Raw genomic sequence first — 66,157 nt, 5'->3', positions numbered from 1 at the left:
ATAGTAGTTCAACTGCATTCACATTAACACAGGTTAAATTACATTTTTTGTTGCCATTTTTGTGTAGTTAACGACTGAAACTAAAAACAATTTGGGCCATACTGTAATTGAAGCCATCTTTGATCAGCCTGGTCAGCTCAGCTCACCTGTGATACAAACTAAATGTGAATATATTAGGTGTCAAATAGTCATAATAATTGATCATTTATTAACAAATATTCAGAGAAGTTGTTGCATGCTTTTGTAGAAGTCCCCTGAGTAATGCTGCTCAGTGAAACACCCTCTAACCTGATGCACCACATGTGATCTTGCAATTCTCATGTAATCTTGTGATATTGTGAGATTCCAGGTGATGTCCAAGGTAACTACCACCACCTGGACTCTACTTTCTAGACCAGTAGTTCTCAACCTTTTTGAGTCGCGACCCCTAATTTAACATGCATGTTGTTCATGACCCCCCGATCACTGAACAGAATCTCACACGCACAGTTCAGATCATACAAACTCAGTTGACTCGAAGAATTTTGGGCAAATAATGAAGCAGACAACAACTAAAACACCTCTCTGACCAAAATGACCAAAAAATTACATAAAATTAAGCAAAAAAAGGACTCAAATTGACCACAAAATGACAACAAATGACCACAAAAAGACACAAATTGACCAAAATAGACACAAAATGACCAAAAAATGACCACAAAAAGACACAAATTGACCACAAAATCATCAAAAAAGACAAAATGACCCAAAAAAGACACACTATGACCAAAAAGACACACTATGACCAAAAAAACACAAATTGATCACAAAATTTTAAAAAAAAGACAAAATGACCAAAAAAGACAAAATGACCAAAAAATTAAGCAAAAAAGGACTCAAATTGACCACAAAATGACAACAAATGACCACAAAAAGACACAAATTGACCAAAATAGACACAAAATGATCAAAAAATGACCAAAAAAAGACACAAATTGACCACAAAATCATCAAAAAAGACACAAATTGACCACAAAATCATCAAAAAAGACAAAATGACCCAAAAAAGACACACTATGACCAAAAAAACACAAATTGATCACAAATTTTTTTTTTAAAAAGACAAAATGACCAAAAAAGACAAAATGACCAAAAAAAAGACACAAAATGACTAAAAAGACTAAAGCACATGAACACTTTAACACAGTGGAGACAGAGCTGACTTCCAAAATGATTTGGCGACCCCCAGAAATCATCTTGCGACCCCAATTGGGGTCCCGACCCCAAGGTTGAGAATAGCTGCTCTAGACTGACGGACATATTACACAACCAAAGCTGACATTCTTTGCAGTTGTCATGAATAGCTGGTTATTACATTTGTTGGTTAGGCACAAATTACTCAAGTGAGTGGCATTTTTGTCCAATATTTTGTTATAATTCTGTATCACATGTACACAGCCAATCTATCATGATGATCCATCAATGATCTTGTAGTTTGATCTATTTTTTGTGTGTTTTTAATCGACCAAACTAGAATTAGAGTAGCTTTGCTGTCGTTCATCTCCTTCAAATCTTTAAAAATAGCTTCCTCAACACTGTCTGTCGCTTTCTTTTAAATGCATTTTTTCAGGGCTACTTTTACAAAAAAATTACAACGTGTGGTACATATTTATCCTGGAGTTTTTCTGTATGACATATTTTTGTATTTATTGAACCCAGTTATGAAGGATTTACCCTGCTATTTCAAGCTACGCTTTCCCTGCCACCGCAGTTTAACAAACCAAAAGCTTGGCAGGCTTTAAGACGAACATTTATCCCGAGCACAACTAAAAAAACGACACTGTTCCGCTCTATCTGTCATCCATAGTTCAGTTAGAGAGACAAATGGCTGCATGTCAAGTGCCCGACCAAAATTACAAAGCAGATGTTTTGCTATGACAGAGGAGGGAGTGCACGAGCCATTTGAATAATGAAAATGTATGGTTGACGGCCCCGGTGTTGAAGCTGGACACCGGGCCAACAGGGTGAGGTTGTTTTTCAGAATGTGCAGAGTGAGTAATGCAAGAGGTAAAGTTCTAGTTTAGTCATTTATTTACATACACTACTGGTGAAAAGTTTTAGAACACACCAACTTTTCCAGAATTTAATTGAAAATGATGCAGTTTAATGACTCAGTGTACTCTGAAATTAATGCACATTTGCAACATTTAAAATTCTTTATTGAGTATGATAGTGTTTTGAAAGTAAAAAAAAGATTCAAAATCACATTTTATGTTGGACTAAAGGACTAAAAAAAGACACAAAATGACCAAAAAAAGACACAAAATGACAAAAAAAAGACACTAAAAGACACAAAATGACCAAAAAAGACACACAGTGACTTACAAAGACATGAAAAGAACTAAAAAATTGACAAAATAGCCCGAGACTCCATAGAGTTAAGTTATTAACCCATTTCTTGTTCCCTGAAAAAGGCCTATTTGTATAATTCTGAATTGTACATTATTTTCCAGTTTTGGTTAAGCTTACCTTTTTTTATTTACCTCTGGCAGTTCACCACTTACCTTTGTACCCTTTCAAGCTGTTCATTTGACTTGAACTGCTTGAATTTCAATAAAAAACTAGAAAAATTGGGGTGTTCTAAAACTTTTGACTGGTAGTGTATTTTATTTCATTTCACTGTGAAAGCTAAACATTCACAGTCCAGTTTGACCCCAGAAGTTACTGTTTATGTGCCCCTGAGCAAATCACAACAAGAGCAGACTCCTCCTGTCGGTTTTGGACTGTTGATGATCCTGATCTCTGGCCTTTGTTTCAAACAGCTGGACTGCAGGTTTAAAAGGTCAACAATCCTACCCTGAGCTAAAGTTTTTTGTGATTTTTAAGTGTTGTCTGCAGGGCACACGCCTCGACAACACTGCAAAAAAGCCAACTTGTATTTTTTGGCCTAAAACAGTGATTTAAGTTACTAAAACTTGGAAATATAAATTATTGACATTTAGGGCAATAATGTAAGTTAGCACAACAAAGGAAGCCAGTTGTCTGCTCAAAAACAAGTTTGTGAGTTGTTGTTACTTATATCTTTAAGTTGGGGTTCACAACAAGGGACAATAGTTCTGATAACTCTTATTTCTTTGTTGTGAAATGCGGGAAAGCGGGGAAATTCGGTCATTAGCGAAAGCTAGCAGCTAACTGATGCTAGCAGCTAACTGATGCTAGCGGCTCTGCTTGTTACAGCTACAAGAGTAGCCATTAGCGTATCAATGCTAACTCAAAATTGTGGTCGCAACATTAGCTGACATTTCATAGCGGCGTTACAATCGTGCCAATTCAGCAAATTGCAGAAGTTAGCAGAAGTAAGGATTAAAAGTTATTACAATGTAAAATTATAAGTTAGTACAATTTACAGTTGAGTTGACAAATCTGAATTCAGAGTTGAGCAAACTCAAAAACAAAACTTTAAATATTTAGTTTAATTGTCCAACTTAAAATTTTATCGAAGTTTGTTGCCTTGAAATTTTGAGTTCACCCAACTTTTCTTTTTTTGCAGTGAAGTAGATTTGAGGTAAGGTTGTGATTTTTTTAGTGGTTTCTTTCATGTTTTTTTCACACATCTAAACTATCTTTGGGAAAGCACTAGAGGGAGCTAATGGATCACCCGGACAGATTGAAATCATTACTCCCTCTTTTTCTCTCTCTGTCTGTCTGTCTCTCATCCACAGTGACTAAAAGCATCCAACAACTGAGAACATGGCAGAGTATTCTCATTACCTCAACGAAGAGGGAAAACATTACCCAGTGGCACAGATCCTGCCTTAAATAAACAGACTCGAGTCGAGACGGGAACAGAAGTAAGCTGGCTTTGCCCGTCTGTCTGTGTTGTGACTGCACTATAATTAAAAAAGGTTACTAGAGGGTTACTGTAATCATATAAGAACATGCAGTATAATACTATAATAACATTGAGAGCATGGATCCCAACTCTGGAGGTATACATTTGTGGGCAGCTTTCTATAGACTTTGCACTGCAGTGGAGCATATTTACAACAAACTTCTGATTTTCTGTGGAAAGTTTGGAAAGCTGCTCAAGTGTTTTTGAGCCAGTTTGGTTAAATGTTTGTGTCATGATGTGGAACATTTTCTTCTTCCATACACTGGATCATTTGTTTGGGTGCCATGATTGTGAAGTGTTTTACACCACTGACTTTTTTTATACTTACTGTTGATCTTATCAGTAAATTCATGCACATTTCTCTTTCATTATCCTTCTGCAAAGGGGAAGGTGAGTATTTTCCCCTTTTTTTTAACATGTATTGTCTTCTCACTTGTCCTGGTTAGTTATCATTTTAGTATTTTTCCATATTTTCCATTATATGATCTTCTTTTTTTGCAGTCAACTCAAACAACAAAGTATTGAAAGTTATAAAGTTAGTTTATCTGACTTATATAAAATATAAATTTAAAAAAACCCATCCCTCTAATAAAGGCATATCATATTATCACTATTCTTTGACCCAATGCCTGCCAGAACTCTTCACACCTTTGTTCTCAGCTTTGTCCTCACTTTTTGTCCCTTATTGAATCCACCATTCATTCAGCATTTATTAAGTATAAGCAGTTAAGACATGTTTTATACCGCACTATCATTTAATTGAAAGATAAAACCCTTTTAAGTATGAACTGTTATTGGATGTAACTGTGAATTTTTTTAACTCCTCCTGTGAAGCAGCTTAGTGAATGCTGATATATAAACAGCTTAATTACAATATGCTGTAATATATTTATATATATATATATATATATATATATATATATATATATATATATATATATATATATATATATATATATATATATATGTAGTACAGGCCAAAAGTTTGGACACACCCATCTCATTCAATGCGTTTTTTCTTTATTTGCATGACTATTTACATTGTAGATTCTCACTGAAGGCATCAAAACTATGAATAAACACATATGGAATTATGTACTTAACAAAAAAAGTGTGAAATAACTGAAAACATGTCTTGTATTTTAGATTCCTCAAAGTAGCCACCCTTTGCTTACTAGAATATAAGACATGTTTTCAGTTATTTCACACTTTTTTGTTAAGTATATAATTCATTAATTGTTCATTAATAGTTTTGATGAATTTACAATGTCAATAGTCATGAAAATAAAGGAAAAACATTGAATGAGAAGGTGTGTCCAAACTTTTGGCCTGTATATATATATATATATATATATATATATATATATATATATATATATATATATATATATATACATTAGCATATTGGTGGGTTTGAGGCAATGCATATATACTTTTTGTGATGTATCAAATTATTGTTTAGTTGGTACATGATCTTCTATTAAAAAAAACACATGGAAAGTTTAGCAGTCTGTCTGAGGGATGAAGTCAGAGCTGGTGACTTCATGATCTTCATCTCTGCAGCATCCTGTCAAGGGCCAAGACATGGAAAAGCAAAGACACGTGCAGGAAGTAGAAAAAGTTAGAATGGGGAAACAACTAACAGTCTGCAGACAGGCATCATGGGTAATCATTTGGAACATGGTGTCCTTCCCATTTTGTTGAACTGAATGAGAAAGTACAGACAGAAAAATCTAATTACAGAAATTGAATCATCAGTGGCTAATGTGTTCATGAGCCATTTTTGTTTTTATTGTGTTTGCACAATTTATTATTGGAGGGAGGAAGCAGAACAGGGTGTAACAGGGAGAAGGTGTAGGAGGGGTAAAAGAGGTAGGGAGCCCTCCACCCAGCCTACCCTCCTCTTTTACCTCTCCCCCTCCCACTGTGTCTCCCTCCCTCCTTCACTCACTCACTCACTCACTCCTCTCTCACTCAGTCTCAGGTCCAGGTCGAAGGACTCGCGGCGGAATCTGGAAGCGAAGATGCGGGCGCACGGGGCCGTGGGAGTCGGTGTGTTGTGGGCGCTGCTGGCCGCTGTGGTGCCCGGCGGCGTGTCGGAGCTGGTGACGCTGGTGCAGGAGCCGACCAGGACCGAGTCTTCCCTGCTGAAGCCAAAGGTTATGATCGCCATTGTGGCTCGTAACGCAGCGCACAGCCTGCCACATTATCTGGGCTGCATCGAGAGGCTGGAGTACCCGAAGGAGCGCATAGCGATCTGGTGAGAGAAACACAACAGGGATGCACTAGTGGAAGATAGTGGGATGCAGTAAATGTTGTGCATCGTGTATGAGCACTTTAAAAAAAGTTGTAGCCATCTTTGTGCATAGTTTAAAAGTGCATTTTCTGCAGCGTGTGTCCGCGTTAATTATAATAACACATTGTCAGTATCGACTCGCAGACCTGTTGCTGCGTTTTATGATGCACTTACCTCGCGTGTCTGCCGGCGTCAAATTGCACGCTGTGGTAGAAGATGAAAGAGCTGCTGTGCATGTTGGGTTAGTCTTAACCCTTAATGACGGTTCCCCTCCGTCTGATTCAGCAGAAACCTGCGGAAACGGGGCTTTAAAACCAGCAGGGCTGGCAGGTATGAAATAGGGGGCCTCACTCCAGGTAGGGTCCCGCTGCAGAGTGTTTGGTCTCATACTGAGATAATAAAGCTATCAAAGTGGGACCCTGCAGGTGAAGGGGATGAAAGGAGACATTGAGTTGGTCTGACAGCAGGATTGGATGGGTGGGGGTGTGTGTGAAGTCTGGGAAGTCATGCGTTAAGTGCGCGCGCGCGTGTGTGTGTGCTTTTGTATGGTCTACATGAAGGTTATGCAGGCTGGTTAGATACAAAACAAGAGTCTGAGAGATGTCTGGCTAGAGGCAGGTTTCTTATCAAAGTGCAGATGAGAAGAATGTCTGATGGAGGACATACAGTCACATGGTGGATGTTTGTGAAGCTTCTCCCAGAGACCCTGGTGCACCCCGGCTGGCATTCTTTTGCTTTGTTCCCCACCCGTCCCCTTGCTGAATGTCTTGCTTTTGTTTGCACAGCGACTGTCTGTTCCCAATTCAGAGACCCTCACCAACACATGCACACTGGAGAAACTCAATACACAGAGGAGGCCCTTCCCTCTGGAGCAGAAGGGACTGAGCTAACATGGCTTTGTGAGTGGTTTAAGGGCCCCATCAGTTATGAGTGGCATCTCTCCACCCTGCCATCAGTGCAGCTATGAAAAAAATCACAGTGTAGGCTATATCTGAAGCAGATCAGTCCAAGTATGTCTGCTGTAAGTGAAAAAAAGACCCTAGTTGTAGACATTTATCATGAGAGATAAGGACACAAACACAAACATAAGGTTGCAGTGTTGGAATGTATATAGGCTACATTTATGCAGGTACTTTACTTAAGTACAAATACAAGGTAGTTGTACTTTACTTGACTATTCCACTACATCTCAGAGGTGACTATTATCCTTTTTACTCTACTCCATTTGTCTTTGCAGCTTTTGTTTCTTTTCAGATTACAGTTTTTCATACCCTTCCTGTCTAATAAAAACCACGTATCTCCAGATGTGTTAATGAAGTTACGGCCTGAGAAAATTCTCCTACTTTTAAGCTAAATAAACTTGTTTTAAATCCCTTAAAACCCTCTTGGATAAGCTGGAAAATGCATTGTCACAAAGCTGAAAATTTGACTTTTGAGAGACATATTGTTCTCACAGGACAGCGGGGCTACAAACATATGATAATCTTTTATATGATGATGCCTTGCTGTAGATTAAAGTGCCCAACAGTACAAGAAGGAGTTAGCAAAACTATAAACATCTACATCAGTAAAATGTAGCAGTAATACTAACCAGAAAACACCAAATATTACATTGCAACATTGACAGGGAACATTTTATTGCACAATTACTATACTTTTATTTTTGATACTATACTTTTACTTAAGTAAGGGTCTAAATGCAAGATTTGTACTTGCAGTGGAGTATTTTTTGAGGATCTGACTTCTTATTCCAGCACTGTAAGGTTGTAGTCACCAGCCTCTAACACAGGACTGTTTCATTCAAGCAATTAATTTTATTTGAGCAGCCACAGCTCAGCTATAGTCATTCCACTACTGTGGCCCAACAGTCATAAAGTATTCTGATGTGTGTTTAAGAGTGTATAATGCACTATGCTTTATTAGTGGACACACATGAGCCTGTGTTGCACATTGAGAAAACTGTATTTGCAGTCAGAGGGTCGTCCTATAAGCCATTAAATGATCAGATGTAGAATGAGTAAGTAGTGATCAGTGGTGGAATGTAACTAAATACATTTACTCAAGTACTGTACTTAAGTAAAATTTTGAGGTACTTGTGCTTTACTTGAGTATTTCCATTTTATGTAACTTTATACTTCTACTCCACTACATTTAGAGGCAAATATTGTACTTTTTACTCCACTACATTTAGCCAGCAGCTTTAGTGACTTTTCAGATCGGGATTTAACATGAAAAACATGATTGGTTTAAAGTTTAAAGTGACATTTTCTAAATTAGACCTCATAAAAGTATATTAAATAGTTAAAATGAGCCCGACCTTGAGAAAATAAAATGCTGCTTATATAAATGCATCAATAATAATCATCAAATCATATATTGAGAATATATTTAACAATCTGAGTGGGGTCATTCTGCAAAACGAGTACTTTTACTTTTGATACTTTAAGTACATTTTGATGCTGATACTTTTGTACTTTTACTAAAGTAAGTTTTGAATGCAGGAGTTTTACTTGTAGTGGAGTAATTTCACAGTGTGGTATTAGTACTTTTACTTAAGTAAGGAATCTGAATACTTCTTCCACCACTGGTAGTGATGCTGTAGGATCTGCTGCTCATTTGTTTCTGTGGCAGTTATACATTTGAAGAAAAAGCGTGAAAATGGGAATAATCTAAACATGTTGAGTATTGTAAGACTGAGGCTTTTTCTCAGCATAAACAACTTTTTATTGGCATTTTGTGGCTAAATTGGTTAAGAAAAGGACACATTTTACGTATTATAGCTCACGCAGCTCTGTGCCTCTTTGTTTCTCTTTGTCATCATCGTCACTTCCCCGGCTTGGAAGCCAAACCACCCAATAAATGCTAAAATGTAACTAAACTCTCACTGAAACTTTAAATCCACATTATTGTATTTCACAGTGTGTAATCGAGCGATTCATTTCATGGCAGTTTTTAGTTTGTATTTAACACTGCAGAAGCTCGGTGGAAATAGGGAGCAGGGGATGACGTGAGACGAGGGTCTCCAGCTGGATAAAAGCCAAAAATTTTGCGGTTAGGTGATACACCGTCTTTACCCGTAAGGCAGCCAGGTTTCTCCACTTTGCTACTATCAACAGCTTGTCTAGATAGATGGTGGAAGGACTGATGTAAGGTTCTGGGGAAACTATCAAGAAGAAACAGATGATACCAACAGTGTCTGGCTGTGAAGCTCCAGTTTGGGGACATAATGTTCCTCAGTCTTCTCTGGAGCTTCAGGCCTGAGCAGAACAGAGGATGTTTTATCCCCTCCAGTCATTTCAAACATGTAATCCAAAGGAGAGTGAGCAAGGAGGATGTAGATGATTAAACATAATAATCAGGGTGGCGATAAAAGATGAGAGAGGCTTAATTGTGTAGCAGCAGCAGCAGCATTAAGACCCCAGTCCCCCTTTAACCTCCAGACTGCTCTACAGTGAAACTAAGAAAAAGTTTCTTTTCTGATTCTGCTGCGTCTGTGTGAATATGTATGCCATACAGTTGAACATAGAGAAACTTTTTGCAGTCAGAAAGTCAGAAGTATATGTAATTTTTCTGCAATCAAATGTCTAAAAATGACTACAACTAAGTTATATACAATATGTTGTTGAGGTTTTTTTAAGTCAAATTTTTACAATACACTTTCTGGATCTTGGTTGTTGGTTTTAAGGTTGGTTTTATATTTTAACTGGATCAAGAATTTTAGTAATCAGGTGTCTGGAATTTAGAGGAGAACAAGCTGAGCAAATGTTTTAGGTTGCTCTGGGACATTCTGTGGCTGATTTTTAACGTGAAATGGATTAATTCAGTGTTTTTTCCAGTTTTGGTCACATATTGTATTTGTTGTGAAGAGGAGGAGACCACTGGGGATAATTCAGGTCCAAGTAAAAAACTCCTGAGCTATATAAACTGAAGAATTTCTACAAAACTGAGTGCAGGTGCTACAGGCTGCAGCTGAACCATTGAAACTCTGTCTTTTGTTATTTAATTTAGAGACATCTATTGGCAGAAATGTATATATTGTGCGTTAAACTAAGTTTCCTCCCTGTTTTTTAATCATATCGGGACAAAACTTGAAGAGATCATGTGCCATCCGAATTGTCTTTAAAAACAACAATTCTATTGTTTCTTGCTTAAAAACATATCTTTGCATTGGCGTGCCAGCATAATACAGAGTTTTGTAGACCTATTTCTCTTAATTTGTGATTTCACAGCCATCTGAAATAATCTGCACAGTCTAATATTCCTTTTTGCAGATGTTAGTTTTCCAGATTTGCAATGAGAAATACAGAATTCTTCAATTAGAAGCTGAAAATCTGCATTGCAGCAGGTGTTGCTCAGACAACATGATGAAAAAATAGTTAAAGTCTTAAACTGCTTAACAGGCCGGTCAGATGACAAATTTATGCATGTTTCCAAAAGTCTTGACAGGCTTTGGCTTTCTGAGGATGTTAAGTGGACCAGAGTTTCCAGTTTGGGCCTGCTCAGAGTAATCTGCACTGATCACTCAGGTCAGGTCTAGGCCGCCCTGTGACTTCAGCCCCTGACTCATACTGACAGTTGGGATGGTCAGTAAAATTTGCCTTTAGAAGTTTTCTCTCTGCAAGTGGGTGCAGGTCTGACAGAGAGGTGGCAGAGCGGTGAGAAACACTCACACTGCTGTTAAAGAATGAAAGAATGCAGGGAATTAGAGAAAGAGGGGGATGGTCGGGCGCAGAGAAGGTGGTCAACAATGTTGGGAAATTACCCAGAGGGCATTTAGCAGGTTGGTTAATCCACATTCCCACAGAAGCTTGATCACGAGTACGCTCTCCTCCTCTGTTCTGTCGCTGATTCTACTGTCTTAACAGGACAGCGGTGAACTGTAACGCACTGCAAGACTATTATGTCATTCTCTAGAAAGGATAATCATTTGTTCAGTAAAAGCTCAAGAAAGCTTCATGCTGAGTGAGGGTCATACTTGGTGTGACTGAGCTTTGCAACAAGACCTGGTCAACATGGTCTCACAGAAATCCGTGAAATAGCCACGGATTTCGCTCAAATTTCAGTGAAACTGACACGGATTTTGCTACAATGCAAGTTAATGACAGTCATATCCTGTGGCTATTGGTTTGTTCCAAATCACGTGACTTTCAACGTCCCAGCGGTCAGAACAAAAACCATGGCGGACAGTTCTCTCATTTTTAGTGAAAAATCAATATTTTGACTTAGTTTCTGCATAAAAATGGGTTTTGATCACATTTCTAGCGAGAAATATATGTTTTATTTTCTAAAGGCTCCAGAGCCTCATGTAGCCCTTTAGGCCGCCTGCAGGGTCTCCCCGTGGCTGAGACAAAAAAAATTATATACATATTTTTACATTAAAATGTTAATTTATCAATGGTGTAGACCAAAAGCTATTTGTATTCGTCAATTGTAAAATTGTATAGCCTTTTTACAGATTATTAAAAAAGTTTTGACATTTAAGTTAACTAAATGTGCTTCATAGTTTACGAAAGTCTCCGGCCCAGTGCGTAAACCTTTAAGTTTTGCCAACTTTGAGTTTAGTTTTGAGTTCCCCAAGATAGACTAGTTTTCAAAATCATATTAATAAATGCTCAATATGACTATTAATAATGTTGGTAGGCTAATTTAGATTTATTAGGCTGTTTAATTTTCATTTTAGGCTCAATATAAGGTTTGTGGCTCCATTCCGTGATTTTCTCTTTTTTTTTTTGGGCCAACAGTGGCTCTTTAGTTAGTAAAGGTTGCCCCCCCTGGTCTAGCGCCACCCATTGGTTTGTGGACTACTGTTTTGAATCCTCAAGTTTAGCATTTCGGCCATCGCCATCTTGTTTTTTTAGAACCAAAAGTGACCGGGAATGAATAAGAGATTTAAGCTGGGGAGCTAAAGCTAGCAGTAGCTACCTAGCTTTATTAGCAAGGTGCATCTGTCATTTAAAACACACTGTGAAGGATGTGAAGTTCTCAGATTAAAAAACACACAGTGCATCGTGGTATCAACCTGTCGGTCACATGGTAGTCCCGTCCTAAAGCTGATTCTCCTTTATTGTCTGTTTTACTCTAAATTGGACCATGATTGACAAAATAAACATCATGCTGTATTGAAGAGGACTTCGGAAATGTTTGCAGAGGTAATCAAGTTAAAAGTAGGGTCATTTTCTCATTGACTTTCATACAGTTAGACTTCTTTTTATGATCGGTACAGTCGCCCCCTGCTGGCCCTTAGAAAGAATGCAGGTTTAAGGCACCACACATTAGCTTCACTTTTCAGACCTAGAGGTGGCCACGTGGGTTTTACAGGGAGTTAAGTTTGCCAGGCAACCAGTGAAGACTCCAGTTATTGTGCTAAGCCAAGCAAAGAACCATATTTCAAAACATTTTCCACATAAATTAAAAAAAGAAACATATGAAATACAGTGGAGAGTGAATGGAAATATGCAGAAAGGGAAAGTATGGATGATGTGCAACCAGGGCCTCATAGTTCCACATGGCTAACTGGAGCCCCAGAGTGGGAGGTTAAGTTGAGAATTCAGCAGCTTTTATCTTTTGCCAGCTAACAGCTGAGTTTTGCACCCAGCTTCCAGGAGTTACTGTTTTTAATAAGCAGCTTCAAAGCAAATCAAAAAAGATTTCATAAACAGTGAACTTTGTGTTTGTCTCAACGTGTCAGGCACAATGCTGACAATTCCCTCTCAAGTTCAGGCCGGCATATTATTGTTTTGCTGCTCACACTGCTTGCTGCTTACTGCCCGCCGGCTGTGTTCATGTGGGGAAGTGCTTTCCCAGGTGCTGTGCTGGGTGTCGGAATGAAGATTTGTGGATTTGTCTGAGAAGACTGAACCATAAAGAGGATGTCAGAGTGCTGACATCACCAGCCTCCACCACAGGACTGGATTTTATAATGTCATCTTGTTTATTTACTCATTAATCAATCATATAGCCACATTTATATGACTATCATCATTCTTTATAATGAAAGACAATGCAGAGACAGGGATGGATTTGTACTATAAATTTTCCGCTTGTTAACTTTTAACAACCAAGTATATTTATTATTATACAACCGCTGGTACGATCACCATAAATCCTGATGCACCCCAAGGTACGATGTGACTCTATAAGTTAAGAATTTTCCACAGTTCCCCAAATACATACACACTAAATGCCTCGGTGACAGATGTGCTGTGTACACAATAGTTCCTGTCAGACTGAGAGAAGTTTTATGTTATTGTATCCTGTTTCCACTATATAATGTCATGAGAGGATTGATGTGAAATTATTAGACACTCCGCACCATATCAAGCTTCCCTCAAGCATTTCATAGAAATTACCTGCCCCGTGTGATATGACATAACTTGACATGAATGACATTTAAGTCGTTCTGACAAGTGCACCGACTTACACAGCAATAAACGGAGCATGAAAAATTGGACTTGAATGCTGAATAAACGTCTTTTTGTCTGCATGATTTATGCTGACTGCAGTGTTGTGCTTTGCAGTTGCTGTTGTGCCAAATTATACTTTTTAACAAGAAGAAGATTATTTTATTAATCCCACAATGGGGAAATTCAACATCTGCATTTAACCCATCCTTTTTTAAACACAGGTGAACACACCATGCAAGGAGTGGGCAGCTGTGCAGGGGGGTTAGGTGCCTTGCTCAAGGGCACTTCAGTCCTAGACCTGTCAGTACTGGGATTCGAACCTGCGACTCTCCAGTTACATGCCCGATCCCTAACCTCTAGGCCACGGACTAAAAATATTAAAAATCCCATTTGAGCCACAATGAGTCTGTGCTCTTATTGGACACTTAATAATATTATAATAATATTATTAACATGCAAGTTTTATATTTAGCTACAGAATGTTTATACAGCTGTCTGTCATTTGTCTATTCTAAAAATTAAAAATGTGTGCGTGTGTGTGTGCAGGTAAGCTTGAGCATGCCAGAGGTGCCTTGAGGTGTCTTTGGCTGTTATTTACTGAACCTGAATATGTTTATCCCTCTGACTCACAGATATTAAATAGAAGAATAAAAGAGGTTTTAAAGGGCATTTTGTGATATGGGATCTTTGTCCTCGGAGTTCCTCCTCGCCAGGTGTGTTACCTCAGGCTCCATTCCTCTGTGGGAACGCACCACTGAAGACATACTGTTCCTGGTTTTGTCATGCAGGGAGTTTGGCCACTTTCGGAGAGCAGTTTATCCAAGTGTATGGAATAAATTATCAGAATGGGCTTTTCTGCTATCTGGTGCAGACAATGGGCATTTGTGAATGATTAGCAGCATATGCTTTTGGTGTGCGTCAATATGTATTAGATCACAATATTGGCATTCTGCAGTCAAATGAGTGGGTTTGATTGTCTTCACTGTTCTGGGTTTGAATTTGCGAGCTCATAGGTCTTTTTTTCACATATGTATGTGTGTTTGAATGCTAAAACACACATAATGGGTGTGTGTTTCTGCTCCTCTGCTCCACTGGCTCGGCCCCTGTTTTCCATTCACTCTCCCAGTTACCTCACAGCACCCGCAGTGAGCCAGAACCTCCATATGTGGAATAACAGGCCACAATCATCTCTGACCTCCCAATCAGTATCACCTGAGGAGTCATATTCTGCAGTCACATCCAATCCGTGGGAAACTAAAAAGGTCTTTTAACATCTGCTCAGGTATTTGACACAATATCTAGAATCGCAGGGTGATATCTCCCAGATAAGCTCACTGAAGCTGAAGGAGATGCTTGTATCCACATTCTGGAGCACAATTTGTTGAAAAAACTGTTTTCATACAGACCTGACACAAACCTAGATAGCTACCCGTATCCTCACCATTTTGGAACATTTTACAGAACATTTGACATCAAAGCCAACCGCTCATCTACAGACACAACTAGTTGAAGTTTAGTCTCAGATGGCTTCAGATAAAACAGCCAGAGAACATCTGGCAGCACCTCGTCACCACCCTGCCGTGAGAAAGTCGGCCATCTCTCTTCCCCAGAGTGATGCAACTACATCTGGAGTATGTTCCATCCAACACACTTGTGTTGCTGTCGACTGTGAAATTTCCACTGAAAATTAAGTAAATAGCTACAATGAAATAATGAGAACTGTTGTAAGGCTTAATGTGGGTGGTTTTCATCTGGTTTCATCGTCGTCTAAAATGGGTTGTAAAAATTCCCCCCATTCCACAAGTAGACTGACCTCTGGCGGCGTGCACCTGTATTTTTGATGGTATTCAAAATTATACAGACAGGATTTCTAAATACCCTTTTATACCTGAATACCATGATACTGCCCAAACTTACTACTTCATAAGTCTATCACAATGAAGGAACACGTCAGTGCAACAGTATGGCTCATTGAGGTGTTTTTTGTTGTTCTTTCATTTCATTATTCATATTCGTTTATTTACCAGGGACAGTGCATGGCTCTCAACCGTACCAGAATTAGCTAGGAGTTAAATTTCATCTGTAGTCCCTGGGCAGGAACAAATAACATAAATCTATCACAAACAAACAAGCCTTTCAAACAGCAACAACAAAGTTTCACACTCTTAAAGCACAATACAACACAGAACAACAGTAAAAGTAAAGTCACAGTATTAAGACACAACACGAAACAATGTTAAAATACAACACAAAAGAGATTCTGGTGTGATGTTAATGTCTGGGTAAAGTAAAATCAGAGATTTGTATGAAAACACATTTTCACAAGTTCCAAAATAATAACTAAAAACAGCATTTTTTTTTTTCTTTTAAGACTTTATTGAAAATACTTAAAAGTGTATAGCACTGAATTTTGGAGTGAGACCAATAAAGTGTTTTTCCCCATTTCAGTGTACAGGATTTTTTTGGGAGTGTTTAAAATCATGGCTAAATGACGCACTGGAGCCCTACTTATCATAACTCCGCCCATCACTATTTAAGTAACTTTACCACCAATGGCAAACGTAGATACATTAACTTATAATGTTTGCTGAAGCTAACGCTAACTTGTGTCAGCGGTCATAACGACAGAAGGAACCTGGTCTCACAGGAATCCGTGAAATAGCAACGGATTTGCTTAACTCAAAATCTGTGTAATAGCCACGGAATCACTCAAATTTCCGTGAAACTGACACGGATTTCGCTACAATGCAAGTTAATGACAGTCATATCCTGTGGCTATTCCATGGATATTTTTACCTATTGGTTTGTTCCAATTCACGTGACTTTCAAGGTCCCGGCGGTCAGAACAAAAAACATGGCGGACAGTTCTCTCATTTTTAATGAAAAATTCAATATTTTGACTTAGTTTCTGCATAAAAATGGATTTTGATCACATTTCTAGCGAGAAAAATATGTTTTATTTTCTAAATATTCACTCAGTGAATGTACATAATCACTTTGTATGTTGGAATAGCCACGGGATATGACTGTCATTAACTTGCATTGTAGCGAAATCCGTGTCAGTTTCACGGAAATTTGAGTGATTCCGTGGCTATTCCACGGATTTTGAGTTAAGCAAATCCGTGGCTATTTCACGGATTCCTGTGAGACCATGTTGGACAGAAGATATGTGCTTATTCTAGAGATTTTTATGAACCTAAAATGAAACCTTTATTGCATATGGGTGGTCGCGAGGCCCTCTGTGCTGAAGACAACAGGTCTCTGTTCACAGCACAGACCCTTTTACCCTGACTTTAAGCACATGGCCTATATAGTTGGTGACACATCACTTTGAAATGGGCATTCAGTCTCACTTGAGGTGTATTGAGTCACATATTCTACTATACTGCTCATATAGCTGCAGGGTATCAGTGGAAATAAAGACATTTCTCACAGAATGATGAGGTGTTATTAGTAGAATTACTAAGTGGCCCAATGTCGAGTTCCCAAACATGGTGACTTCAGAGCCTAATCTATTCCAGCCCTTCACTGAGTCTAAACCAGCAAACTCTCTGTAAAGCTGACGAGGAGCATCTGACGATGTTGTACCTGCCAACAGTCCAGATCCAATCCTCGCCCCATAGCAAGAAGGCCGGTATTCATGGGAAAGTTTTCTCTTCAGAGCAGACATATCTATTCAATCAAGTTCCTGAAAACAAAGAAAATTAACTTTCCAATCCCCAAGCCTGTTTTAGAGCCTTCTCTCTCTCTTCCCCCGGAGTGAAATTGGTTATTCCTGGCTCTGCACTGAGAATTCTTGCTTAGATGCCCCATGTGTTCCAGCTCACTTCCAGCAGTATTGTCAGAGCTTGGCAGAACAGAGTTGGCAAGCATTGAAACACAATGGCATCTTGGTATGAGCACGCTTATCTGGAGAGGGAGAGAGACCTGGATGTGGAACAAGATAAGGTGAAGTAAAGAGGCTGAGCGAGGGTATAAAACATGTCCTCTGTTCCACAGGCAGGTGAAGTGTTTAGAAACTGTTTTAATGAACAGTGGTGTATTCATTAGAGAGACTATGAGAGGAAGTGTAATTTTAGCACCATCCATCTGTCTGTGTGGTGTGTGCCATCAACTCTTCTTTCCTTCTTTTTTCGTTTTCAGAGCATGTTTCTGACAATGAGGTACTATGACTGCATGACTGGTTTTGTTATTGGATGTTTCCGTATTTTAAATAGTTGCTTGAGCCCGTGAGAGAACTAAATTAAGTATTTAAACAGTGCCATAACCATTATTGATATGAAGGTCGAAAGCCTTAACGTATTTGAGAACAAATATTTAGTGTTTTGGTGCCAAAAAATGGCATAGTATGCCGGTCTCCTATAGTAAAATCACTATTGGAGTGTAAGGAAATAAACTGGGAGATGTTTGCTCTTATGATGAATTGGCTTTGAGCCAGAGAGTTTACAAAATTGGTCCAGAATGAAGGGAAATAAGGCAATAGATTGAAGTCATACAAAGGTAGATCATCAGCAAAAAAAACAACACAGGCATTAGTGCTAAAGCTTTCCTACTGTTCAAAAAACACTAATCCAAAAGACCAACTCTCTGTAACAGTTATAACAGGATGCCTGAGACTGCAAACTAGGTCAATAAATCTACTTCTTAGTATGTGATATCATTACAATGAAAAATTTATGGGGAGGGATCGACAACGAAAAAGACAGAAAACCTTTTTAGTGTATGTTCTGGCTGAACAGCTTTTATTTTGGAATTAATGACTACCATCTCGGAGTCCTATTTCCATTTCTCATAATAGATCTATGGGGAACGGGGTGACTGATCCATTGGCAGCGTTTCTCTTTTCAACCCAGGATGCCGAAATTAAATTCCTGCATTGCAAAAGTAAAAATGTAGGGGTTGTGAATTGCAATACAGAATTGGGGGCCAGGTCTTTAATCTGGTCTCCTACCAACACTTAACTTCAGAATTCCTACTTGTATGTAACTATGATGAATATATCTCCCAGTCTTGAATATGAATACTGAATATTACACTTGAGTGCAAGCTGCTGGCCTCGGCTACTTCTGTTGACCCTGAGAGTCATGAGGAATTTCCCTTTCCCCTGCATCTCTCTACCCGTATACCCCCTCCCCTTTCTCCTTCGCCATGCTGGGCCATCAACAGGCCTGCAGCCACGTCAGCCTCCACAGGAGAGACTATACTGCAGAGTCAACACAGACACACACACGCTGGCATAGTTATTATGTTTTAAAAGCATCTATGCTCCGGTCTCAAAGAGGCATTCTTTGCTTCTTAATAACATGCAGCACCTGGTCATTATTGGCAGCGATATTAGATTGTTTATTTAATCAACAGTCAGTTGACACTGGCCTGCTGGATCCATTCAGACCTGTGTTTACCTAAAAGGGCCAGTTTCTGAGACAAGCCTCTGTGTTTAAGGCCAGATGTCAGCCTTCTCCTTCATGACACACTCCCTGTTATCTGGCACACGCTTGCAGTGGATAACCCTAAAAGAGTGGGAGGGAGAGAGCCAGAGAAAGTGTTGAAGTGGGTTGATAATCACCTTAGGTGATTGAGACTCAGATGCTGCAGAAAATGTGTGCTTATCATACTAACTTACATTACAGGCCAAAAGTTTGGACACACACCTTCTTATTCAATGCGTTTTCTTTATTTTCATGACTATTTACATTGTAGATTCTCACTGAAGGCATCAAAACTATGAATGAACACATATTTTTGTTAAGTACATAATTCCACATGTGTTCATTAATAGTTTTGATGAATCTACAATGTAAATAGTTATGAAAATAAAGGAAACACATTGAATGAGAAGGTGTGTCCAAACTTTTGGCCTGTACTGTATATCAGAATCGACTGGATAAGGAATAATTTGTGATTTTATCTACAAACTACATTACTCTTCAAATTGATAATGTTTGTGATAATACTCTACACCAGCTGCTACAGCACTGACAGGTGTAATATGTGGATGATTTGAGATGTACACAAGAGGGACTATTGATAGATGTAAGTAGGTGAAAGGACAGATGGTTTGGTGCACAGAGATTCGGTAATGAGAGTAGAATAAGTGGATGTCTCTGAAGCGAGAGAGAGAGAGAAGGAGAGGGAGTGGCGGGGTGTGTAGGTGAGGCCTGGGGTAGCATGTGGTGTCCAGATGCTGATCATAAAGATAGAAAAAGGGAGACGAAGCCCCACCTCAAAGCTGCAGGCAACAGAATAATGAGGCTGCAATTAACTATAAACTTTCAAACAGGAATAAGGATCTTTGTGCAGAGATGCAGACTATAGTTACCTTATATCTTTCAGTGCTGTCACAAACATCCAGGGACTTATGCCAGCTGTATATGGATGTGGCTGTATCCCCCGAGAAGGATAAAATAGATGCATAATCTTGTATTTCCTGAGACATCAGCTCTGCACAGCTGAAGTTGTTGGCAGGAACTGCTAATATTATTTGGCACAGAGGTCCCAGTACAGTACAGTTCAGCTGCAGCGGGTTATCTTGCCTGAAGGTAGAGGAAATTGAAGAGCACATAGTTGACTCCTGAAGGACAAATGTGTTTAAAATGAGGTGCAGAAGGGCCCAAATGAGGCACATCTAAAGTCCTGAGGGCTCACAGGGGCACTGAGAGGAATCTGCACACTAAAGAAGTTATGCATCAGCCTCATTAGATGCATTTTGCACTTTTATGTTTTAACCCTAAAATCTATGGCTACGGTCAGACTGCAGCCTGAAGTGACCCAAATCAGATTTTTTCGCCCCTATGCGACCTGCATCTGATCTTTTAATGATAGTCTGAACGACACAGATCCGATTTTCTCAAATGCGATCCAGGCCACTTGGATATGTGGTCCTAAAACCGATACATATCTGATCTTTTGACATGCGACTCCAGTCTGAACGGCCAGGTCACATTCATCATACATAGGCTTACTGCTGGCGGCCATGTTTTCTGCTACTTCCATAAACACTGAGCACGCTCGCTGCGTGTGACATCGTCGTGTCCTCCAATGCGCATGTGGGACACTTTTGGTACGTTTAAAGTTCACACTGGAGATCACATACAAGTCGCATTTAATTGGAAATGTGCACAACCTTGCAAAAAAATCAGATTCCACAAAAAAATCTGAATTGAGCATTAAGCCCTGCTGTCTGAACGTAGCCTATGTGGCACAATTTGGGTGGTGCTTACCTTGCATGGCAGCTAGATTTCTCAGGCTCAGATCTAGAAATCCATCATCTGTTCAAGGAATCTGTCTGTGTCTGAATCACAGTTACCAGTTTTTCAAACATTTTCCGATGATGAGTTCTCTGTGTCACAAAAAACATCCACCACATCCGATCAGTGTAATGCTTCGCTCTTATTGGACAAATGTGCTTTTATTAAAGCAAAAGTAAGTGTTCCCACTTTTCATTTATAGCCCTGTGATTACCAGGATGGAGGAAGTTGCCAAAAAGAGCCTGTAAAAATACACAAAGGACCTGAACCGAGAAAAAAAGCATCATTAGCATTTTGTGTAAAACAAAGTTAATCTGATCATTTATATGTTTGGAAGGGTTTTAATGAGCCCTTAAGGAAACTCAACAAAATGTTAATTCTTTATCGATGAGAACATTTTTATGTTTAGCAGTAAAATAAAGTAATGTAAACACAAATCCCCTTTTCCTCTCTTTGTCTCCCTCTTCTCTATCCTGCACTCCTCCCTCATGAACCCAGAAACACACACATTCTCTTATATGATATATGTTCCCACATATATACATACGGTACCATGCATTGTTCTTTACTTCCCAGAAGATCCCTCCTGTTAAATCCCTGCCTGGAGCCGAGTCTGTCATTGGAAGATGGCATGTAGCAACACATTTATTTCCCCCAGCAACGTGCAGTTTAGCGGTTGAAAAAGCATGTAAATGTGTGTGCACATGTACTCATTACCAGTGAGTCAGGTGTTTCTAGCCCATGATAAAAAAAACAACAGCCAGTCTTCCTCCTTTATTACTCTCATGGGCAGTTACGCACTAAAAACACCCATGCACATGCTTGCATACACACGCTTTTACACACATACCCACAACCTTTTTACACACAAACAGATACACTTAAAATGGTAAACTACCACTTGTGCGACAGATAAATCACCAGTCGCGCTGCTGTTAAAACAACATTCCCAGGACACAAAAATGAACGTCCTTATGTTTTGCCACACATCTGCAAGTGTAGGCAAGCACACACACACACATACACACACACACACACACACACACACACACACACTATTAAAATTATTGACCGCTGTGTCTGCTTCAGGCTCACAGTCTCTCTCCAGCAGGTGGTTATGTCTGATGAACTATTTATCTGTCTGACTGAAGATTATTGAAATTCCAAGCGTAAGAGGGCTTTGACTATTTCTGACTAATCCGTGTGTGCGATGCAAGACTGAACATGTTTATGTGTGTTTTTTGCATGTGTGTGGTTTGTGATATAAGTGTGATATAAGCATCTGTGTGTGTGTCTGTGTGTTTGTGTGTGTGTTTTAAAACAGGTGCTTCTGTATTGCTGTTTGTGCTAAATGAAGAGTGTCAACACTGTTATCTTGCAAATATGAGTAGATGGTGCAGAACTCTGTGTGTGTGTGTGTGTGTCTATCTCTGTCCAGCCAATCTAAAATTGGGTGTGATTTTGGAGAGAGTACAGCGAGGAATATTACAGCGAGCAGTGGAAAACTCCATCCCACTAAGTGTTTGTGTTTGTATGTGTGTGTGTGTGTGTGTGTGTGTGTATGCACACATTCAGGTAAAGGCCTCTGCCTCTTATTCTGTTGACCTTTCCTCTTTAAAGGGCAATTTAAACGCGAAGACAGGTGATATTTATTTTTCTCTCATAGAACTTATAGGGGAACTGCACAGTGATACAGTTACAATTTTAATTTCTCTAACTTGCACACATTTATCTCCACACACACACACACACACACACACACACACACACACACACACACACACACTCATCCACACACACAGTAGTCACAGTGTCTTCTCTGAGTCAGTTCTGGGAGCCGAAGTGGAAATCTCTGTGAAGAAACAGAGTGTAAACCACAGGAGGGACAAATAAGCAGCTGCAACTCTGCTAACTTTTACACTGACATCATTTGCTTACAGTTATGAGTGTTTGCTTATTTAATGGTGCACTGTCCATCTGTCTGTGCAATATTTCTGTACTGACTTGTTGACACACAATATTCACAGTCAGACTGAGGAGAATACACCTTCAGGTTGAGTTCATTCTGATGGACGTCCTCTCTGGAGTTTTGTTATTTTTTGCTTGGTATACCTGTCTGGCTTTTTTTTTAACTGTCTGTCTGCACTGTGGGTCCTCAGACTTTGTCCGTGCTCCAGCAGTGCAGCTAATTAGGCAGTAAGGAAGCTTTGCAAAGCTGATGCAGACTCTTGTAACATCCGACAGTAATTGGACAACTTTGGAACCCTGAACGTCTCCTTCCATAACATGCTCTCTAAATGTCACGGCTCAGAGTGTCACAACCTCTTTCCTGTCACCTCAAGCTAATAACATTTTGCAGTGTTCTGCATTATGTTTAACTAAGCTTCACATCTCTTGCCTGGAAACAGTCCTGACATGTAAAGAGGCTTGTTTCTGCACAGGGACAGCTGTTTACATCTCAAGTGTTTAGCAGATGCAGCGGCACAGTTTAGGAGATTCAAACTGCCTGTGGGTGTTATTATGTCACTGCGATCATTTAAATTAACGTGTGTGTTTTCTGCGTTTGTGTTCCAGGGCAGCAACAGACCATAATATGGACAACACCACGGCCATGTTGAGAGAATGGCTGAAGCAAGCCCAGCATGTCTATCACTACGTGGAGTGGAGACCCATGGAGGAGCCGAAGTGAGTCGCTGTTTACACATAAATCATTTATTTACATTTATTCATATTGGATTTTTTTCCTTGATTTGTTCTTTTTTTCATATTTTAGCTAATTAACGACCTTTTATCTCTGTTTCAGGTCCTACACAGACGAGTGGGGTCCAAAGCACTGGCCGCCTTCAAGGTTCAACCATGTGATGAAGCTGCGGCAGGCGGCGCTGAAGGCTGCCAGGGAACGATGGGCCGACTACATACTAGTAAGACTTAGATGGTATTTCTATCTATAGTATCTTTTTTTTAAATACTTTATTGCAAGGCTTCTTACTTTCACAAACATAATGAGTCATTTCGTTTTCTTTACAATATTGTACCTTGCATTTTTTTTCAAGGTATATATTGAGAAATATATACCTGCACCACCGCTTATTTTTTCATCTATCTATAGTATCCATTAGGTACTTTTCCCTGTAGTGTGTGGCTTGGGAGAGAGGATCCGCCCAACTTCACTGGTTAGCGACTCAGGAAGTACCGGCCTCAGGTAGCTACTTCCTGAGCTGCTACTGACTAGTCGATGCTGACTGGATACAGTTTAGGAGGCGATTTCGCACATGCATGATATATTTGCAGACTGGTGCAAACTGGACGCTGAGGGGTTAACAGCTCCTGGTCTATCTGCAGCTGTGGGAGGACTGGGCCGCTTGTGAGTGCTTTGGGACGGGGCCGGCTACTCGTTGAGAGTAGGAACGAGTCTCCAATAACGCCAGAAAAAGTCACTCGTTTTTTTGCTAGTCGCTTTTTTGAAAAAGAGTTGCTAAAATATAGCGTCAAAGTCGCTTAGTTGGCAACACTGCTTGCCGCGTCGGCCGGTTGTCACATTCGAACTCTGTTGGTTAGCCGCTACAGAAGTAGCTGTATGGGAACAGAGGCAGAGGGGAACTAACTAGTAGGCGTAGCCAAAACACTCAGCTGCTTTCCAAAAAGTACTCAGGAAGTACTCAGTCGAAACACGCCCATTGTTTTTGCCATTGTTACCTTATATATGCCCAGATCTCAGCTCAGATACTGACAGAGTAATATTTACACTTAAAAAGAAGAAAAGCATGTTTTAATAGCATCTAAACGGCATTACATTACTGCATTACAGGAAAATGTAAAGTGATTACAGTAACATGTTACCCCCAACACTGCTTATGATAAATGTGCAATAATTCAGTCAGAGTCACATTTCTGGCAAATGGTTTTACAGTTTGATTTGGTAGAAAAGGCCCTGCTCTGTGAGGGAGCAAATACTCTAACTAACTAACTAACTAACCAACTAACTAATTCAGAGACTTAATAAACAAATACATAACCAATACATTTTGTTACGTAGCACCTGAGGTGGAGACTGCGTTGGTGAAGGAAGCAAATGCAAAGTGACAAGTATCCAGTTTAGATGGCCAGGCTGCACACCTGCATCAGTACGACTGGATGTTACTAATTAGCTGATGGAGGAGCCTCTGATTGTGAAGCACAAGCAATTTAATTATATAATCAGGACATATTTCTTCAGGGGACACACTGCAGGTGATTAGGGTAAACATTTAATTAATTGATATCAACATGAAACTTCCCAAGTTGATTACTTACATTAAGAATAATTTAATAATTTAAATATGTAAATTAGCTATTATTTAAAGCTAACTTTGCTGGATTTAGGAGACAACTACAGACACAAATAGACAAAGTGTTTACCTTAATGTGTATTTTGGATGTTTTCTTTCCACTAGTCTGATTAAAGACATGGCATGGAAGCAAAATAGCACAAAATCTTAAAATTGACCGGTGCATGAACAAAATAAGGTTTTGCTCTGTACTGTAGTGACTCGCCTTAACCCATAAGAACCCATGGTGACACCCGTGTAACAAACACATTAAATCTTCTATTTTTTGTTACTAGGCTAAGTTTAAACCCATTTAACAATTCTAATCCGTTAATAGGGTGTCCAGTATTGCATTTAACTTGTTTTGACCATATTTCCTGAACAAATTAAAGTCACAATTTTGATAAGCAAAAAGACACATGGTTATTTGTATTTATTTATTATCGATTTATTATTATTATGCTACTTAAAAACAAATCTAAAAAAATAATTTGTTGTAAAACAGAACTAATAATGTCACAATTTTGATAGATGTTGTGGAGATGCAGAGAAAAAGGAAAATTTGTGTCTAGTTTTTTTACATTTTAAAATACGAAATATTATAAACATCTTTGACATTTAGGGATAGTGTTTTTTTTTAAAACACATCAGAAATGGTGTTATATCCCCCATAACTTTCCTTTAAGGATAACTGGGTCTGGGTTCTTATGGGTTAAAGAGAAACCACAAGGCTGTCTGATTTAGGATTTGTATGATATAATGAGTGACTTGTACACTCAGACCTTCTCCCCTCTTTAGTTCGTAGACAGCGACAACCTGCTGACCAACCCTCATGTGCTGAACCTGCTGATGGCTGAGAACTTGACCCTGGTGGCTCCCATGTTAGAGTCTCGCTCGCTCTACTCCAACTTCTGGTGTGGCATCACCCCACAGGTAATTTTCCCTTAAGTTCCAGCTCCAGCTCCGCTGTCAAAGGGACAGATATAAAAAATCTTTCCTTCCACATGCCATCACACTGTACAATAACAAATAATAATCTGGTTCATTACATACTGTCTATGCACTTTATGTGTTTTTTATGCACACTGCTCATTGCACCTTATTTGTTTCATAGCACCAACATTTTTATACTGTATATTCATATTTATTCTGCACTGGAATTCTACTCCTTAATACATACTCCTTCTTTAGACACTTTATTTTGTATTGTATTTTATTGTATTTTTATATTTTATTGCTTGAAGTATGTCTAGGTTGTTCTTTTTATTTAATTGTGTTGTCATTGTTTCTGTGTGTAATGCTGCTGCTACACTGTAATTTCCCAGCTTGGGATAAATAAAATCTATCTATCTATCTATCTATCTATCTATCTATCTATCTATCTATCTATCTATCTATCTATCTATCTATCTATCTATCTATCTATCTATCTATCTATCTATCCATCCATCCATCCATCCATCCATCCATCCATCCATCCATCCATCCATCCATCCATCCATCCATCCATCCATCTATCTATCTATCTAAGTTCATACATCTGTCAATCCACTCAGCTGGATTTATTTCCTGATCTCCTCCTCCTCCTCTCTGTCAGGGTTACTACAAGCGGACCCCAGACTACCAGCCGATCAGGGAGTGGAAGCGTCTCGGCTGCTTCCCTGTCCCCATGGTGCACAGCACCTTCTTATTAGACCTGCGCAGGGAACTGAGCAGGGACCTGGCTTTCTACCCTCCGCACCCGGACTACAGCTGGGCATTTGATGACATCATGGTGTTTGCTTTCTCGGCACGTCAAGCAGGTCAGTTTGAAAACTCACAACAAACTACCACTTTTGTAGCCGGGCTGCAAATGCCACATGAAAGCTTCATTTTGATGATCTGAGGACTGTCAGTGACTCAGCATGTGAGCGCTTCTGAGGGCTTTTTTATTGGTTTTATGCAAGTGTTGCGTAAAGGCAGAAATCAGAGAAAAATGATGTGTTTGTGTGTGTGTGTGTGTGTGTGTGTGTGTGTGTTTGAAAGTATGCATAAATACCATGCTAAATACCATTAGGGTTTCCATTTCGTAAACAAGGAGAATTTGTGGTATTTGCCTGTAAACTAAAACATAAACACATAAAACATTAACTCAAACAGAAACATATGCAACCACAGAACCACAACCACAAGATGCTCACAGAAACACAAAGGCATGGTTTGTTCTATCTCACAAATGACTTTCACTAAAACGACAAAAAAAAGAAATAAAAGAAATGAGTTACTGCATTTACACAATAAGAGACACAATGTGGTGAAATGAAAATATAAGTATTTATACATGGATCAGGCATTTGTCCACAGATATTATGCATTTATATCCAGATTATATTTATTTGCCAGAGATTCACTTCCAACTTCATAAGCATTATATATGATTTCTTACACCTTTTTTTTTTTTTTGCATTTGCAAGACAAAAACAACGACAAAACAATAACAAAGAGGACATGACAGGAACAGTAATACGAGTTATGTTAGATATGAGTTAGTGTGTCTGTGTGTTGGTGTTTAAAGCCAAGTCTTGGGTAGAAATAATATAGTGGGAAGAGAAGAAAATAAATTAAATCAATAATAATAATAATAATGCTGAATAATGCTGAATAAAGGACAAGCCTAGGAAATGGCAGCAAACAATAAACAATAATAATAATAATATAATATAATAAAATATAATAATGTTATTATTATTACTATAAAGTTAGTTTAAGTTGAGTAAGATATTTTTTAATTAATAATTGAAATAATAATAAAATAAAGATATTAAAAAAATGTCTTACACATTAATAAATACAGTATATTCACTAATTGGACCTTACTTTATGTCCACAGAGGAAAAATCCATGAAAACATCCAATGCATTGCTCACATGGTCCTAACAATATCCCTCGGTTATTAAAGCTTCATGCAGAACAATAACACTAAAGAAACATCAAGCATTTATTCGCTGTGGGGGGTTTGTTTGTTTTTGTGTAGCACGAAGGCTTTAGTGTGACACTTGTACATGAGGGACCAGATATGAGGCCCCTGGGTGGTCTGATTTGCATGTTTATTTGAAATGTTTGGGTCAAGAGGTTTTATTTACAGAACCATATGCATGTGTGTGTGTGTGTGTGTGTGTGTGTGTTCCAGGAGTGCAGATGTATGTGTGTAACAGAGAACACTACGGCCTGCTGCCTGTCCCTCTCAAAGCTCAGCAGAGTGTTGAAGATGAAAGCGAGAGTTTCATACACACCATCACGGAGGCTTTGAGTGAGTACACACCAAGGTTATAATAGTTTTTGATTTTTCATTAGTTTTAGTTTTAATTTCGTTGTCATTTTTTGTTTTTAAATTCAGTTAGTTTTAATTAGTTTTCAGAGTGATTTTGCTAGTTTTAATTAGTTTGTATTCTTTGGAAAATGCTTAGTTTTTGTTTAGTTTTTATTAGTTTTCGTGTTAGCTTTAGTTTTTTTGTAATGGGGTATTTGTTGGGTTTTAGATTCAGAAAGGTCACGATAAATTTTGCTTTTATTTCCTTTGACTGATCCATCTCAGCCCCAATAAGTTTATTAAATCATAAAACCAGATAGATGAAATAGATTTCATATCAACCAAAAAGGTTTACGTATGAAAAAAATTGACAAAGACGAAAACTAAGGACATTTTCACTATAATTTTAGTTAGTTTTAGTTAGTTTTGTAACCTCAAAATACAGTTTCAGTTAGTTATCGTTTTTTAAAAACTCAGATTTTTATTTTTATTTCAGTTAACGAAAATGTTTTTTCAATTCTAGTTTTCGTTATTTCGTTAGTTTTCGTTAACTATAATAACCTTGGTACACACACACACACACACACACACACACACACACACACACACTTTCCAGCTGTTGTGGCTCTCATATCTGTCACTCCTTGATTACTTCACCTCTCAGGTTTGTTTCTTCTCCTTCTTGACCTGTCGACCCCTCCTGATTACATCCTGTCAACCCTCTTCTCTCCTCCTTGATGTCTCTCTCTCCTCCTCTGTCTCTCTGTTTATTTAACCCCCACCTCCCTCTCACCCTCTCCCCCTTTTTGTTCGCTCTCACTGCTCGGATTTCAAATAAAGCAAATTAAATAAACCGCCACAATCCAGAGGAAATTCGGTTATTTTCTGACCGTGTTTTTGCTGTCGTAACCTTTGACCTCTCTCCTCTCTGTGTTATCAGTTGACCACGACATTGAGCCCTCTGTGCACCTGTATTATCCAGCATCAACCCAGGACACCATTGGCTTTGAGAAAGTGAGTCATGAGTGTGTTTGACCTTTAACGGCTGTCCATCTCTATTATTACTTTTAATCAGCAACTCCCTCTTCCTGTTTTTATAGCAGTTTCTTCCTCTCTCTCTTTTTCTCTCTCTCTCGAAGTTCTTCTTCTTCTTCTCCCTTTGCCCTGGGCTTTTATTATATATAAACGGTTTATATTTCTGGCTTTCCGGTGCAGCCAGCGGATATATGTATAATGGAAATCCGGAAGACTTCCTCTTTTATGTGCCGTTCATTGTTTACAGTCTGATTAGCTTCTTCAGATGCAAGAATAGAGACGACACCTACCACCGGATTGTTTCTCTGCATATAAATGCAGACACATTATAAAAAACGAATAAAAAACACAATTCCATCAGACGACTCCTGATGGGTTTGAGATTAAATTTCTGCCAATTTTATTCCACCTCTTTTATTGCACCTTTTTTTGCAAAAGTCCACTCAATACCAGTGGTGGAAGTACATTTACTCAATTATTGTGCTTAAGTACAATTTTTAGGTACTTGAGTATTTACACATAATGAACTTTATATTTTACTCCACTACATTTTAAAGGCAAATATTACTACACATATTACACTAAATTTAGCTGACAGCTTTAGTTACTTTTCAGGTCAAGATTAAACATTAAAACAATACAATGTATTTAAAATGATAATGCATTTTATAAATTAAACCTCATAAAAGTATATTAAGGAGTTGAAATTAGTCCTAACTGGACAACAGTAAAATGCTGCTTACATAAATGCACAGGTAATAATGATAATCCAATAATATATTTTTAGATCTGAGTGGTGTGATTCTGAAAAATGAATGAAAATGAAATTAATTTACTTTTGATACTTTATGTACATTTTCATGCTGATACTTTTGTACTTTTACTGAAATAATGGATCTGAATACTAACTAGATTACAAATAGAAACCAGAATGTTTCTGATACTAAAATATTGTCCAATTGCCTACAGCATTCATATGCAGATATCTGTTTGTAAAGATTACTTTGACCTTAACTTCTGTTTTTATGTCTGTTTTGTTGCAAAGTGACACAGAAACAGTGTCAAAAAATAACTGAATATACTTATAAAATGAGGTTTCAGAGCAAATTTAAATGTTTCTCCTTAAATAACCATTTTTCCATTTTTCTGTTTAAATTTTTAGGTCTTCTTGATCAACCTGAAGCGTCGGTTGGACAGAAGAACCAGGATGTTGAAAACAATGTCGTCACTGGGTCTACATGCCACGCTGCTGGAGGCCGTGGACGGCAAGTAGGTCACAAACACACAGCACTGCACACACATAACAAGGAGGCAGATTTAATCCTGACAGAAATAACCTCACGTTCTCTGTGGTGTATGACAGTAGTTCTCAACCTTTTTGAGTCGCGACCCCCAATTTAACATGCATGTTGTCCATGACCCCCGCTCACTGAATAGAAGAAATAGAAATAGAAGAAAAAAGAAACAAAATGACCAAAAAAAGAAACAAAATGACTAAAAAAAGACACAAAATGACCAAAAAAGGAAACAAAATGACCAAAAAAAGACACAAAATGACTTAAAAAAGACACAAAATGACCAAAAAAGACACAAAATGACTTAAAAAAGACACAAAATGACCAAAAAAGGAACCAAAATGACCAAAAAAAGACACAAAATGACTTAAAAAAGACACAAAATGATCGAAAAAGGAAACAAAATGACCAAAAAAAGACACAAAATGACTTAAAAAAGACAAAAAATTACTAAAAAAAGACACAAAATGACCAAAAAAGGAAACAAAATGACTTAAAAAAGACACAAAATTACCAAAAAAGACACAAAATGACCAAAAAAAGACACAAAATTACTTAGAATAGCTGGTGTATGAAGTCCTTTGAAGTTTAGTTTATTCTGCACTACAACAAAAGTAAGATTATTTCACGTAAAACAGTGTAACAGTGCTCCCTGAACATCAGCTGAGATAATGCCCAGTCTTCTGTCTCCTGCTGTCGCTACTTTTCTCTGACATCTATATCCAAACATCCTGTCTAAACAGAGCTTTGGTGTTTGTAGCAAGAGGCTTGACTTACTTTCCCTCCTTGGCGCTTACTTTAATCCACCGTTGAGAATGTCCTAATCCTTCTTCCAGCCTTTGTTTGTTTGACAAAACGTATTACTTGTTGCAACTTGTTGAGTTTGACTTTGTTTTGCAGTGAAGCTGTTTTCACAGACTACAGACTCTGTGCATAATGACAAGTGTACTTATGATAAATACTTCTCTCGTCGCACTACTACTGCTAACATTTCCCTTCTCCGTCTGTCTCAGGGCTCTCAATTCGTCCCAGCTGCAGGCGCTGGGAATAGAGATGATGCCGGACTACAAAGACCCTTACTCCGGCCGGGTCCTGACCCGAGGGGAGATCGGTTGCTTCCTCAGCCATCACTCTATTTGGAAACAGGTGAGATTAGAGGAGAGGAACACACTAAGGCTAGATTCACACTAATACGTTTTTAGAGAAGTTACTTTTACGGAGACCTATGAAGAGGCTGCTGACCACGTTTAAGTTTGAAAACTCTGGAATTGCGCTTTAGTCCTCACAAGGGGTTTAAATCACGGATTTCATCACAACATGATATTAGATATTTGCCGATATCACAAAGTCTGCTGCGGTACAACTTTGATTCGGTTAGATTCAGGGGCCAGTGATCGATATGACACGATATCATATTCAAATCAAATCAAATCAACTTTATTTATATAGCCCTTTAAGACAGCGTTAGCTGATACAAAGTGCTGTACATGGCAGGACAGACCAACAATAAAAACAATAAAAACAAAGAACAAGCAAAAACAACTAAAACAAAGCGAGTCTCATGCTGGGTAAAACAAAAAACAGTAAATAAAAGTGGGTTTTAAAATGAATCTCAATTTTAAAATTAATCTTAATTTTAAAAAAACACAAAGAACAAATAAAAACAAAACAGTGGAGGGAGACCAGGATCGGTGTGATGTGCTCCCTCTTTCGTACTCCAGTTAGTTATTGAACACAACCTGTTACATTTATATCAAATCACAAAAAAAACAACTAAAATATGATTTTACCATATTAGTTCTGAGCTCTTTTAGATATTTAAAGTTAAAACAATCCATTGTTTTTCAATAAAAACAATAGAAATAGATCTTCTGTTCACTATAAAGCGCCACATTGCATTTAACTGCAATTGTTTTTTATGGGTTAACTTCAAGAGCCTGTGGTGATCTTTTAATTATGAACACAGACCTGTAACGAAATAGATTCTATCTGTGTGGTCAATTTACTTCTCAGAACAAAACAGAGAAATTTTCAAAATAAAAGCATATATTAAAGACGCTGATATGCCTGCAGTTGGGTCGTTCACCAATTAATCGATATATATTGATCTATATCCATGCATCGTTACACCCCCTAGTCTGGACATGTGGATTTTAGTTCTGAGCTCTTCCAGATCTTTAAATGAAAAAAAATCCATTTGATTTTAATAAAACTAATAAAAAAGATAGATGTGGCACTATTAAGTGCCTGTGATGATCGTTTGATTATAAACACAGTCTATTCTCAATATAGGTTCTGTGTGTTCAGTTTACTAACAAAAAAGGGAAATTGTCAAAATAAAAGCATATATTAAAGACGCCGACATGCATTCAGTTGGGTCATTCACAAATGAATCAATGCATCGTTACGCCCCCAGTCTGGACCGGAAAAGATGACAAATACCCACGTTTACTTCCTGATTGATGAAAACATTAAAGCTAGGCTTACATTGAATGTACGGCTAGGCTGTACATGTGATTTCAACCCTTGTGGTTCCCAATACTCTAATATTTGCTTTGAAATAACTCCACATCTGTGTTCTACGCCTTCTAGTCATCAGTTACTTTACAGTTCTACCTTACCATCGGCCCAGGCGAAGTCTGTCTCTGTCTTACTTTTCATCATTGCTCTTCTTTTTTAACAATTTTCTCCATTTTCAGCCGCAGAGTAGACAATCTGTTTCTGTTTGTGTATGTGAAAGGTCATGTTATATGTGTTTTCGGGCAGGAGATTATTTCTGATATGGTGCTAAAGCGCTTGTGTGGAAGGAAATTGTCTTTGCCGTTTTAAAATGAGAGCTTAAAATGTAGCTTAACATCGGAAAGAAGGATTGTGCGGTTCAATAAAGAGTCTGTCTGCCCATGTCTACTTTGCATTTCTTGCATATAACAGATTAGATCATCAATAGGAATGAGACGGACAATCTGGACAGCTGTTATTCTTTAACTTGAGTGTTTGTGTTTTGTGGCCATCAGGTGTTGGAGCGTGGCCTCCAGAAGGTTCTTGTTTTGGAGGATGACGTAAGGTTTGAGCCCAGGTTTAAGAGACGACTCCAGGCTATAATGGATGACATAGACAAAACCCAGCTGGACTGGGACCTCATGTAAGAACGCCTGCACATCCACCTGCACAAATTAATTAGTGTTGAAACTAAAGATTTGCACTTCATCAACACATTCCTTTTGTCTGTGCTCTAGCTACGTGGGGCGTAAACGCATGCAGGTGCAGCAGCCGGAGCAGTCGGTGGACGGAGTCAACAACCTGGTGAAGGCCGACTACTCCTATTGGACGCTGGGCTACGCGCTGTCACAGCAGGGAGCCAGGAAGTTACTGGCTGCCGAACCCTTCACAAAGATGCTGCCTGTCGACGAGTTCCTGCCGGTCATGTTCGACAAACACCCCAAGTCAGTCTCTACTTCAGCTTTTTTGGATTTCTAAATTACAAAGCTGCAATAATGCAATCCACTTAGCAGGAATAACATGCGATACTGTGGTGATCTTTTAATTATGAACACAGACCTGTACCGAGATAGATTCTATCTGTGTGGTCAATTTACTTCTCATAACAAAACAGAGACATTTTCAAAATAAAAGCATATATTAAAGACGCTGATATGCAATCAATAAGAGATATGCAATATTAATCGATATACACTACTGGTCAAAAGTTTTAGAACACACCAACTTTTCCAGAATTGAATTGAAAATTATGCAGTTTAATGTCTCAGTGTATTCTGAAATGAATGCACATTTGCAACATTTAAAATTCTTTATTAAGCATGATAGTGTTTTGAAAGTAAAAAAAAGATTCAAAATCACATTTTATGTTGGACTAAAGGACTAAAAAAAAAGACACAAAATGACAAAAAAAGACACAAAATGACTTACAAAGACATGAAAAGTATTCAAAAATGGACAAATAGCCAGAGACTCCATAGAGTTAAGTTGTTAACCCATTTCTTGTTCCCTGAAAAAGGTCTTCTTGTATAATTCTGAAATGTACATTATTTTTCAGTTTTGGTTAAGCTTACCTTTTTTTATTTACCTCTGGCAGTTCACCACTTACCTTTGTACCCTTTCAAGCTGTTCATTTGACTTGAACTGATTGAATTTCAATAAAAAAATGGAAAAATTGGGGTGTTCTAAAACTTTTGACCGGTAGTGTATATTGATCTATTATCCATGCATCGTTACACCCCCTAGTCTGGACATGTGGATTTTAGTTTTGAGCTCTTCCAGATCTTAAAATGAAAAAAAATCACCCCAAGTCAGTCTTTACTTCAGCTTTTTGGGGATTTTTAAATTACAAAGCTGCAATAATGCAATCCACTTAGCAGGAATAACATGCGATACAAAGGCATCGAGTTCTATTTGAAGCATGTAATGCAGAAAACCACAAAGCTATAAAAAGATGTTTTACTGTGTAATGTTCTGAAACACACACAGAAAGACCCTTTAGGATGAACAGAGAGACAAATATTTACTGAGAACCACAAATAGATGATGGCAGGTGCACTCTATATCAGGTAATACATATTCAGAGTAAACATCAAGATGCAAAAGTAAAAATCTATATTTAGAGAACAGAGTCAGGCATGCATGGATCTAGTACATGCACAAAAACAGAGCCGGGGGCAGAAATACTAAAGGACCTACTGTACAATAATTATCTATACATAGACACAAACATGCATGCTGGTTGGCAGATTTTTAGACAGCAGGATAGTGTGTAGTTTCCTAGTTTGTTCTCGTGTGGTAAACCACAGCCTCCATCCAGTTCAACTCCAAGTTTATGTTCCCTATATGTCTCTACTTCTGTCCGTTTTACTTTCCTCCTTTCCCTTGTGACTCTTTTTATTTCCAGCACCACCTCCCATCTCTCGTTTTCTCTCCTTCTTGTTCTTCTTTTCTGCTTCTCTTCTGTTCCTCTCTCTCCTCTCATTTTCTTCTATTCTTGTTTCTTCTCTTCTCTTGTACTTTTGTTCTTCATCATCATCTTCTTCTAATCTATTGTTCCACTTTTATTTTGTTATTCTTCTCATCTTCTTTTCTCTGGTTTACTCTTCTTCCTCTTGTATCGTTTCATATGTTGTTCTTCTCTATGCTTATTTTACTCTTCTTCTTCTTTTTCTTCTTCTTCTTCTTCTTCTTCTGTGCTCCCTCACACACACAGGGCATGGATTGTTCTTGGGGTTCAGTGGGTACGGGGCTTTGCACAGTGCACACAATGCCTCCTTTTCTCTTCATTTCTCTTCCTGCCATGCCCTGCTCCCCTCCACCTCCACCTCCACCTCCACCTCCTTTCTCCTCTCTCCTTCCAATTTTCTTTATCTTTTCAGCCCTCTGTCCCCTCTGTCTTCATTGCTCCCTTTTTATTTTCTTTCTTACTTCTTTAGCCTCTCTCCCCTCAACAGACCTTTACTTTTCTGCTCACCGTCTCCTTCCCCGTGTCACCCACTTCTCCTCCCCCTTCCTTCTCTCTCTTTGAGGAATGTGGGCCAGCACGGCTCTTCCTGCTGGTTGGAGAAGGGGACAGGATTCCCATTGATAGAGGCCTGGGCGTGGGGGTGGGGTAGAGATGGACACTGTGTAAGTGTGTGTGTGTGTTACTATATAAATACATGGAGATGTGTGTCCAGTCTGCAGTGTATAGATTACTAGGTAAATATGCTGTGTGTGTATTCAACAGTGAGAGAAGGTGAGTTTGTTCAAAAGTGAAAGAAATGGGAAATATGGACAGAAATGTGGAAAAGCGGCTGGGAAAATATGTAAAATGTGTTGTATATTACATAAATGAACAGCAGGGGATTATGTGCTCTGTTTAAAATGTTCATATTATGTCACATGCACTACCGGTCAAAAGTTTTAGAACACCCCAATTTTTCCAGTTTTTTATTGAAATTCAAGCAGTTCAAGTCAAATGAACAGCTTGAAAGGGTACAAAGGTAAGTGGTGAACTGCCAGAGGTAAATAAAAAAAGGTAAGGTTAACAAAACTGAAAAATAATGTACATTTCAGAATTATACAAGAAGGCCTTTTTCAGGGAACAAGAAATGGGTTAACAACTTAACTCTATGGAGTCTTGGGCTATTTTGTCCATTTTTGAATTCTTTTCATGTCTTTGTAAGTCATTTTGTGTCTTTTTTTGGTCATTTTGTGTCTTTTGGTGTCTTTTTTTGTCATTTTGTGGCTTTTTTTGGTCATTTTGTGTCTTTTTTTAGTCCTTTAGTCCAACATAAAATGTGATTTTGAATCTTTTTTTTACTTTCAAAACACTATCATGCTCAATAAAGAATTTTAAATGTTGCAAATGTGCATTAATTTCAGAGTACACTGAGACATTAAACTGCATCATTTTCAATTAAATTCTGGAAAAGTTGGTGTGTTCTAAAACTTTTGACCGGTAGTGTATGTTGTTTTTAGGGCGGGGGAGGCTGTATAATGAGACTTTGCTATAAACTCTGTAAAGTGCTCCTCATACTTCAACAGAAGTGAGAGAGATACAAGATTGCGTTGAAAGTGTGTGTTTGTTTGTGGTCTAATAAAGGTGTAGGGTTTCACTGTCATGCAGTGCTGACGGCCTCTAGAGAGATGATTGGACAGCAGGGAGTTGACCTCTGTGGTGACCTCTGTCTGCACGAACCACCAGGCTGACGTGTCACATCTAAACAGCCATCTTTGCCCCTCTGGCCCTCCTGCAGGCTGATAGTCCAGTTTTGTGCTTTTTATATTGTGACATAACATAAAGTTGCAATTTCGATCTGCTGGGATTAAATGTTTTTTCTAATTTTCTTTATCATACCCCGTGTTTGTAGTATACTGTAATGTAAAGTGCATTTACTCAACAACATATGGGGTAGTATATGCAGATGAGCCTGGTACAGGTAACATGAAGAGAAGCCAAACACTGTTTATCTGCAGATACTACCCACACTGCAGTGACATAAAGTCGGTTGAAAATCAACAAAATTCCCCTTTAATGCCTATATTCTAGTTAGTGCTGCAACTATTGTATTCCTTATCGATAAATCTGCCAATAATTCTATCTCTTGGTTTATAAAACATCACAAAAGAGCGGAAATGTATCATCATAAGTCCCAGGAACCAATGTGGTCCGAACTTATAGACAGTCCAAAGAGCGTCAGTTTAATAATATATATATCAAAGACAAAGTGTAACCAGATAACAATTTGCATTTTCGCTTAAAAAATGACTAAATAATTAACTGATCAGCTTAAAAATTATGTAATATAAAAAATAGTTTCAACTGAACTCAAGTGGATGCAAAGACTGAGTTCTTCCACCACTGTTATTATGAAGCATGTGATTTTGTGATTTAAAAAAACCCAAACACATTATGACTATGCAGCAGTAGAGGAGAGTAGCCTGTTCCCCTATTTGATATCCTGTAAATTTGCTGTATGTGGTAAAATTAAACTCCGGTACACTGAGTATGGACACAGGAACTTTCAGTTGCAAAACAACAGTCCTTCCTTCCTCTTCACTTTTGAATCATAAACAGGGTGATACGACATTTCTTGATGTCAACATTTTGAAGCACTGACGTGTGAAAAGTTTTTTTGTTGCCGATTGATTTTCTTTCAAAAGAATCCCTCATAATTCACTGCTGATAGTTTTCCAGGAGTCTTTTCCAAATCTTTTCAAAGTCTTATGATGTATAGGTAGCATGACTGACAATCTTTACCACCAGATCTGGAATGTTTATTGAGTTAGAAGCAGTAAGTGCCTTTTTAAGGATTTAATGTGAAAATTTTACTTTCCTAGCAGATCATTTGTTTATATGTCTTAATACATGTTTGAAAGGGGTCTTTAAATTAATGTTCATGTACGTTTAAAGAAGAGTGGTCACTTATCTAAGTTTGAGCTTTTTCCACAATATCTGTTACCATTTGCTATGGTTGTTCAATCCCTTGACGTAATAGTGTTATTTAATCAAACATGCCTTACATCCACTGTTTCTGGTTTCCCAATGTGAGGATTTTTCTCATTTTCTCTGTTTTCTATTATTGAACACTGAATGCCTTGGGGTTGTATTATTTTAGACGGCACAATACATCATTTTGGGCTCTGGGAAATTGTTCCAACCAGGTTTCAAACATTTTATTGCTTAAATGGAACAACAAAAATGTTAATAAATGAAAATATTCAACACTTGCAATCATAATCACCCATCAAATCTACAACTACTTATCTTTTTCTCTTCTTTGTTTCTCTTTTTTACCTCTCCTCCATCTGTCCCTCATCCTCCTCAGCACTAAGTTCATGTCTTACTTTGAGAATCGGGACCTGAAGGCGTTCTCCGTGGAGCCGCTGCTCATCTATCCCACCCACTACACCGGAGAGCCGGGCTACATCAGCGACACGGAGACCTCCACCATCTGGGATGACGAGGCCGTGGCCACGGACTGGGACCGCCAGCACGCCCGCAAGACGGCCCAGCAGGGCAGAATCCGCCCCGTGGCGCAGAACAGCGTCACCGGAGACTCGCCGCCTCCCGCAGCCCGAGCCTCGCGGGATGAACTCTGATACAGAGACCTGACACTCAGAGAGAAAGACTCGTGTTTACTATGCCATGTACACACAGTGAATGTCATGTGTACACACACTTGAAAAGACACTTGAACTACAAGCGGACATACTGTACATTCATACACACACACACACACTGGTGTCCAAGTGGATAAAAGCAGAGTTTAGATGTCAATCTTCTGCCTGATGCACGGACACTGAGGAGAGGAAGAAGAGAAGAGTCTGGGACGAAGGCCAGCAGGCCTTTAACAAAAGCTTTATTTATTCCCCATGTGCCTCCTCTGGGCATGTGGAGACAGTTACGGCCAGAGAAACTTAAGCAACACATGGAAGACAGCTAACATCATTTTCAGGACATGAAAGAAAAAAAAAACATTCTCACTTATAAATTTAAATGTTGTTTAAGGAGATTATTGTTATTTAAAAAGAAAGATGTGTTGAAATGGACAGCCGGAGAATAAAGGAATCTTAATGCTGTCTGAAAACAACTCTTAAGCCTGCGTGTGAAACTGTGTGAGTGTGAGTGTGCACATGGACATATGCATGTGTTTACAGAGCTGAACATGTGTGGGAGGAGAGAGGCTGACATACCGTACCCTAGAGTGTCACTGCTTCAGATGATGTCACACACACACACACACACACACACTGAGAGAGAGCAGCAGGGCAGTAATGGATGTTATGAGGCTCAGTGTTTCTGTCATTGCAGATATTTCACTTGCACAGCGGGCTGGTCCTGCTTGTTAGCATTTCAGAGCATCAGTCGTACATTACACGTAGCCTGCAGGATGTATAATATGTTATTTTGTCCTCTTCAAACCCCCGCTTTCAGAATTTATATGTGTTAAATATTTTTGGATAAACTGAATTATTCATGTCCTCAACGCAGGCTGTTCTTCGTTCAGTTGTGGTGCCAGACTGAACCAATAAAACTACTTCCCTGTTTCTGTGTTTTCACTCACTCTGCAGCATAGACCGACGCAGATGTTACCTTATCTTCTTACAGTAGTTTGGATTATTATCGGATTAGTGATTGCAGAGAGTTTGGAGACAGACGGACATTAAAACAGATTCAAACCAATGGTAGCAAAACAACAACATAAAAACACAGGGCTCTTTTTATCTCTGTGGGACGGGAATAGAGCTGTCATTAAGTGTTGTATATTTTTGTTGAAAATCAAGTGTGACCGTGCTGCTAATATTCACACAACCTGGTATCTCCTCTCTGAGCCTCGTGGCATTATAAGGAAACAGTGGTAAAACATGAAAGGAGCTGCAAGTGGCCAATAAATTTAAAGTTTGAGCAGTGATCATGTAGAGGACCCTCCCACTGTTCACTGGCTGAGTGAAACCCACTCAGTGTTTTATAGTTCCTGTCTGCTGTGGGATCTGACAGAGATGGAGAGGGGGGAGTTGGAGCTGCTGGTGAAGGTAGTAGTAGAACTGAAGGAGAGGTATTACTTGGTGATCTATTAAAATATTATCTTGCAGTTTGGTTGGAATGTGAGACAAAACCTGTTAGATTACTTTAGATTAGATTAGATTCAACTTTATTGTCATTGCACATGTCACAAGTACAAAGCAACGAAATGCAGATAGCATCTAACCAGAAGTGCATTAGGCCGTAATTGTGAACCATATTTGGATATATACCTATATAGATATACCTATATAGATACCTATACATATATAGGTATAGATTATAAATAAAATAAATAATAAATGCAGATCTAACTGTACACTTGTGCAAGTATATATATATATATATATATATATAAATACACACACATACATACATACATATACACACATATATACACACACATATATATATATATATATATATATAAATATATACATAGTAGTGCAAATGGAGGATACATCATGTTCATCAACATTATGTGCGCTGTATATGAACAAGGTGTTATGGCTCATGTTTTATAATAGGAGGATACAATAACATGCTACTGAATTTAAAGGCAGTGAAAATAAAAATCAATATGACAAACTAGTCTCTGAAAACAAAACACAAACTAAATCTATTCAGCAGCAGATAAGGTCACAACAGAAAACTTTTCAGGCTTGCTGTTTTTATTGAGGGCCCTGAATGATGATTGGCCAGCTCAAAGCCTGAGGGAACCAATGAGGAGCATGACTGGAGTGCACAGGTGAAAAACTAATCAGGTTGTTAGCACCTGGAGGGAAAGAGAATAACGCAGTCGGGGAGAAGCGCCACTTTGCCCTTTCCTGGTATCATGTATTCTTATTTGATCAGACAAAAACATGGCACTACTGCTAACTCTGCTTCATGCAACACTGGCCAGACTTCACTGAACATTACTGTCATAACAAGTTATTTCCTTAATAAGATTCTCCATTTACAGGTCTTTATTGCCAGACAATTTTATTTAAATGCTTTAATGCCAGAAGAGAGGGATTGTAGTGCCATCTGCAGGCCATGAGTGGAATGACAACTGGATTGTGCAGCTCATGCTTTATAAGGCCTGTTAATTGATACACCTCATATAATAGGATGCATAATAGTGCATTATATGATCCACTTTTATATCATGTAACAGATAATTAGATACTTTTAGATAAGATTTGCATGAAATGGAAATTTGTCAAAGGAAACTGGCTGGCAAATGCTGTAAAGAGACACAGATACACTGATAGGGGATGAAGAGAATCAGTTGCAGCAGTGAGCTAGTGCAAGATGTCCGTGTTTTAAATACATATGCTTTGGGATGGGTCTACATTGCACGCTCTTTGTTGTTTTATAATCCTTCACAAGTTCTCAGATCTCAATTACAAGCGGAAAAAACTGGCAAGATACTTTTTTTGTTGTTGCAATTTTCCAGCATACCATAAAAGACATCACGTCTCCCTTCTCCTTTTGTTGTTCTACTTCCTTTTTTTCTGCTGCCGGTGTTTGATGGAGGGATCCTGACCTCAGGTAAGAAAAAAATTGCCATTTCTAATACAGAATTCTTATTCTCTGACTTCAAAATGTCAATAAAATCACTGAACTGAGTTGGAAAAGGAACACTGTCTGTCTGTCTCAACATTTGACCTGCATTAATGTGTATGTGTGTCAATACTCCTGTCTGCATGCTTTAGATGTACCTATGATATAGTGATATAGCAACAGAGCACTCAGCCAGCCTTCTTCTACTGGGTCTGAAATATTTATCAGATCAAATCTATCCCTTCACTTTCTCATTGCTCCATCTTTTTTGGAGATGGACTGGCTCCTATCGCACCAGCACATACACACACACACACCCACACACACTGACAGATATAGACAGATTCTATTACCGATGCACACTGTCTGTCTGTCGTTTCCTTCCTTTCAAGCAACTTATTTCCATAATGTATGAAAATCAACTTGCAGAGGATTGAGTCGTGTAATCCATCACTCTGCACACCATGTCTACATTTATTATGTCAAAGTCAAACCCCAGTTGACTGATTTGTTACACCTACTGCTGTGCTTTCTAGTCAGGCTGCAGGTTTTTAATTGAAACAAAGGATCAGTCCATTAAGGCAACATGGGCGGGCTGAATGTCTCATTTACATTGAATTTTTGGCCCCAATAAAGCATGACTATACTCTATTTTGGTAGAAATATCCATCAAATAATAGTACAGTTAATAAAAAAAATGGCCAGTGGACTGGCTCATTTCAGGTACTAATAAGTAGGTTGTGATAATCTGATGCAAAAAAAAAGAAAAGAAACAAACAAAAAAAAAACCCAACAACAATTGGACAGGATTCAGTTCTAAAACCAGAAAGCAGCAGAGTTTGGCTCATAAAATTGGTCACCCTGCAGCAGAATCCTCTTGGAGCCACATGGACACAGAGCAGGAACTAAATGCCAGAACAATTAGCAGGACAGAGCACCAAATACCTGCTGTCTGACTGAAAATAACGCATTGTATGCTTGACACTAGGCCCTGGTCGCTTATGCCTGTCGGTTATGACCAGGTCAACTACAGCAGAGATTCCCAAGTTACTATTGAGTTTTTTTGGTCTAGGCCAGCTATTCTCAACCTTGGGGTCCCGACCTTAATTGGGGTCGCGAGATGATATCTGGGGGGCTCTGTCTCCACTGTGTTAAAGTGTTCATGTGTTAATGTGTTTTAGTCCTTGGTCATTTAATTCAATTCATTCAATTCTTTCTTGGTCATTTTGTGTCTTTTTTTGGTAATTTTGTGTCTTTTTTGGTCATTTTGTGTCTTGTCTGGTAATTTTGTGTCTTTTTTTTTTTTTTATCATTTTGTGGTTAATTTGTGTCTTTTTTGGTAATTTTGTGTCTTTTTTTGGTCATTTTGTGTCTTTTTTTAGACAATTTGTGTCTTTTTGGTCATTTTGTTTCTTTTTTGGGTCATTTTGTGTCTTGTCTGGTAATTTTGTGTCTTTTTTTTTATCATTTTGTGGTCAATTTGTGTCTTTTTTGGTAATTTTGTTTCTTTTATGGGTCATTTTGTGTCTTTTTTTTAGACAATTTGTGTCTTTTTGGTCATTTTGTTTCTTTTTTGGGTCATTTTGTGTCTTTTTTTGGTCATTTTGTGTCTTTTTTTGGTCAATGTGTGTATTTTTGTGGTCATTTTGTGGTCAATTTGAGTCATTTTTTGCCTAATTTTATGTACTTTTTGGGTCATTTTGGGTCTTTTTTTGATCTGAACTGTGCGCGTGAAATTCTGTTGAGTGAGCGGGGGTCACAGACGACTCAAAAAGGTTGAGAGCCACTGGTCTAGGCGACTTCAAACCTGACGCTGCCAAAAATCCCGCGATTCTCGTGTAATATCGCGAGACTCCTTCCGTGCCGGGTAACGCTACCGTCACATCTCTGTAAGGTATATCACACCCCTTCATCTCCCAATGTGTGCCTAAAATGTAAACGCTACTCATTACATAAAATAATAAAGATTATATTTTCATACATCTTAACTGCGAATACTTGGTTGGTTTGGTCAACAACAGTCGTAGACAACTGCTAACTTGTTACCTGTTAACCGTTTCAACCGTTTATCCGTTACTTTTAGCTAATTAACTATTTTGAACTCTTTATCCATTACTTTTAGCTTACTGTTTACATTTCTTTTAACTGTATACATTACTTTTAGCGAACTCCTTCTATTACTTTTAGCGTATTTCTTGGACTGTTTATCCATTACTTTTAAGTACTGTTTATATTACTTGTTGCTTTCTGTTTACATGGCTTAGTTTTTGCTAACTGTTTACATTACTTTTAGCAAACTGTTTTAATAGTTTTAGCTCAGGGGTGGGCAACAGGAGGCCCGGGGGCTCACTTGAAGTGGCCCTCAGTACAACTACATGCATTTGAGCATGAAATCTTAAAAGTGCAGTGTAGAAATGCACAAAATCACTTATTGCAATTAATGCTGGTCTGCAAATCACAGTTTTTTATTTGCTTCAAACCTTTTGTATTCCTATTTATACTGTTATACATGCATGAAATATGCATGTATAATTTGAGCATGAAATATGTTAAGTTACAGCACTGTAAACATATTTAAAATTGCAGTTTCATCATATCTGGTTAAGTGCACGGTCCTATATGTGGCCCTGTGGTAGTGTCAATGAAAAACTGTGGCCTCCTGCAGCATTTAAGTTGCCCATCCCTGTTTTAGCTAATCAGTTCCATTGCTTTAAAGCGTAAGCTAACTGTTTCCATTACTTTTATTTGTTTCCATTACTTTTAGCTCATTATTTGAACTGTCTATCTATTACTTTTGGGTGTTTCCATTCTATTACTGCTACTTAGAAAACTGTTTCTATTACTTTAAGCATATTATTTTAAATGTTTAGCCATTCCTTTTAAGTACTGTTATCATTACTTTAGAAATTATTTGAACTGTTGTTTTAGCTATTTCCACCATTTCTCCATTACTTGTAGCTATCTACCTTACTTATAGCTAGCTGAATGAATCCATTACTTTTAGGGGAGAGTGATATTCCCCTGTTTTATTTTTTATATATATTGTAGGGCCCTTCAAAAAACAACAACACAAATAAACCAAAAAGCAAGCCTCTGTGGTAGAGATTGCATTAACATCTAGTTGCATATGAAGCGATCTGAATTAGACCTTATGTTTTTGGAAGGCATGTGCACTCATGTGAGAAGGCTCTTCATAGTTTAGAAACAGAATGTTTTATCGCTTTGATTTGCATATCTTAACCGATGATCCTTTTAGTGTGGTATGCAAAGACTTTACATGTAAATGCCAAATCTATGAGTCATCAAAGGGAGCAGTGGGTGATTTGTTTGTGCTACACGAGAGGATTGCAATACTTGATGATTCTTTATGTAACAAAGAGATATCGTTGCGTAAGTGGGTGAAATGAGTCAGTGATGCTGTGCTGAGCAGGAAAGAGGCCGGTGACTAACAGTGCTGTTGTAAGGACATGTCTTTTTGACAGAGAAGGGTCTCTCACATTTGCTCACGCACATAATCCACACAAGTACACACGTGCATGTGTGAAAAGACTGAGGAAGCAAATAAAAGAGAGAAGGAAGTGGATGAAGAAAACACTGTTATTGAAACACTCACAGTGGCTTCTCCTTCCCCTCTATTGTTTTCCTTTTCTCTCTATCAGTGATCCAGAGAAAGTGCCTCCTTCTGTTCTCTTCCTCACTCTGATAATGAGTAACTGTTCAGTGTCAACAAGCGCTCCTCAGACCTCTGCTCACTGAGTGAATGAGTGTGTGTGGGGAGTGTTGTGCTGTCAGTGCCTGCAGAAATACACAGCCAATAGAAAGACAGGAGATTAATCGTAATACAAACAATCTATTAATCTGATGTGATTTGTGTTGATGTCAAGCTAATCCTCTGCAATAATCCTTGTCAAGGATTAAGGAAGAAGGAAGAAAATGAAGAAATTGATTTTTGAGTTCATTTTGTGTGTGTGTGTGTGTGTGTGTGTGTGTGTTGTGTTCCTATTCTAACCAGCAGAGGGCAGTGTGGAGTTGTGAAAGAGCTGCCATGAAAGCTCAACTTGAGCATCTGTGGTGTGTCATCATCGAAAAGAGAAATCTGTGTTTATGAGAAAATGTTCTTATTTGTGTTGTCTGAGACATTATTCCATTATTCATCAACTCTTTTATTCTGTTGCTGGAAAGTGGTTTCAGTGGTGAAAACTAAGAAAGTACATTTAGTGCTGAACTAAAAGGAATTCTTCACTCCCCAAAGCACACATTTGTGTATCAGTTACTCACTCTGTATTACCTTGAATCACAACCAAGAATCCTTAAACCCATAAATTTATCATGGTTTTTCTCCTGTATTCATTCAACATGGAGGCTTGTAAGAAAAATTCAGAATTCAAGGTAACACAGGGTGAGTAGTTTATATTATATATATATAATATATATTACATATTTATATTATATATATAATTATTCCTCTAAGTAGGATTTGAACATACTCTTACTTTAGTCGAGTATCATTTATATAAATTAAATGAGTCAGTTGAAGTAGCTGCACCAGTTACAACTTTCAAAACTATTCTTACACAATAGTAAAGAATAATAAAACATTATTGTATATAATAACAAAATACCAGTGGTATAATGTTACTGTATTGTACTTAAGTACAGTTTTGAGGTAGTTAACTTGAGTATTTCCATTTTATTTTTTATGCTCCTTTATAGTGAACTTCTACACTATATGTTAGCAGTATATGTTGCACATGGATTTTCCTCGACTGCACTTATTTCACACTTTTCTTTACATTAAAAAAATTGGTGTGCTTTTAAAACATGACACAGTATTATCCTGCTCAGTAGTACACAAAGTAAAATTGGCTCCACATTGACAAAAATATAACATTTAAATGCTCTAACATGTATTTCTTAGTGATATAAACAGAATAAGATTTATTTATTCATTCGTTGTCCTTAACCACTTATCTGAACCGAGGTTCCCCGGGGGCTGGAGCCATATCCAATATTTTTGGACTATAGTATTTGTACTTTCACCTAAGGATCTGGGTACTTCTTCTACCATTGTACAACACAGAAAGAGTCTGATAATACTTTTGTACTTAATTGTGGTGTTGCTACTTTTTCTCTGAAATGATTTTTTTTTATCTCATAAGATTCCAGTCAGTCATACAGTATTTACTATCGTGTTCAACGGAGACAGCTTCTTTTGTGTGCCACTGTTTGAGTGAGGGAGAGCAAGAGAGAGGTTGTGTTTGTATTGACCCAGACTGAAGGGATCTTGAGTGCGTAGTGTGTATAAAAGTGTGTGTGTTGTCAGAGTTTAGAGGGCTTTGCCTTCCCAGCTGTGTAAACTGGTGCTAGCCTCACTGCGACTGTGTCAGCACACTCACACGGAGGCGGTGAAGAAAAGCTAGAGATTTTCTTGAACTTGAATTTTCCTGAACAAAGAAAAAAAAAGTTGTACTGAAAAGTAAAATACATCCCTGACTGTAGAAGCAGTAATTAGACACATAAGGATTCGTGGTTTGCTGTTTCTGTGTTTAGTTTCTTTGATGATGACCTAACTAGGCTAAAGTGCAGTGAATTGAGGTGATCGGGGGTCTTTTTTAGAAAAGTAGCTCTCAACAACAGAGAGAGGAAATGGCGGAAGGAGGGGGAGAGGAAGGCAGTTCACTGGAAGTCCATCCAGACAGCACGAAGAGAAGAGAAGGCAGTGTTTACTCACTCTTCCTGCCTATCATACTCCCATTCATTCCCAGCAGCAGTCACTCAGAGTCATGGTCAGATGACTTCTTTTTCCTCTTCACTCACTTCAGCTTGGCTTGATTTATCTGGTCTGATTACAGAGGCATTTTAATGTTTGATGTTCTTTTATCCATGGCATCCAACCATGACTCAGTGCTAAATATAAGCATACTTTAGGTGGAGTCTCATTGCATTTTTGTGTGGTAAGGCTCCAAAGGAATTTTGTCACGTTGAGTCAGAGTGAAGGTCTGATTCATGGCCACAACACAGCTCATGTCTCAGGACAGGCTACTTGGTGCCACAGCAGTGTTTTCTTTCTGGTGCTGATTGAAAGAGGACTCTGCTGGTGTTGGCCAGAGGTGGAAGATGTGTTGGAAGATCTTTTACTTCAGTTCTGTTACTTAAGTCATGCTTATTTTAAGGTTCTTACTTGTATTTTAAGTTTCTACTAGAACATGTTATCAAAATTAAATGTTACATTTTTTTTTAATTCAAACTGTTTGTCTGCTTATACCTTTATTTGCCTTCTGTTTTAACAAAAAAAAAAAAAAAAAGCCCAGTCATTGCAGATGAGGAATGACTGTAACATTTCCTATTGGTATATAGTATAGTTGTGACATCACAACCTTACAGAAGTCCTAAAAGCTTGTTTAAAAGCACAGTTTCTTAAAACAAGTTACATTACAGTATTTATATAGCACCCAGACTTGCGAAAATCCAACTTTTTTCAATATAGGATCTTTAAGTCATAACAGTCTAAAAATACTCTAAAAAATCTTTACTCCAACTGTCCAAGTCAAAAAACATTCAAAATTCCACTTGATCATAAGCACAGAGATATTATCAGAAAAAAAAGTTTTTACTAAATTGTGCAGAATGATCATATATGACTGTCAGTTTGTTAATACTGATGCAACAGTGTGTAAACATGTTTTTTCGTGCTGTAGCTGGTTCAGGTTGAGATAGTTTTAGATGAATCAAAGGGACTGTAAGATGCTTTTGTGAATAATTGAATATAACCTGTTTAAGCCTGGAACAGCTAACAGTTAAATAAAATATTCAGAGAAGTTCAGAGGGAAATGTCTTTTAAGTGGAACAAGTATTTGTTATTTAAATATGACAAAGGGACCAATGAGAAACTTTTTGTAAGGGCCAACAAGTCGAAATAGCTGAGAATTGAGAAAGAATTTGAACTTGAATTTGTCAAATACATTTAGTGGAGTAAATATGAAGTAAAGTGTTTAAGTGAATTTCATGAATTGTACTTAAGTACTGTGTGTGTGTGTGTGTGTGTGTGTGTGTGTGTGTGTGTGTGTGTGTGTGTGTGAGATAAGGCCACAACCACAAAGAGGCATAAAACAACTAAACAGACAAACATAGTTATCCCAAAGAGACTACAAAGAGATACAAAATAACCACAAATAGATGCAATGTGACTCAAAGACACACAATGCCCTTTGAGAGACAAAATAAAGGCAAAAAAGGGTCAAAACAGCCTGACCAAAAATAACTACATAAGGACAAAAAATGACCACAGAGACATAAAAAACACCTACAAAGAGACACACAATGACTACAAGGACACAAAATAACTACAGAGAGACACAAACATCAATAAAAAGAGGCCAAACAACTATAAAGTTGGTGTGTGTGTGTATGTGTGTTGATCCATGTCCCTCTGCTATAGAGCAACTTCACCGGATGTTTCTCTGACATGACCGTTTTTCCAGTGGCTGTTTATTTACCTGAGAAAACAGGATGCAAAGTCTGACTTCACACTCCAGCTTCTAACTATCACACTTTGTACAACATTAACTGCTGAATCTTCATCTAAAGTGAATGTGTTTCATGTGTGTGTGTGTGTGTGTGTGTGTGTGTGTGTGTGTGTGTGTGTGTGTGTGTGTGTCGGAGCACTGCCTGGTCCCAGATAATCCTCTCCTCAGCAACTGCAGCGTTTTACACATGACTGCTTCTTATTCCTACCTTGAACACGATCACACACACACACACACACACACAAACACACACACACGCGCGCACACACACACACACACACACACACACACACACACACACACAATTCGCATGCTATCCATAATTGTTATACATTTATTATGGTTTGACCTTTGCCCTGCTGTCACAAATGTCACCAAGCCTTACTGCTTAACAGGTAGCTGAATCAGTAACTTTATGAAGCCATCCACTCATTTAAACACCTTAACTTGTAAAGTTTGAAGCATAAAAAAGTCACGTTTTACATAGACAGGACTGCCTAGTTCTAGTGAAACACTTGAAAAGAAGAAAAATCATTTAAAATAGATTTAGGGAGCAATTGCGGCAAAAATGATGACTCAAAGGATGAGAATAAGAGTTTAAATCTGTTTGAAGATTCAGTAAGTGCAATTTGGGATTCAGCAGAACATAAAAGAGGCCAAAAGTCATCCATCATGGAAAATATCTGCTATTGTTAGTCGTTCTTAGAACCTCTTCCATAACATCCTCCTCTCTATCTCAGCTTTCCTGTCTTTCTTTCCTTTTCTTCACATTCTTTCACAGTCAAACTCTCTTTAGTCAGAGTTTTTTAAGGGGGGTGGGTGGGCTGGGCCACCAAGTTATAACTCCTCCCCTTCTGGCCAGGATGAATGCAGGGGGCGAGAGAGAGAGAAGGAGAAAAAGAGAGAGAGACAATAGACTTTAATCACTCATGTGGTTGAGAGCTGTTGGCAAGCAAAGCTCCACGCGCGCAGAGAGAGAGAGAGGAAGAAAAGAGAAACAGAAGAGGGGAGGATAGAAACTTTACGTGGTAGGGGGGAGAGAGAAAAACAGGAAGGGAGAAGACTGAAGTGGACAACTTGAGAGGAGAGTTATCATTGGTGACACCTCTGAACTGGAGACAAGTACCACTAGACTGAGAGGAGAGGAGGAGCTGACCAAAACAGCTGACACTAAAGACCTAAATCAAAATCTGTCAACATTCGAAGACAGATTGCAACTGATTCCACTGAAGAAGTGTCCATCTCGCTGCTGTCCAGACTGGAGAATGCCCTGCCATCCCTGTCAGCCCTGCCGCTGATCCAAGCGGCCAGCATGATCTCTCACTACCCTCTGGCCACCCTGCTGCCCTGGCCTGCTGGTGGCAACCACAACTGCCCAGACCTGGACTGCACCTTACTCCTGGAGGGGAAAGGAGGGGTCACCCTGCAGAGGTACCAGCCTCGCTCCCCAGAGAGCAGCCCCCACCACTGGGTCAGTACACGGCAGAATTATTGTGTCTCTCCACCTCGTGCTGTTTCTTGAAATCTGTTTTTTATTTCTGGGAAGCTCAGGTACTCCCAGTCTTGTTAAACAATCGGGCAGATGTTGGCCTTCGCGTGCATGACCTTCCTGTGCCTTCTGTTGTTTGGAGTTTTGTTTGGTGTCAAAGGTTTGGTTCGTTTTTATAGACTCAAGGATGGGAATGGGAAGTGGAAAGAGTTTAGAACGAACACTTCTTTGAGAGAAACTTGGAATTGTAAACATTTAAAAGTGTGCAGTGAGGAGCAGAGAGAGTGGTAGTGTTTGTGTCTCTTTCAAGGTCTGTTTGTTGGATGTCTGTGGTGATTGTGAGAAACAGAGGAGAGTGATAGGGGAGGGAAACTATGTGTGCATGTTCTTATTAACAAGTATTTAGACCAGGGGTGTCAAACTCTGGCCCACGGGCCAAATTTGGCCCGCAATGTAATTTTATTTGGCCCGCAAGGCAATACCAAATTATTATATAATTATTGTAGTATAAAAGCTGACCTGCCGGTATTGTATGGCGCATTTACCGCTAATACTAGATTTATTATTGTTATTTTATTTTTAAATGTATTAACCTGATGACAAACTTTATTTTGATATTTGAATCAGAAGGTTGCAAATGGAAAAGAGGCATACGATTTTTATTTAATTTTTATTTAATAAATTATTGACATTGATGTGTTTTTTATTTGAAATTTGATTTTGCATGTCTGCACTATTTAGTTATATATTGTATGTTTATAAGCGTTGCTGGTTCCATATTTAATGTTAAAGCAAAACATGTTTGGTATATATTAAAAGGTTTATTTGTTCAATGTTGGCCCGCGATTTTATTCAAGTTTTAAATTTTGGCCCATTGTGTATTTGAGTTTGACACCCCTGATTTAGACCCTTAACTTATGCAAGATTAACAATACAGCACTGTCAAAATACTTGACTACAAGTAAAAATCCTCTATTCAAAACCTTATTTAAATAAAAATATGTGAGTATTATCAAAATATTTCCTTTAATTATCAGAAAGATGCAGTAAAATGTTCCCTTACAGTGTTCTAATATTACTGTGGCATTATGATGATTTAACTAATGTAAAGGTTTAAGGTTTTGCTAATTTTAACTCTTTATATACTGCTGGATATATGATTCTATAACAAAGGCATCATATTCTATATGACAGCAATCCTGTGAGGACCACGTCTCTAAAGAGTAAACTTTTTCTGTTTTCATCTTGTAGCGATGAATTTTATAGCCAATACAAGCAGGAGAATTTTCTTAAAATGTAAAGGAACACTATTCCACACAAATAAAATTTAAAATGGAGAACAATTTGTGATAAATGCTGTTTCACTGCAAAGAAAGGGTATGAAAGCACAATATTTGCCTCTGATTTAGTGGAGTAAAAAGTATAAAGTGGCATAAAATCAAACCACTCAAGTAAAGTGCAAGTAATTAAAGTCATTTTTGTACATAAGTACAGTACTTTGGTAATCGTACTGTGTTACATTCCACCTCTGTTCTTATATGTTTGCATGCAAGGAATAAAGGTGTTTGACTATAAATCACAGCACATATGTGACTGTTCTATACTCAGCAGTTTTGGAGGGAACATGCATGGACAGTTAACTGGTAGTGACACATCCTCTATTCAGCGGTTTAAGCTTCCGACAAAAAAACCCGTACAGTAAGTAAAGGGTGATTTTGAAACCAAAATCAGCAAAATTTGCTGAACTCAGAGATCAATCAGCGATTGATTTGTTATTTCCCAATTTGTTGTATTTCAGTTCCTCTGCTTGACCTTGACTCACTGAAATTTTATGCAATAAGTCGACAACTCATAGTGCAATAAGGCAAACTAGACAGCAACCTTTGGAGTCACTGACGAAAGGGCAGTTGACCTCTTGTGCAAAGCAGTAATTCACTGTAACTAACGCTTACTGGTCACTTTGTGTGTGTGTGTGTGTGTGTGTGTGTGTGTGTGTGTGTGTGTACGTGCACAGTTGTGCTGACTGGTTGCAGAGTTCACAGAGAAGCATTACTCACTTTACTTCAGAACCCAACTGCCTTAATGACTTTAATATGTGTCAGCCAGCGGCAGAGCATGACAAAAAATGTGGCATACATTACACTTCATGTCAGCGTGCATGCCTTCATGTTTATTTACCTCGCTTTAATTTGTGTGTGAGCTCGCCGATTCCTCATAACAGTGTGATTACCAGAGGGCGACCTGCAGCAACAGCTTATTTCAGCTTAGTTGTGGCTAATTGTTTGCATGTGCGCACTTGTGGTATTGAGGCTAAAGAGAAAATACTTTTGGTGTTTACACATGGCACGTTTAGATTTAGAGAGTAGAGAGGCTGAGGTCAGAAAACCAGCGTGCTGAAGTGTCCTTGAGCAAGACACTGACCGCCACCTGCAGTACTGATTCTATGTGACAGCAGAGATAAATATTTGTACCCCAGAACCCCATTATGAGTGGAGAAATGTAGGTTAATTCAATTATTTTACTGAAGTGCTTAACCCTTTATCAGGCAAAGAACTATATTTGGTAACTTCAGGTAATATTTCGAGAAAGAAGTTGCAAATTTACTAGATTAAAGTGGCAAACCTACAAGAAAAAAAGTCGCAGATTTAAGAGATTTAAAGTGGCAAATCTGCGCGAAAAAAGTCGCAGATTTACGAGAAAAACGTGGGAAAAAAGCAGCTTTTTTCTCCCAGATTCACCACTTTAAATCTCATAAATATGCGCATTTTTTTCTCGTAGATTTGCCACTTTAATCTTGTAAACTTTTTTCTCAAAATATTGTTTACGTATGTTTTTTTTACACATTCTGGCTGTATGTAATATCCTCCAATATTACCTAGCGTTGAAATTTGGAATTTGCAAGTATTTCAATGAGTGTCCTATTAAGGGTTAAAGTGGTGAATCTGGGGGGAAAAAGTTGCTTTTTTCCCACTTTTTTCTCGTAAATCTGCGACTTTTTTGCCACTTTAAATCTCTTAAATCTGTGATTTTTTTTCTTGTAGATTTGCCACTTTAATCTAGTAAATTTGCAACTTTTTTCTCTAAATATTACAAATCCATGTGGTTCTACGACCTCACAGAGAGACATGGGGGGACCCAATATAGTTCTTCGCACAATAAAGGGTTAAGCATAAACCTGAGGTTGTTCTACTTTACTTTTCTTTTCATGTTTCTTTCTACTTCTACTCCTCTACATCTCAGAGGGAAGTATTGTACTTTTTACTCCACTGCATTCGTCCTACAGCTTTTAGTTACTTTACAAATTGAATTTTTTGCACAGAACATATGGAGAGTATATAAAATATTGTTTTCCCAAAGTTCATACAAGTACAGCTGAAACAGCGAGTCAACTGACAGGTATCAATTTATCTATTTTGATAATTGTTTGAAGGTTCCAGTCTCTCAATTGTGAGGATTTCCTGCTTTTCCTTTTAATCATTTTATAATAACATAAATACAAATGTAATAATAATGGGCCAGAGGTTTGGATTGTTGGGCTCTGGGTGATTATAACAGCATTTCTCAATATTTCTACAATGTTTATGAAACAAATAATACATTGAATAAAGAAAAAATAAATCAGCAGTTTAATCCATATTGAAAATAATAATTTGTTAGATACAGCATAGTTCAAAATGAGCTCATCCTCAACCAACTGCAGCAGAAAAAAACCTGCTTTTACATTAATTATTACCTTTAACAGAGTATATGTTGATGATCAGTGTGCTTTAAGTACTTTTACTTAAAAGGATGTGAGTCCTTCCTTCCCCTCTGGTCAATATAATCACTCTGTAAAATAAACTAATTACTATCCTGTCGGGCTGTGCTGCAAGTACGTTTGTATTGAAGCTGAGCTCTGGGCGATCATCCTCCTCGCTGCTATCTGACATCCTGGCTGACGTGTCCTCCAGTCTCACAGCACTGTTTCCGCCAATTGTTTACCCAGGGATAAGATGACTGGAGGTTAGCTTGCAGACGCTGACACTCTCTGGGTGATTTAGTCAAAGTGAGGCTCAGCTTCCATGCATCGCTTCATGTGTCAGAAACTCATCCTTGTGGCTGTTTCTGCAGTTTATAGAGGGCTAAATACCTTCAATAAAGTTACATAAGTTACGGATTGTGATAAACAACAAAACTTGCGTGACCTGCCTAGGTGTCATTCTGTCAGTCTAACAGCTGGCTCCCGCTGGCTCGGAGGAGACTTTGGCTTTACAGCTGTCAGGTGTTCCTCACTGTCCTGTCTGTTAACTTTTTACCGTACATGAGGTTATGAAAAGCATGCCAGTCATAAAAGCAGCGATCAGATTACTTCCTTGTAATCCTGTAATCAGCCTGCTGTGTGGTAATAGACAGCTGTCAGGTCCAGGTCCACAGTTCAGGTCAGAGACAAGGGAGTGCTGAGGTGTCAGTCGCTATATCAGCAGTCCACAATGAGACATGGCACACATGATTGTTCACACAAATGGTGGGATTGATGGGAAGACAATAAATCATATAAGAACAAGACTGTCAGACTGTAACCCCCATTCGAGCATTTTGAAACGACATACACTGCAAAAAAGCCAACTTGTATTTTTTGGCCTTAAACAGTGATTTAAGTTGGTAAAACTTGGAAATATAAATTATTGACATTTAGGGCAATAATGTAAGTTAGCACAACAAAGGAAGCCAGTTGTCTGCTCAAAAACAAGTTTGTCAGTTGTTGTTACTTATATCTTTAAGTTGGGGTTCACAACAAGGGACAATAGTTCTGCTAACTCTTATTTCTTTGTTGTGAAATTCGGTCATTAGCGAAAGCTAGCGGCTAACTGAAGCTAGCAGTTAACTGATGCTAGCGGCTAACTGGTGCTAGCGGCTAACTGGTGCTAGCGGCGCTGCTTGTTACAGTTACAAGAGTAGCCATTAGCATATCAATGCTAACTCAAAATTGTGGTCGCAACATTAGCTGACATTTCATAGCGGCGTTACAATCGTGCCAATTCAGCACATTGCAGAAGTTAGCAGAAGTAAGGATTAAAAGTTATTACAATGATTCATGTAAAATTATAAATTAGTACAACTTACAGTTGAGTTGACAGAAATCTGAATTCAGAGTTGAGCGGACTCAAAAGCAAAACTTAAAATATTTATTTTAACTGTCCAACTTAAAATTTTATCGAAGTTTGTTGCCTTGCAATTTTGAGTTCACCCAACTTTTCTTTTTTTGCACTGTAGGTATGGTATATATTCCCCCATTATGATTATTCTTCTTATTATTATTCATTATGTTCTCCTTTTTAAATTGTATTTTTTGTATATGGTATCTCATGTAAATGCATATATATTTATAAATGTTTATTTAACTTTTTGTTTCTTTATTTTTCCATATTATTATCTCTGTTATTTTAAATGTTTTTTAATTTCTTTTTAGATTTAATTCAATTTTATTTAATTTTTTTAACTTTATTCTTTTTCTTTGTTTTGCTTTGTTGCAGGCGTATATACTATTTTAGTCGTTTATTGTGATCTTATGGAAAAAAAGTGAAAATAATGAAATGTTGCAAGATGCTATCACAAGTAGGAATAACAAAGAACTTGACCGGGTTTGAACTTGGTTTCACAGAAGTGAGAGTGTTGACGAGTACACACATCTCAGTAGGTTATCATGGAACATTTTACTGCTCTAACTGCATTTTAGAAGTCTGCCGTGTTCTTTCATACTCTTCTCTCTTTATCAGTGATAAGGCCATGTAATTAGGCTGGCCGATCAATAAAACCTCCAGTAGAGGGAATATTAGCTGCTACCTCACACCCATTTACAATAACCAGCAGGGTAGTTCAATAACCTCAGCGGGTCATTTGCTGGAAATGCAGAAGTGACTTTTTAAAGGCAAAACAGGGACAAAAGCAAGAGGAGGTACAGAGAATTTCGATGATGGCGTTTTTTCCATTGAAAAAAGTAAAGAAAGCTGAGTTAGCACTCCTCCTTCCTCTTTTCTTGACTTCTTGAACAGAGAAGTGCACGTTTCATGCTGATGCTCAGTGACGTCTCAGTGTTTCCGAAAGTTTGCATCCTTGCTTGTCATGTGTTTTGATGATTGCTCCGTGATTCATTCATCCGGCTAAGACTAGTTCTGTGACTTGTGACCTGCTTTATTGGCCTGTAAATCAATAGAAAACTATTTGGGTTTCAGTTGTACATTTCTTTAACCCACAAGAACCCAGACCCAGTTATCCTTAAAGGAAAGTTATGGGGGATATACCACCATTTCTGATGTGTTTTCAAAAACACTATCCCTAAATGGCAAAGATCTGTGATGTGACATAAACATTACATTGGGCGCTTATAGTATTTATGTTTATAATATTTATGTTTATAATTTTTCGTATTTTAAAATAAAATAAAAACTAGACACAAATTTGCCTTTTTCTCTGCATCTCCACAACATCTATCAAAATTGTGACATTAGTTCTGTTTAACAACAAATTACTTTTTATTATTTTATTATTTGTTTTTAAGTAGTGTAATAATAATAAATCGATAATAAATAAAAACAAATAACCATATGTCCTTTTGTTTATCAAAATTGTGACTTTAATTTGTTCAGGAAATATGGTCAAAACAAGTTAAATGCAATACTGGACTCCCTATTAACGGATTAGAATTGTTAAATGGGTTTAAACTTAGCCTAGTAACAAAAAATAGAAGATTTAACGTGTTTGTTACACGGGTGTCACCATGGGTTCTCATGGGTTAAATTTCAATGCCTTTTACAATTTTAGATGCGGCACAGCTGGGAGAAGATATAGAAACGACTGGGTTTATTGACTAACCCAGTAAACAACAAGACACAAGTGGAGCGACAATATTATACTCATCTTTTTGTCTCAAATTGCACAATTCACAAACTGCCACACTTCTCTTTTCTCTTAAATCCAGGTCTCCGTCATTCAGTCCACCACTTAAGATGGTGTTTACACACTTGGGTGACCCCAGCGTGTCAAGTTGTCTGGTTGCCTGCAGCTCTGTAGAGGTTCAGATTGTGATCTTGGCCCTAATTAGGTCACATAATAGGACTGGTGTGAAAAGTCAATACTGTGGGCATTGTCCCTGTCACCCGAGCGGCCATCCCAGCGCAACAACACCCCAGGAGCAGCTCCCTTAACTGGGGCAGAAGCTCATCGCACCATATGGAGATGGGTGTGTGTTTTGTGACCATGTGTGTGTGTGTGTTTTCAGGGGTGGGTTGGTATAAGGCAGGAGGCAATATGTGCAGCAGCAGCAGCGTCTTTGATTTGGTTTGTTTTCATGGTTTGGCAGCTCTGTGACACACACACACACACACACACACACACACACACACACACACACACACACAATTCTCTGTTCCTTTTCCCGCTCAAGCAGGACTTGCAGTATTAGCCAGGACGCATGACTAGGATCAAGCTTACATTGTGATGTGTGTATTAGCGCTTGTGTGTGCGTGTGTGTGAGAAAGAGAAAGAGCGTGTGTGTGTGTGAGGGGTGTGTGGCATTAAGCTGGAGGCCACTAGTGTCCTGACGACAGTTATTAATATAAGCGCCTCTCACACAATCTGTATGTCAGCAGGTTACCAACTATAAAACCTCTATTGAGGTCAAACACTATGATAAACAAAGAAATACACTAACTTTAGAACAGGAAATACATCCTGTATTTGTTTAAGTTTAACAGCAGGATCTATTTTTAGCTTTATTACAACTTTAAACAGTGTTTAATGTGTCCATAATGTTTTCTCATAGTACATGTCAGTGGTGTGGGAAGTACTAAGGTCTTTCCCTGAAGTAAAAGTAGCAAGTAAAAGTCCCGTATTCAACACCTGATTTAAGTAAAAGTGCACAAGTATGGGGAGGGCATTCATATTTTGGATTAGATTATCATTTTTGATGCATTATGTGTTCATCACTTTAATGCTCCATCTGGTCCGCTATTATATATAGGTTATTATATCCCATATTATAACTGGGAAGCCTTACCTTTAATAATATATCATCATTTATTATATTTTGTGTCAGTAATCTAACTGTGACGTAACTTAAGGTATCAAATATAGTGATTTAGTGAAGTAAAAAGTAGATATCTTCCTCTTGAGATGTAGTGGAGTATAAAGTGGCTTAAATGGAATTGCTCAAGTTAAGTACCCCAAAATTTTACTTGAATAAAGTACTTGAGTAAATCTTACTCGTTACTTTCTACTTCTGGTAAATATCTTATATAATAATCGTCAGTGTTATGGCAACAGCTCTACTGTTGCTTGTTATTGTGCTACAGACTCTTTTTTTGTGTGTGTTGTTGTGTGCATCACTTTCACAGTTTCATTTCCTACAATGCACATGCTTCACACTTTGATTTTACACTAGAACTGTAGAAAATCCCCCAATTTAAAAAAGGAACCAAGTGCAAAATATATATATATTTTTCCAGCCAGAGCCAACAATTTCATAGAATAGAAACTTAAAAATAGTGCAATGGTTCCAGTAAGTGTGATTTTGCATGTTCTAATGAAATGAATTTGCAGTGTTTTAGGCAGCAGTTGTCACCAGCGTGTCATCGCTTCACTGATGCTGTGTGTTGTTTTTGTTGCGTATGTGACAACTTGAGTGTAGCATGGATCTGCTGGGCAACAGATGGTCCGTCTCTCATTAGCAGGGGGGGTCAGACAGACAACCGAGCCAGTCCAGACCGATTCATTCAAGGCTTAGCGGGGCTTAGATCTAGAGGGGGTCAGGGTTGGGGCCCCATGAACGGGGGTTGTGTGTTTGTGCTGGGAATTCATCGTAACTCCTTTAAATGCAAAGACACCTGAAAGCACCTTAACTAGCAGCATAGCATCTGAGTCATCATAGCTCCAGAGAGGATTATCCTTGCTTTAACGGTCTCACTGACCCCATATGGAGGCTGATATGAGACACGTCTGTTTCACTATCGGTAAAAGCCTAAATACCTCTGTGCATGGATATAATTCGGTTAGCGTACTTCTAATGAAAAATGGAGCAACTTTTCCTGAAAGTGTGTCTTGCTTTGCAGGGTCAGCTGTGTTTAATGTTGAGTGTGGAGGAGGAGGAGGAGGAGGAGGAGGAGGGGTCTCGGGCTGAAGCTCTGGACTTTACTGGAAACTAATGATGTCACCCATCCACAGAGAGAGAAAGAGGGAGAGCTCAACAACAGTCAGGGACAATAGATCTAAGAGGAGTAAGGGCATGACATAAGAGAGGAGAGAGGGAGGGAGAGAGAGAAAGAAAGAAGGAGGCAGACAGAGCTTTAATGTTTGAACAAAGGGTTCAGTTGACCGAAGAACAGACAGAAACAGAGAGACGGAGAAAAAAGTGCGACGGTATGTGTTATAAGAGAAGGCATGTTCTCATCCGACTGTGTTTTCATTGTTGCTACTACTGGATCCACAGACACTCATCTGCTGATCTGTTGCCTCATTAAATAGCTATCAAATAACATTGAGCCTTTACAGAGTGCATTGCCCCCGCTTCACTGCTCTCAAATGACCAATTAAAGCTATTTGATTGTCTCATTCTTGGGTTTTATTGAGTTATAGCACATCATCCTGACCCTGTGCCATAAATCCAACCTCTTGGGGTTTGTTGCTCTGGCCTGGTCTGGCTAAAACCTCTGCTGACTCTGGATAAACACAGCGGTTTATGAACTCTGCCCTCTACTGGGCAGTATGCTTTGGAAACACAAACCCACCAACCGCACACAAACATACAGTGGATCACACTGTGTGTGCATAGCCGAGCATAATACTGCAAGAATGTACAAACAAGAACAGAGTATACCGACACATTTGGTCCAGTTATGGAAGCAGGAAAGATCCTCTTCATTTTGTAATTTTACGCAATGTCTTTCCACCGGAGAGTTTGGCTCCAGCCACAGCTGATACTCCTCTTACCGGATTAAATAATGAGTCTCCTCTGTTTATTTGTTTCCAGCAGAAAAGGAAGCAGGGTGTCTGTTTCCGGTCTGAAATCACTCTTTCTGTGGAAGCCAGAGCATGACGGTCCTGTTGTATCACTCTTGTCTTGGGGCCAGTATGGATCCTCACACTAGAGATAACGTCCTTTCAACCTAATCTCAACACTGTCCTACATTTTCTTTGATGCACGACCTTCTTATCTTGGATGTAAACACTGAGACATTACACATGCTGCCCAAGACCCCCAACCCCATTGTTATCCTCTTGTGTGTCTGTGGTTTGGTTCTGTTTTTTCAGTATTTTTATTCTCCTGCTTAATTTTGCATTAGAAATCCCCTTTTCCTCGGCTCACATTGTCCGTTATGACCACGCTCCGGGCCAGAGAAGCTCCCCAGCCAGTCAGGTATGAGGACAGCAGGCTCGCTGGAGTCAGGAGGCTGGAGGCAGGAAGTGGGAGATTTCCTGGAATGTGCGTTTTTCCCCACAGTGGTGCAATAACAGTGCGAGCGGCGCTCCTCCTGTTTTTGTCCCCTTTCTGTCTGTACTGTAGCTCCCTGTTCTGACTCTGTGGAACAGGGAGAAGAGCGTACTTGAGCTCAATAATAGCAGGAACCCATTATCAAAAACTCAAGGGCTTTCCTAAGTGTAATTACGTCATTAGTCTTCCAAGAGAAGGAAAAACTTGGTATGAGGATTGGCCAGTATTACAGTCTAGGAATACCATGTGCAATATCTGATAGCCTTCAAGTATTACAACATGAAGATGAACCTTCGTCACATTCTCTTTAACGTTTACATTCAGACTGCAGGATTTCTACATTTCAGAAGAGAGATGTAGAGTTTAGTTGCATTCACCAAAACTGTGCACTTGGACTCTATTCAGACTTAAGTCTTACTATTAAGTTACTATTTCCATTTTATGCTACTTTATACTTATTTGTTGTACTCTTGCTTCACTACATTTATTTTGACAGCTTCTGTACTTTATATATTATACAGATGGAGATACTGGTACTTTTCTCATTTATGTAAGAAACACTATGAAAATCCCGCTTCAATGTTGAAGACAAATTTGTTTACACTTAAGCATTTATGGCATAAATGCAGCTGTGGCATAAATGCTAAACTATAAACAACTATATTGTCAGCAATGTCTTGTGATCAGTTTGTTAGCTCTACGTGAAAGTGTCTTTCTTCAGATGAATCTAGCACTTTATGTGCTTTTTGAGGTTGATAATTGGCAGTACAGATTTCCCTGAATATCAATCCCACACATTCAAAGATGACCCCATGCAAGGAATGAACTTAACTCTCTGCAAAAAAGCAAATAAGTGCATTTCCAAACATGTGGTCCTAAAGGACTTGAGACTTCACTTGGATTGGGATCAAAATATCTAAAAACAGCTCTGACATTTACTGAATTTAGCCTCCTTGTCCTTAAACTACAGAACACTCTTTTCTGATTGGTACCATTAAGATAGAGCTATACACTAATGCACCTGGACTCCATATTTTTCATCTCATGTTGAAAATTGTGCATACTCATCTGCTTATCCATCAGACGGAGCAGCAGCTGTCACATTTGTCAAAAGTGTTGTTTGCGCTGGGATGTGACATCATTCCTACTGTGAGACCAACACTAAAATCCCCCCGGGGCTGAGCTGGAGGTCATGTGGGGTCGCAACCTTCCCACTGCCCCTCTGGGCTTCCCAGAGCCCCAGAGACCCAAGTGGACACCGGGGCAGCTCGGCCTGGGAACTGGAGCTGGGCCAGATACGAAGCTTTATGAAGAGTCAGCAAGAAAAAAACTTATTAAAACATGATTACCACACACGGAGAAACACTGATGGAGACGTACATTGGGCTTTCCTGACCCTTTAGTGCTCTCCAAGCAATGAAGCCAAAAGTGGGGACCTTGTGTGTGGGTGCACCCTGCCTGGCAGCGTGGTGTGTGACAGCCAGTGACGCTGAGCGTGACGTTGGTTACGTGTCAGTCTCATGGGAGTCAGAGGAGTGGGTAGGCATATCACGTACACTGAAAAAAAAACCTCATTGGATGAACTCAATTATATTGTGGGCAGAATTTCCATCCAAAAAATATATGTAGCCCAAACTCAAAACAAGTGCATCGATGCAATATAATGTATTTGAGTTGATTTGTTCGAACTCAAATTAAAAACATGTATGTATTGTATTTAAATTGAGTTACGTCAACTCATTTATGTCAAGGAGAGCTAAAATAAAGAAACTGTGTTCGTTCAACCTAAAAACATAGAATTGGAAAACTGAAACTCATTCTTTTTGGGTTGAAGGGAAGGACAGGGGAGTCAATTAATACATTTTAGGTTACACTTCTTAAACTACTTTTGATTTGATTTTAATTGATATATTTTCATTAGACAAACAATACATTAATGTGTCACATCTAAGAAGGGCTTGAATCATTTTTTTGAGTGTACACACAGTATTGAAAAGGGGCCACAGCAGGTCTTGCCATCTCTCCCACTGAGCCAGATGACAATAAACATCATGACATTCCAACTGTCTCCTGACTCTGGATCACTGCTTTAATTCAGCCATCAGCTGAATGATTGGACCAGCGAATGCATGAACCAGTGCTTGCTCTCTTCTGATACATGTTTACGATACAACTTTATACAAAAAGACCCGTCACAAAGCGGACACTTGATTCATATCTTCCAGTTTATTCACACAAGTGGGCTGTTTGAGTACGTGTGCGGGCCCGTTCACAGTGGAACAGTGCAGCTATTCTCACACTCGGCCTATTCTCCTCTCCTGTCACTGACAATGCACAGTACTGGTGACGGCATCTGCAGCCTTCCTTGTATTGTCCCACGCAGGGCTGTGAGGCGGCAGCTGGTTCACACACAAGACAGCTACCCAATTCATCCACTCATATGAAATCTGTATATTAACTTTATAGGCACATATTGCAACCTGGTCTCACAGAAATCCGTGAAATAGCCACGGATTTCGCTTAACTCAAAATCCGTGGAATAGCCACGGAATCGATCAAATTTCCGTGAAACTGACACAGATTTCGCTACAATGCAAGTTAATGACAGTCATATCCCGTGGCTATTCCAACATACAAAGTGATTATGTACATTCACTGAGTGAAGATTTAGAAAATAAAACATATATTTCTAGCTAGAAATGTGATCAAAATCCATTTTTATGCAGAAACTAAGTCAAAATATTGATTTTTCACTAAAAATGAGAGAACTGTCCGCCATGTTTTTTGTTCTGACCGCCGGAACCTTGAAAGTCACGTGACTTGGAACAGACCAATAGCCACGGGATATGACTGTCTTTAACTTGCATTGTAGCGAAATCCGTGTCAGTTTCACGGAAATTTGAGCGATTCCGTGGCTATTCCACGGATTTTGAGTTAAGCGAAATCCGTGGCTATTTCACGGATTTCTGTGAGACCAGGTTCACATATTGACAATATTGTTGAAAATAAAAATATAAACAATAAACAATGACAAACTAGCTACCATCTGGGAATGAGATCAGACCAGCTGTGATGCTAAATCAAGCTAGTGGCCTTTCCTCTACTGACTTCCTCCCCTTTACTTCCGGTGCCCTTGCTTGGACCACACCTATCTTCAAATTCGGCCTCCATCGTAATCTAAACTTCACATCTCTGAAGTGGTGACAGAATCTGTCCACAGACAGACATATAAACACCTGGAAAAGTACTCAAAACTGCTTCTGTGTAAGTAAGTAAGTAAGTAAGTAAACTTTATTTATATAGCACCTTTCACAGACAGAAGTCACAAAGTGCTTCACATAAAAATCATACACATAACATAAAAATGTACATACAAGTTTTAAAAGACCAAAACAACAGCAATTTAACCCATTTAGGCCTGAAACGCCTGTAAAACCTCTGGGCGATTTTAAAATAAGCCCCTAAAACCTGAAGTTTTTCTGGAAATTCAACAGAAGTGTCAACACTTCTACTAAATAATAGATTTTTCAGCCTCTGTAGCAGATAGAAATGAAATTCAAAAAGTATTTGAGAGCTTATACAAATACTACAAAACGACGTATCCGCTTTCCAGGCTTCAATGGGTTAAACAACCATAGCAGTCCCGAAACAATTAATCAAAAGCCTGAACAAATAAAAATGTCTTCAGTTGGCTTCTAAAAGTGACAACAGAATCTACTATGGTAGTTCCCACTAGAGTGGCCATCTTCAGGACCACTTTTTGTCATGATGACCCACTTGTGACTCATCACGTGACTCCTCTCCCATGGGAGAATTGTACAAAGTGGAGAGGTGAGGGGCACAAAGGGAATCTATAGTAGGGGCCATAGGAGAAGAAATGGAGGAGGAACATTGAACTTGAACCCTACATACACACATAATTGTTTTATAGCACTAGATACGGTGCTCCCGCTCAGCCTCATCTTATTTTCTTCAAGTAGCCTTTCGTGATATTGCAGCAGAGAACACTAACTGTGCAACAGAACGTGGAAGCTAACCAAGGAGACAGAAATATTTTTAGTCATATCTGTCTGGTGAGCAGTTTAAAATGGACTGAATAGGTCATCTTTGTTTCTGTATACAGTTCTTATAATCCATCCATGGACACTCACTTCCTAATCAGATATTACCCAAAGCGTAATAGATTTTGATGAACAAAAAGGCTGTATACTTCTATTTTTATAGAAGTGCAATACTAAATCAGTGGAGTGCTGTTTTAAAGGATAGGTTCAACTTGATGCAGAACAAATCATTCTGTGCAAATGCATTTTTAAGTCCAGCTGAAGCTAATATGAGCCTTCAGCGATCTGAGTCAGTCAAATAAAGTGGGTGTCTTTC

General features: G+C 38.6%; 2 protein-coding genes across 2 annotated transcripts in view; both read left to right on the top strand.

Moving 5' to 3' along the window:
* Positions 1 to 6,009: 6,009 nt before the first annotated feature.
* Positions 6,010 to 39,827, top strand: colgalt2b (collagen beta(1-O)galactosyltransferase 2b). The gene is made up of 12 exons (XM_059341504.1): positions 6,010 to 6,131; positions 23,392 to 23,502; positions 23,621 to 23,738; positions 25,923 to 26,057; positions 26,722 to 26,926; positions 28,294 to 28,413; positions 29,354 to 29,427; positions 30,611 to 30,717; positions 31,757 to 31,889; positions 33,758 to 33,885; positions 33,980 to 34,186; positions 39,056 to 39,827. Exons 1-12 carry the CDS (start codon positions 6,034 to 6,036, stop codon positions 39,327 to 39,329), a joined length of 1,710 nt encoding a protein of 569 aa, XP_059197487.1. The 5' UTR covers positions 6,010 to 6,033; the 3' UTR covers positions 39,330 to 39,827.
* Positions 39,828 to 50,856: 11,029 nt separating this feature from the next.
* The window catches only part of rgl1 (ral guanine nucleotide dissociation stimulator-like 1), a 33,340-nt gene continuing 18,039 nt past the window's right edge, over positions 50,857 to 66,157 (top strand). Inside the window, exon 1 of the mRNA XM_059341501.1 lies at positions 50,857 to 51,297. Coding sequence (XP_059197484.1) covers positions 51,139 to 51,297 — 159 coding nt within the window. The 5' untranslated portion in view covers positions 50,857 to 51,138. The remainder of the gene's footprint in view (positions 51,298 to 66,157) is intronic.

Source organism: Centropristis striata, chromosome 9 (assembly GCF_030273125.1).
Source record: "Centropristis striata isolate RG_2023a ecotype Rhode Island chromosome 9, C.striata_1.0, whole genome shotgun sequence".
In the NCBI taxonomy this organism is placed as follows: Eukaryota; Metazoa; Chordata; class Actinopteri; order Perciformes; family Serranidae; genus Centropristis; species Centropristis striata.
The sequence above is the reverse complement of the archived record's forward strand: the minus strand, read 5'-3'. Positions and strand labels throughout refer to the sequence as shown.

What these genes read in the sequence shown, in the direction of transcription:
- colgalt2b (XM_059341504.1), top strand. Translation starts at nt 6,034, where the DNA reads ATGATCGCCATTGTGGCTCGTAACGCAGCGCACAGCCTGCCACATTAT. An exon ending in AGACCCATGGAGGAGCCGAA is followed by an intron (nt 23,503 to 23,620) that starts GTGAGTCGCTGT and finishes TCTCTGTTTCAG; the next exon opens with GTCCTACACAGACGAGTGGG. An exon ending in ACACCATTGGCTTTGAGAAA is followed by an intron (nt 29,428 to 30,610) that starts GTGAGTCATGAG and finishes TTAAATTTTTAG; the next exon opens with GTCTTCTTGATCAACCTGAA.